The sequence below is a fragment of the Dermacentor albipictus genome, chromosome 6 (assembly GCF_038994185.2).
Source record: "Dermacentor albipictus isolate Rhodes 1998 colony chromosome 6, USDA_Dalb.pri_finalv2, whole genome shotgun sequence".
Classification (NCBI taxonomy): domain Eukaryota; kingdom Metazoa; phylum Arthropoda; class Arachnida; order Ixodida; family Ixodidae; genus Dermacentor; species Dermacentor albipictus.
The window spans coordinates 132,014,446-132,086,534 of NC_091826.1; the positions used below are offsets into that span (position 1 = coordinate 132,014,446).

General features: G+C 46.8%; 1 protein-coding gene across 4 annotated transcripts; it reads right to left on the reverse strand.

The window, feature by feature from the left end:
* Positions 1 to 13,642: 13,642 nt before the first annotated feature.
* Positions 13,643 to 47,830, reverse strand: LOC139061371 (gastrula zinc finger protein XlCGF8.2DB-like). Of its 4 annotated transcripts, none has more exons than XR_011515404.1 (3): positions 47,552 to 47,830; positions 27,639 to 28,225; positions 13,643 to 15,820 (listed from the first exon to the last, which is right to left on the reverse strand). XR_011515404.1 is itself a non-coding variant. In XM_070541338.1 (3 exons), exons 2-3 carry the CDS (start codon positions 27,658 to 27,660, stop codon positions 15,426 to 15,428), a joined length of 417 nt encoding a protein of 138 aa, XP_070397439.1. In that variant the 5' UTR covers positions 27,661 to 28,225; positions 47,410 to 47,830; the 3' UTR covers positions 13,643 to 15,425. The 4 variants fall into 4 exon arrangements, 2 of the variants coding, with proteins under 2 accessions (XP_070397439.1, XP_070397438.1); XR_011515402.1 differs by having other exon boundaries at positions 47,534 to 47,830; XM_070541338.1 differs by having other exon boundaries at positions 47,410 to 47,830.
* Positions 47,831 to 72,089: the final 24,259 nt, after the last annotated feature.

Sequence of the window (72,089 nt, forward strand, 5' to 3'; positions counted from 1 at the left end):
TGCGCGAACTCTCGCCTTTTTGCACGCTTATCGCCGTTATAAGGCGCTCACCAGCAGTTCTGTCGATGCTCGCGCTATATTATTAAAAATCAGGGCGGCTGTACATATGCAACGGCCAGTAAAAAATCTCAATGACGCTGTCATTTGTTCCAATGTATTACGCAGAAACATCTATCACCGGACGTGTATCGTGAGTAATTGCACCGAAATTATACTGGCAGCAGAGAGCACGTATAAGAAGCAGGAGTTCTGCAGAGTATACGAGGGCGAGTCAAATGAAAGTGAGCCAATGCAAATATATGACGAACGGGGTACTTTATTTAAATTAGCCTCCATGAGATTTAGACATTTAGACATTTCTCTCATTGACTAACGAGTCGCATAATTCCCGTCTCATAAAGCTCCTTGGGTTGCTGCTTCAAAACGTCTGCAACTGACTTTCACGTCATCGTCCGAGACGAATCTGGTTCCCATGAGCTGTTTTTTCGGTTGCCCCAAAATGTGGAAGTCGCAAGGCGACAGATCTGAGTTGTATGGTGGATATTTCAGCATTTCCCACTTGAACTTCGCCAGTTTTATATTAACCACATCAGCAACTTGGAGATGGGCATTGTCGTGGAACAGGATGAACACATTCGTCAATTTTCCACGTAGTTTGTTCTTCATTGCGACACGCAGGCGATCCGGCGTTTCACAATATCGTAAACAAGTGATAGTCTCTCAAGATTCAGTAAATTCGATCAGTAATGGCCCCTGACGATCCAAAAATAAAAGTCAACAACACCTTTCCGGCGGAAATGGTGGCCTTTGCTTTCTTTGGGGGGTGGTGAATTCAAGTGTTTCCATTGTAAGCTTTGCCGTCGTGTTTCAGGCTCGTAGTAGTGGCACCATGGTTCGTCCTCGATCATACTTGCAAACAAGAAATCGTCACCCTTATTGTAATACCTGATCAGATGAGTAAAGGCAGCGCCGAACTTCTCCGTATCCTGGCGGAGATTCAAAATCTTGGGCATCCATTGCGCACACAAGAGCCGATAACCGAGATGTTCATGAATTATGGCGTCAACGTTGATGGTGAACCGAACCGTGACTGATGTTCAGACGCTCTGCCAGTTCATCGATGCTTATTCTCCGTTCTTGTGTCATCAGCTCATCAACCTTTGAAATTTTGTTAGGCGTGATTGCACGATAGCTTTGTCCCAGTCTGGGATCGTCTTCGCAACTTTCACGTCCTTCTTTGAACCGTTTGTTCTAACGCTTCACAGTGGCCAATGAAATGCAATGTTCAATCTACACGGCAGCCATACGATGAGTAATTTCTTTTCGGGAAACACCTTCAGCTGTCAAAAAGCTCACGGCACCACGCTGCTCAACTTCTGGAGCGTCCATTACGTCAGGCAACCATGTTCAACCAATTTTTGAGCGCATTGAAGAACATTTACGCTCACACCTGCGTGCCACTTTTGTAAATGGGAGATGCCTGCGTGCTACGCGCAGGCCTTGCAGATAATGAACAGAACCATCATTGCGCGGGGTGAGTAGGCTCACTTTCATTTGACTCGCCCTCGTACATTAGAAATGCGAAGATACAATGGAATATACAAATGCTAAGATACAGCTTGATAAAGGGCAAAAAATTGCCACTGGAAACAAAGTTCACTGCACGTATACACAAAACCTCGCATCAAGATATCTAAACATTTTTATAAGTTTCCAATAAATCTACGTATCTAAGAAAAAGTCATGGTATATAATGGGTCAAACAAGGCAAATAAACATGTTGCGCAATCACAGATTCACAGAATCCTAGATCTCGCCCCAATTCCATCCACTCCCCCCCTATGTATCACGCGCGACGGAAGGCGCGGCGCGCTTGCTCCTCACTTTTCTCCCCTGCGCACACAAGACTGAGCCACCATCATCGGCTCACCCATCCCCCCCCTACACACACACACGCTTTCACTCGCACATACAGCATGCGGCGCACGGTCACGATGTTATCGCCCTTAGACTTTATGCGGAATAAGAGAGCGGCGGCGACGGCAGGAATGCGCCTAGCGTCTCCATATAATTGCTATCGCAATAATATGATGAGCATCCGGCAGCTGAAGCGTCCCATGGTCCATTAGTTTCCGCAAAAGAAGTAACAAAATAGAACTTTCACCATGCGACAATTCGCTGCGCCGCAACATTTTTTTTTTTTCCTTTTGTGGGGCGGGGGAACCGTAACGGAAAAAAATACGCGTGGCTATTAAAGGAATATCGAAGAAAACACGAGACGCTTGGTTCACCAAGAACCATGTGAATACTGCTCGGTATCCTACACTGGCGAGACCAGACTTTCTGGAGAGGTTGCGCTCAAGCGAACGCGGTGCAATCCGTCGAGTCCCCACATTGATGGCGGCGAGCGACCATTGTTTCTTTTTCTCGTCTGCTAGCTAGAAAGCGTCCAAAAACTCTGCCAGGCGAAAATGCACTCGGCCAGAGAAAACCGAAGGCGCACAGAAGTGCGCCGCGCGGTGGTCGGGGCAACACGAGAAAAACGCATGCGCTCTGGCTGGCTCCGGCAGCCCCCGGGTAGGGTAGCGAGAACAACAAAATTGAAGAGGCTCAACGTGGTCTTCGCGATTAAAAGTCATAGTAGAAAAAATAAATAAGAACGTAGTTACCTTGGCTGGCTTTATTGTCTTCACTGGATGCTTTGGCGCAGGTGAAAAAAAAAATGGTATTTTTTATGTGACATGACGGCACGAATGAACCACCACAACACATCGTCTCATCGGGCCTCGCTGCGGGCTTTGTCAACTTGTCTGATAGTGCGTTGATTTGGCTAGTCTCGTCGTATGGCCCGATGTGCGACTTTGGAAAAGTTAATGCACCTTTGGCGTCAAATATTTATGGGAGCACTAAACTTACAAAGTTACGCAATTGAAAATCTAAAGCACACGTTTGGAAATGCCAATGCACCTTTCAGATCAAAAGTTTATGAGAACTTTATACCCATAAAGTTTCGGAATTGACATCCACGCACTCCGTAAATTCCATGATAGAGCGTAGATTCCGCAGCTTCCGCGAGATGACGCGGCGAGCCCGTTCGCCATCAAAACGTCCTTGAAACTTACCCCCGTATGCAGAAATGCAACTTAAGTTGAAGCCCACGCTTGACTTGATCCGAGTGACGCCTATCGGGAACGCACCGAAGGAAACGCAGTGAGCGTCTTTGGGCACGTTAACGCCAGCCGTCATCTAAATCAAGTCAAGCATGTGCTTCGACTTAAGTTGCATTTCTGCATACGGGGGTTAGTACTCGGATGGGGCTGCTTGCGTTATGTGACTCCCGGTGCATGGGCGTTGCCGCGAAATCCAGCCAGAGTTCGCAATTTTTGTGGTGAGATGGCTTTTCGAGCATGAAAAATACGTTCTAGACAAAATCCAGAATGATTTTCTGCGCCGGGGGTTGCTTTGGTCGGCGGTGCATGGACAGCGCGAAAAAATTTCGGAGGGGGGGGGGAGGCTGAAGCCCCATAAGCCCCCCCCCCTGGCTACGCCCCTGCCACTGAGCCCCCAAATTTTGTTCGGAGCTTAGAGGAAACACAAGCTGGACCATCTGGACACCGAATTCAAGATGGTAGGACCAATATTTGGCTTTTTACTGGACTTCGAAGATTCCGCGTGGCCCGAGCGGGCGCTAGGCCTAACGGGGATTAGCTCGACTACGGGCGCTTGCGGGCACCCCGGCTTGCTCCGAGGCGACGATGCAGCCCGGTACGGACCCCCGCCCTACGATTTACCCTAGTTTTGAACCAACAACGAGCAGACTACCCCAGAATTTATTGAAAGCCCAGGAGATGGACGAGGACTACCTCGGGGCCACCGACTCCGAGAACTCGGTAGACGGGGGGATCGAGGATGCCGCCATGCGAGAGGAGCAACATGAAGCCCAGAGAGAAGACGAATCGAACTGGGAATAGGCGCTGTTCAAACGCCAGAGGAAGCGACAAAGGAAGAACGAACGGAACGCTCCCGGGAATTTTGCGCCGACCACTCAAGGTGACCTCCGCGGAAAAACTCCGGCAGCTGGCGCGCCAGCCGCCGCCGCCTTGAATAGCGGCGAGAGAGGAGCGCTGCGGTAGCCCAGGCCAAGGCTGCCCACGCTCCCCAAGGACGATTTCAAAATCATTTTGCGGCCGAAAGGAATCGTAATCAGGTCGCACCAGACCCATCGAGTAGCCCGCGCCGTAGCGGCAGCGTGCAACCATCAATGTAATGGAGAAGATCATCAGACTTCGCACGAGATCAAACATCATAATAGTGAGCACGGCAAGCGAGATGGCCGCCCAACACGTGAGACGCATTTCCAACCTCACGTTCGGGGAACGCTCGTACAATGCTAATGCTTACGTGGCAGCTCCAGAAGACACCCGCCGCGGCGTGATTCACGGAGTGGACCCCGGGACTTCGCCGGAAGAACTGAAAGCCAACCTGCGGGTGCGGACTCAAGGAGTCAAGATTCACAGCGCCCGAATGCTAGGAAAATCCAAGTCGGCTTTCATCACCTTCGACGGCCCCATAGTCCCGAAACAAGTCATTTATTACGGAGGCGAGATGTGGTGCTAGGCGTATCGTCCCACGAGGCAGGTATGTTATATCTGCTGTCAACAAGGTCATCGGTCGGACGTGTGCCCCAATCCGGAATTAGCCAAGGCGTGCACGCAGTGCGGTACGCGAAACCCGGCGGAGGGCCACCAGTGCACACCCAAATGCCTGATCTGCGGCGGTAGCCACGTCACCGGATCCAAAGAATGCCAAGACAAGTTGAAGAAAGCCAGGGAGCTGCGCAACAACCACGGCGGCAGCGGAGGCGGCGGCGGCAGCCACGACAGCAGACGCCGCAGCCGGGACGATCGCGACAAGAAGCTGCGGTGGTTCAGCTCTGTGGGGGGACCTCGCGGAGCCGTTCGAGATCCCGGGCGTCACGGAGCCGGTCGAGGAGCCGTTCACGGTCCTTCCCGCCCCTGGTGCCCCTGGTTGGCCAGCAGCAGCAGCAGCAGCAGCAGCAAAAGCAGAAGACACCCGCACAGAAGACCGGTGTCAAAGTGAGCTGGGGAGCAGGAAATCCCTGGTTTGCTCCGCACTCCGGTGGGGAAGGTAAACAGAACACAAACACAAATAACAACAACGTGCCTAAGGAGCAGGAGGATGCGAACAAAGTAATCACAGCCCTAAGATGCGAACTAGAACTCGCCCGCGTCAGACAGAGCGAGCTAGAACGCCAGGTAGCCGAGCTCACGAAGGCAGTTAGGGAACAGAGACCGAGCAGCCCTCCGCAGCCGCAACCCAAGCTAACCCAACCGCCGCACTAGTCGCAGGCAAGCAACGAGAACTTTAACAAATTTAAAGCTGAAATGCAGCAGATGATGCAACAGATGATTCAACAAATAACAAAACAAACGCAAGCGCAAATAATGAAATTACGTAGCTTGATCCACAAGCAAAACTTCACCGAAAACATCAGAGAGAAGGCGTACCACCGTCCCGCACTGACAGCCCTCGCCAACGCGACCACGACTAACACAGAAGCTTAACATGGCCAGGAAAACCTTAAGCAAACAAGAAAATCTAGACATATGGCGATGGAACTGCAGAGGCTACCGAAGGAAGCAGGGCCTACTTCAACAATATATTCACACACAACAAACGGCACCCAACATTATTGCGCTGCAGGAAACGGGCACCACACCAACCCTAGGAGGATACATGTGCTACGAAACCCAGGAAAAAGGAAGGACGGCAATCTTAGTCAACAAAGCGATCATAGCCATAAGCCACGATAGGATAGCCGAAACAGAGATAGAGCACGTGATCACAGAAATTATCCCAAAGAAAAAGAAGAACGGGGGCAGCATCTTCATCGTAAACACCTACAGCCCGCCGAAACAAAATTTCCAAAAAATTCCAAGAGCTCTTCCAAGGCGCCTGCAAACTGGAAAAGGGCAACACGCTAGTCGTCTTAGGCGATTTTAATGCCAGGGACAAGAGCTGGGGATACAAGAATTTCAACATTAAAGGAAGACACTAGCAGAAGCGGCAGAGAATGCAGGCTACATCCTCCTCACAGACTCGGAAGCTCCGACCAGAATAGGCGACAGCGTCAGTACCGACACTTGTCCGGACCTCACCTTCATCAAAGGACCAAGACAGGCGCAATGGGAAAACCTGATGGAAAATCTGGGGAGCGACCACTACATACTCAAAACCCTAATGACTTCAGACAGACTTAAACGGCAGCTAGGAACAGTCAAAATCACTGATTGGAACGCATTTAGAGAAGCATGTGACTGACACCTCAGCGAGGGAGGGATCCCATCGATTGAAGAATGGGGAAACATACTCAAGCAAAGACAAGGCGAGCACACCAAAGAGGTCAAAAGAACAATGCAGACAGCCGAGGTGGATGCCAGGCTTCTTAGGCTATGGGAAGCCAGACGCGCGGCTTAACCAAGAGGTGGAAATGGCAGAAATACAACAGGAAGCTCAGACTTAAAATAGCGTAAACTACAACGAAAGCAGAGAAGTATGCAGCACAATTGGCGAGAACGAATTGGCAACACTTCAGCGACTCCCTGAACAGAACCCTGAGCACAGCTAGGACGAGGCATATCCTAAAACTGCTCATTGATCCGATTAAAACCAAGGCGGAGAATAACAAAGCAATGTACCAGCTAATCCACCAGTTCGAGGGAACCGACGAGGAACTCTTATACAAAGTGCTTGTCAAACGCTTCGGGGACACGAATCACTCGTGAAGAGGTCTATGCAGCAATCAGAAGCACATCTAGAAACACAGCAGTGACTGCGGACAAAATTAACAACGCATCATCCGAAATCTCAGTGACGGGCTAGTCGCAGAACTGACCGACTTCCTCAATAAGCACTGGGCAGCGGAGACCATCCCCGAGGATTGGAAACATATAGAGGTAGTTATGATACCGAAACCGGGCAGAAATCTACAAATTGAAAACCTAAGACCCATCTCCCTCACATCATGCCTTGGCAAGTGGTACGAGAGAGTGGTCACGATAAGGCTATATAGAGGATCTCGAATTATACCCCCACAGTATGTTTGGATTCAGGGCGAAGCTGTCGACCCAAGACGTACTATTACAGATCAAGGAAGAAGTCTTAAGCAACGTTCCCAGGAACAGAGAACGTGATAATGGCACTGGACATTAAAGGAGCCTTTGACAACGTGAGCCACGAAGCCATCCTAGCGGGCCTGGACGACCTAAACTGCAGCAGGAGGGTTTTCGGCTACGTCAAAGCTTTCCTCTCCAACAGAACAGCTACGATAGGACTAGGAGAACTCCGCTCAGAGAAGTTCCATACCCCCAACAAAGGAACCCCCTAGGGATCAGTCATTTCACCAACGCTATTTAACATAGCAATGATCGATCGACCTAGCGAAACAACTCAAAGAGGTCGAAGGCATACACCACGCCATGTACACCAACAACGTAACCATTTGGACCAACACGGGATCACTCAAAGAAAAAGAAGAAAGACTACAAGAGGCTGCGACCTGCGTAGAGAACTACATGAGGGCAAGAGGGCTAGCCTGCTCCACCGAGAAATCTGAGCTGCTCAGAATCTGGAGAGGGAAACAGAATCACACAGTACCGACTAGCGACAAGCTCAAGCTTGGCGTCGACCTCGAGGGAAAACTAATACCGGAGAAAAGGCTCATAAGAATTTTGGGCATGTGGTTACAGTCGAATCAACGCTGCTCACACATCCTCACTCTACTCAAGACATCAACTCTACAAGTCGCTCGCATGATAACACGCATCTCCCACAGACACTCAGGCATGCGAGAGGAAGACACGCTAAAGCTGGTTAGGAGTCTGGTGATCAGCCGGGTTACGCAGTGTACCCCCTAAAAAAGCTACTGCCCGGCCTGCCAGGCACCAGCCGATCTTGGCTCCTAGCCTTCCATTAAAGTGGATGCCATTTCGTGTAAAGCCTCCGCCAAAGCGTGCTCTATGCATTTCTCTGTTTATGTCCGCTACTTCAAATCCTTTCTCCTGGCTTAGCTTTCTTGTCTCGATTAACAGCCAAAATTAACGTTCTTGGTAATTTATCCGTTCCGTCCTTGCACCTCCGGCACTGTGCATACCACGATCTGGACTTGCTGTGCTATCGCCCTTAAGTCGTCAACTCCCTCCGCTAATCTTTCCACTAGTTTTGCGGCTTCACCAGTCAGGACATCATTTAGCCCCACCGCTACCACTACCAAATTGCGCTCTGCAACATTCTTAGAAAGCTCACTTTTTGTGTCTCTCAGTACTGCGTCCATTGTCCTGCCTGGGAACACCCCGACTGCTACCCGCTTATCACCCTTTGCACGCTCCATTATAGCTCTTTTGCACCTACTCATATTTGAGTCACCACCAATAAGTACTATATATAAGTACTTATAGGGTATTCCCTTCCTCCCTCCTAACTTCCAGATTATGCTGCCTCTTATCATTGACAAAACTCATTCCTTGGAGTTAGCTTGTTCCCCTCCTCTCTTCGCGCCCGCTGGCACATTGTTGCCTCACTCAGGGCGTGTTGCGCTGCTTCACTATAACTATGCCGATTCACCGGCGGCGAGCCGACGACCGCTTGCTCTGCCACCCTGCCTCCCAATTCGCCTGTAGGGTCTACCCTACTTTCTAGGCTTTTGCCACTGGCTTGATGTCCCGACCCATCATTCTTCGCTGCGCGCGTCTCAAGCGCACCGAGCCGCCTTTCCAGTTCTGCACTCCTTTCCCTCTGTTCTCTAAGCTCGGCCACGGTCCTTACTAATTGCGCGGCCTGGACCGATCCCACCTTGACCAAATCGGCGACTTTCGCCTGCAGTGCTACGAGTTTCTCCCACTCCTCCCTCAGGTCTGCTTTAAGCTCTTCGAACTTGGCTGCAAGTTCGTTCCAGTTTTTGGGCTGCTTCCCTGACACCCTCGCACTACCTGCACATAAAGCTAGACCCCTCCGCGTCTGCTAAACCATAGAGAAAGAAATGGCTAAACTCTGGAAACTGGTCTCGTCGAGGGCGAGGAAGCGCCAGCGCAGGCACTCGTCGCACTGCACTTGCTCCCCGTCCCCTGTACTTTGTGTACTTTGTGCAGTCGCGCGCGCCGTGCCTTCAAAACAGACAGTTCTCTAGTTGGTGTCCGCAACAGCTCCGCGTACGCAGGAAACCCGCGGAGGCGGCCATCTCCATTTTTGTGGACGTATTATGTTTGCATTCCTCCAGTTCTCTGGAACCTATGATCTGGCGAGACATTTTACATAAAGGGCAGCAAGCTTTTCAAGCATGGTATCACCTCCATTTTTGATTCAGTCAACTGTTGTACCATCTTCTGCTGTTTTACCCCCGTTTCATGCCTTCATTGCTATAAGGCAGGCACCACTGTAACCTGTTCATTACTACTTCGAATGGAGCTATCGTCGCTGCTCTGGGTACTGTACAGCTCAGTATAGAATTATTCTGCTGCTTTTAGTATATCTTCGAAGTTGCTGATGATATTACCCTGCTCATGTTCAGTTCATACATCTTGGCTTGTCCTGTGCCAAGTTTTCTTCTGATTTCATGCTGTGCCTATTTTTTACTGCTTCCTCAGTCTTTCTCACGTTATAATTTCAAATATCTGTTACTTCCCCTTCTTGATCAGTTCTGACAGTTCCACTAATTCTATCTGATCGCTTGAGATGGACACTTTTGCTTTGTGTTTTCTTTATTAGGTCTGTCTTTACTTGAGAGAGCTTACCTACTGGTTGCCTTGGTGCCTTACCGTTCACTTCAATTGCTGCTTCTGAAGTCAGCCTAGTTACGGTTACATTCATTACCTTTATGTGATCATTATCTCTCTGTTCGAAGTTGCATATTTGTTTGCAAGTACCAGCCTGAATTTGTTTGCTTTTACCCTTACGGTGTCTAGGTTTGCCTGTTTCTTCTTGACCAATTTTACTTTTTTCTCTTCATATTGAGGTGAATCCTAGACCTCATTAGCCTATGATCACTGGGTAATGTATTATGCTGAGACTTGTTGCTTGATTACACAGCAGAGAGGTGCGCTCACTGGTGCTACTTTTGTCAGTCAATTAGGTCCTATACAAGTTGGCCATTTGGCATGAAACTTGCCCCACACTTGGGGAAAATGGAATAGGCAAATATAGCTCTGCATTAACAGTAATCCACTTGAAAGTAACACAAAGGCTACAAAGAGCACTTACATGGGAGCTTTGCTCTCGAAGACCACCCTGGTCAAGGGATGGAACCCAGCACCATAGCATTTTTGGGGCAGTCTTTCTACCCTCTAAATTACGAGTTTCACATGGTGGCATGGTTGCAGATGGTGGAATAAATTTTGTGCGAATCCTGAACGATTGCAGACACTTGATAGCCGTGCAGTTGGCTTCATCGCATCGACAAGAAAAAAAGACAGACTAGGAGGGAGCGTCACATAAATTAATGTTGAAGCTTAGCAAGGCAGAAGTTCAAAGGAAGATGGAAACTTGAAATGATGAGTAGTAGAACAAGGAATGTCGCTTTAAGCCAATGACTTAAAGCAACATTCCTTTATTTGACTACTCATTACAATCCTGAAAGGGAAAAATTGGCATCCACCCAAATTGTAGCATGAAGCTACAAAGGGGACCCACACGGGTTTCTCAGGAAGAAAGCCTCACAGCTGATGAAAAATTTGTCCTGGTTTGGGACTCAAATCCGGGACCAACACCTTTTCGGGGTGGTCGCTCTACCATCTAAGCTAACCAGGAGGCTAGCTGAGTGTAGAGCGAGGGCGAATTAATCGACAAGTCAAGACAGTGGGACACTGAATATGGCGAATTAGTTCTTCGGAAGCCCACAAGGTGGAGGAAGGTACGCGAAAAGGAAAAAACTGGCATCCACTCAAATTGTAGCAAGAAGACACAAAGGAAACCCATACAGATTTCTAGGAAAGAAAGCCTCGCAGTTGAAGAAAAAAAAATGACTGTGGCTTAGGTAAGGTTAAGCCCAGGATGCAAAGCATACTAGCCTTTATTTTAGTTGTTGAACCACTGTTTAGCCTGGTGAACTGCTGTTGCTTGGCTATATTTGGTTCGGCTAGACGAAGAAACAACTCATGCGTTACTCTGCTTCGCCTTCAAGAGTGGAACGCGACAGCGTTCCCGTCGACCCGCCATTACAATGGGCTACGGCGCAGCGACTACGCGCCCCGCATTGGACGCGGTGAGCGTCGAGCAACGCAGCGTTCGGCGCGGCAACGAAATGTGCGCCTGAGCAAGCGACGCACGCCTGAGCGTTAGAAACAGCTCGTTTCTAAGGCAACACCGCATTCACTAGAGGCGCTTTTGTACCGCTTTGAAGCATCGTACTCGTGGCTCAGTGGTAGCGTCTCCGTCTCACACTCCGGAGACCCTGGTTCGATTCCCACCTAGCCCATCTTGCAAGAGTTGAGCCAAAGCCACTTCTCCTCTGTCGTGACGTCACGGTGTCACGTGGTATTGAAGGCGACACCGCCGCGCCTGAGGAGCTGGGTTGAGCTCTCGTAATATGCTTCGCATAAAATTCGTCGTGGTCTGCGACTTAAACCCAGCACCAACACCTGTCCGCTCTACCATCTCAGCTAACTTTCCTCCACATTGCGAGCTTCCATAGAAGTGATTTGCCATATTCAGTGTGCCAGTGTCTCAAGTTGTTAATTTGCCCTCACTCTGCGATCGGCCAACCTCCTGGTTACCTCACCTGGTAGAGCGACTGCCCCAGAAAGGCATTAGTCCTGGGTTTGAGTCCCGGACCAGGACAAATTCCTCTTTCACTGCGAGGCTTGAGAAACCCATATGTGTTTCCTCTGTAGCTTCACCAATTTTTCTCTCTCATGCCCTTTCCTACACCTTGCAGGCTTCCGCAGAATTGATTTGCTATTATTACAATCTTGAAGCCTAGTGATACGAAGTATAGCTGAAAGGGAAATGGGCCTCCACAATGTGATAGGCCAGCGGCAATTTCTGGCCAGTGTGGGGTAGAAGAGCCAGTGCTGAGGACTGATTGCAATGTGTGGCAGCACTGATAGTTGCCAAGAACCAAACAATGCCTCAAAAGATCTAGCAAACATAGGGTCTATATCCCAAGAGTACCAGCATGCTCTCAAAGGAAATGATGCTTTGTCTCAGAGGAGCTTGCCTTGGTGGTGGGACTAGCTGCATGTAGTCATGCTTCTACAATGCTTTAACTCACCTTAAGCACATACTGAAATAAAACACAATCACCAGATGTGTGTTACAAAGGCATTTATTTAATAGAGAAGCATAGCGCAATTGGGTGCAACAACCACTTGTAAAGCTTTCATGCTCAGTAGTACTCCCCGATTAAGGAAGCACAAGAGCTGGCTCGGCATACTCTTCAATGTACAGAGTCATGTATAAATAGCTGACACACTCGTAGATCGTGCTCGCCATTATCGCTACACCAATGTGACAATATCTAGATTCAAACATACCACTTTCCCCCCAGTTTACCAGTGGCACATTAAGGTCAAAGTTGTGAAGCAGTGTTTCGGTAATGGCCCTAGTGCAGTACCATGATGTACCAGCGCAGCCTCAACATATGCTATAGCTTCGGCAATGCTGAAAGAGATTACCAAGATGGAGTACAGTTAAGAACAGAAGCTGGCAGCCCACGAGGCTCACCACAGTTACATGTGCCTGGTTGTAAAGAGTTGACACTGCTGATAAAGCTAAGCGGGAATGGAGCAAAGTGTCAGTGGTTTAGAAAAAATATCAGGCTCACGACATGCTTGCCACTCCAGATTGCATACAACAGCCATGCAGGAAACCTTGTTAATCCTGGGAGCATGATTAGTGGGGAGTTGCTGGCTATGCAGGCCCAATAACAGGCCTTGGTTAAATATGTCTAAATGCACTAGTACTTGCCATCCAATACTAGTGCTACAACTTGTAGGTTCCATGAAAGGTTGCTGTCAAGGCAGCTTTGCTTATTATTAGCTTTTTACGGCAAATATTTGCGGCCTGCTCACTGGCCGTGCTCCTTCAGAAGGGTTGCCAACTTGCAGCATAAAGGAACATATGGAGACTGCCAATGCATCAACAAAATTATTGCGAACTACTTGACAATGGGCCACAGTGTTGGATAAACACCAAGCAATAAATACATTAGATGAGGCATAAATATGTGAATGATAGTGTTGATAGGTTATTATGAACAGAGATGCAAGTTGATAAACAAGGCTTCACTATATACAATATGTGCTAACGCATCCAAGTAATTCATGCTAAAACCAGGCAGAGCCTCCACAGATTGAAATTACCCTAAATTAACTGCAGAAGAAGGAGTGTCGATAGGGCAAGAAGTATTCAGGTTCTGTTATCACAGGACAGTTGTACAGGATACACATGCAATTGCACCAATCAGAGCTTCCGTCCAACACATATTTGGAAAGAGCCTGCTTGCCATATTCATAATGCCAGGATATGAAATGGTCCTGAGCACAAAAGCAAATGACGTGATCACAACCAACTTATGCAGTCTGTCTCTCGGTAAATAAGCGATTACAAGTGTAATCAGAACTGCATGGAATGCAAGTGAGGAACAGGCATTTATTAAAATACTAACACACCGTTCATAGCTGCAGAGTCATGCATGAAAACAAATATGCCAGTCTGAAACAAAAAACCAAACCAAACAAACAAAATGAAACAAAAAGCCAGACTGAAAATTTAGTAACTTAAATGCAAGCAGTTCTGAACAAATTAATTTCGCAAGGCTTTCACATCGCACATGTAAGAAGACAAGTTCAGTTTCACAGAAGCACTTACTGCAGGCACTGCAAATGCATGATGGAGCGCATCATAAACTGAAGTGACAATAAATATAGCTGAATGGCAACAGCGTCCCGCTATTCTGCATAGGCTCAATGGCCGAGGTGAGAAGGAAAAATCAAAGCAACAGTAGTTCTAAACAAGAACAAATGACGACCTTAATCTCCTTGACTTGAGAATTCACAGTGTGTAGTTGCATTTATACAAGGAAATGCTGATGCAATTGTTCATTACGTTTCCATGCTCACAAAAAATACATCTGCAAAATACACAAGGTCTGCAAGTATGGATTAACACAAGGAAGCACAATATATATTGTAATGAAATAGAATATGTTGTTCCCTGTGAATACGGTGAATGGTGTGGAAGAAATCAGTGCACTAGCTACCTCAAATGAGCATCCTCGGTTAAGATGTGTTTGGACACTCATAGAAGTACAGGTGTTCCCCCATTTCATATCCAAGTCACCTGAGTGTTACAGTGCAAAAGGCATAAGGCAACAGAAATAAAACGCTTCATCAACTTGCTAAGTTTCATACCAAGTTGTCTTCTTCAACCGGTTTCACTGCTGACGAATCCTGTCGCGCTTTCTCCTTTGAGACATAAAGGTGCAAGGTGTGACCTTTTTTTGGTGACAATAAAAAAGGAGCACGTGGCATAATTTGCTGGAGGCAAATGCACAGAATAAGGCATTCCAAATTTCAACCTCAATGGTGGCAAAAAAATAAACATTTGGTGTTATAACTTTCAGGACAATAGGTATAGTATCTGAAAGGCAGAGCCCTCATGAACATGACGATCTCCAGTCAATACTTTGATACGTCATTCTGTAGATGCCACAGATGAAATTGCCACAGGTGATCCATGTTCTGGTGCTTCCTATGTGTCGGTGTGCCATCTTGGCTCCGTTTTTCTGTAATTTTGATATGTTGCACTCTCAGAAACAATGTGCACGTAGCTGTTGTGTAAGCTGTGTCAACTAGCTCAAACCACAACTCTTTTGTCATGCATCATTCTGGACACTGAAGAATAAAGCACTAGAATGACTTGGAAGACGAAAAATAAGCACTGGCTAGAGACAAGCACGAAAGCAATGTGTTCAACCAGACTTTGTTCAACCAACCGCTCAGGGAAAAAGTGGCATTCTTGACAATACAAGATCCTATCAAGATCTTTCACACAGCTTGGAACAAAATGGCTCTGCATTCAAACAGATGACACTGGTACAACTCGTAACGTAATGCTGTTCTCTGAATGAGCCAATTTTTCGTTTCACTGCATGACAATGAGTACAACTGCACAGACACTTGCCTCTGTTGCTTGCCTTTTAAGCCTCCTGCACTGCCCTACCTGCGGGTGTAACACAAAGCTCAGCTGCAATGGGTGGTCTCATCTGTTAGCCATGCTTGTGTTCCGCCGTCCCAGAGCTCTGTTACCGAATAATGTGCATCATGTCCTGGTACTCGGGCCACAGTTGGCTGAGCCAACTACGAGGGCTAAAGAGAGCAGAGCTTCCTTCCATCGTAGCACCTCTTCAAAAGTCAGGGCAGAGGTGCCGAGCGTGCGTGCGACAGAAGGTGCCGGTTGAGCGAGAAGCGGCCGGTGAACGACCGGCCACACTCTGGGCACGCAAAGGGCCGTTCGCCCACATGGCGCTTGAGGTGCGTCACGAGCGAGTTCTTGTGTGCGAACGCCACTGGGCAGAGGGAGCAGCGGAAGGGACGGGCCCCCGTGTGCGTGTGCATGTGCTCCTCAAGCACGTTCTTGCGCGAGAACGACTTGGGGCACACCCCACACCGAAAGGGCCGCTCACCCGTGTGGGTGCGCACGTGCACCACCATGTTCCACTTGTGGCGCGTGGTGTATTCGCAGCAGTCGCAGTGGAACGTCTCGCCCCGTGCGTGGAACGGCCGCCTGATACCTGCCACCGCAGTGCCTGCAAACGAGACTGGCTCTCAGCTGTGCGACAGCCATGTCAGCAGGGCACTGAAACAGAGCCGCAGCTCAAGCAGACCTCTCCACAAGACAGCAAGCATGCCATCCCAGGGAAAGCGAGAAACTGGAAGTGCATCGAGGTTCAGCATTGCTTTGAGTTAGACACTGAAATTATAAACGTAATAGGTGTCCCCGACTTGTAATCTGTTTCACAAGTTCTTAGCTTTCTTTGTTTTGCTTTTTATTGATTACCTAAATCTCATGCGTTTCTTAGTCGCCGTCTGTATAGTCAATTCAAGCCTTCTGTGCTATGCTTAAGCAGAAGCTACACTGGTGTTGTGATGATGCTAACACTTCTTAAAAGACAAAGCATTTTCAACATAATAAAATATACAGTGACCCTTACACCACTCCCACAATCATGCTATACTCGCACTGTTTTACTCTCCATGTCAAGAGGGCATACCCGATGACCCATCGGTACACCACTCCATTCATCTGCAAGGAGGCTTTTCAACACACTAAATGGACATAAGAAATTACTCTCCGACGCAAAGAAAAGTTAGAAGAGCATAAAATACTATTACACGCAATACATTATATCCAAGCAAAATACCTCTCCCTGCATGGGTTTTTGGCTACACGACTGCACAGATTGGTTGACACTGTTTCACTGTCAAGAAATGTCACTTCAGTGTGGCACTACTTTTACAGCTTAACTGAAAATATAGTTCTTAGTTTATGCAGTGCAAGCATGCCCATTTCCATCAATACAATGGAAGTCTTCTCATTCCCATCACAGTCTAAAAACATGTTCCGAGTGACAGACAGTCACTTTAAAGCTTCCAGCAGTTTCAGTTTTTAACTGGAACAGCCTCTTGCAGTCGTAGGCTAGCCTGCAGGTTAACTTGAATGGTAGACTGACCACCATGACAAACTTTTCTTTCTTTGACCACAAAGTTTGCTTTTCACCAACACTGCACCGGGCCTCTCATTGTCACTCTGTTACGGTCAGCTGGATGGCGGTCGTTCTGCCTTAAGTGACTGAGCTAAGTTCTCAACTTTCTCCTCTGTGAAGAAAACTAAACTGATCGCTTTCGAGGACATCACATTTAGTGGTCACTGGTTGTCTAAGCCAGAGAAAAGAATGCTGGCCCCTCTAGTGGGTTGCCGCACCAGATGCTACATCAGGTCAAAGTGAAAGGATCCACAAAAGTTATCAGTAAAAAATATGACCCGAGAGCTTTAAGCAACATACCAAAAGCATTGTTGTCAAAAGAAGACTGCACGCAAGGCTGTTACTTGACAAGTTTCAGGCAATGCTCAAGAGCTTCAGAATCCTGACCTGACACTTAGGCATTGTCAACAGGGTTTCCCCATCTCCTTGACAAAAATAAAGGTGCTGCATGCCATCCTCGCTGCCATGTACTTCACAAGTGAACTCAACAAGCTGCAATTTCTTTAAGACTACCTGTACATTAATTCAAGCATAAGGTATAATATTTGAGCAGTTTATTAACATGTTCTACTCACACTGTACAATCACGCGAAAATATTATTTTATGCTACCTTGAAGTTGGTGCATAAGAATCACATCTTGACATCAGAGTTCCTGATTCAAAGTTATATTTTATGCATTAGCCTTCCTGCACAGGCAAGAAAACCAGCTGCCGAAAGCTTCCTTGTACTATCCTGCAGCACATTAGTTCAGTTATTAGTGAACTTTAGCATAACACACTAAATATTCTTACTATTAATAACACATCAGAGATGAAACAGGCAGCCTAAATGTTAGTTATGACAATCAACAAAAAAAGACATAGAATCTAGCTGCGTTAGACAAAACTTATAAAAACTTCCATGCAAGCAAATGAACATAACGGTGCAAAATCTGCACGCTTTGTCTGAAAATACGTCCACCAGCTGTCATTAGCGGCACTGCAGCTTCCTGTCGCACTGCACTAACAGCTCCTAGTGTGTGTAAAGTACCATAACTTCTTTTTAAACATAAAACGGGAGCACTAGACAGGATAACTGAAAGGACATGCCTGCTGCACTGAAAAATAAGAATGTGAAACACTGAAGACAAGCAAACAAAAGAAAAAAAATGCACTGCACACAAGATAATAGGAAAGGCAATAGTTCATTCAAAGAACAAATGGAACAGAGACATTGAGGCAAGAACAGTACTGGCAGAAAGAACCAGCACAAACACAACACGTGTAATACAAAAGAAAGGGAAAATGTTGCGACACATTATGCTAGGTACACCACCAGTGGAGATGGCGAGTATGACAGAGGATGCAACAGGTGAGGGCAAATCAGAAAGACTAACAGGCAAATGCAAAAAATATATACAAACAACTACGAAACAGAAACACACAAAACAAGGACAGAGCACTCTTCACAGCAAATATTGTAGCACAGAGTGCATGTTCCTAGTAGGCTAAAAAAATCACTCTGAAATTTGTTTAAAAATGGCAACTATCTCGTGTTAAGTGAGCGACAGAAAAGTTAGACATGGCTTGCAAACAGCTCATCGAAGGAGAGCTGCGCTGGCCAAAGTCCCACAGGTGATGACAAGCCACGCTGACCTCGGACGCCGTTTTATTCACACTGAGAGGCGATTGTCACAGGGATGACTTCTGCTGCACAGTGCAACGTGGTGAGTGAATAAATTCTCAGAGCTTGGCACCGATAAGGAAAGTGACAATCTAGTCTGTTGCTGTCTGCTGAGCTAGGTGGTCATTGTAAATTCCAATATACAGCACAAAAAATACACATAAAGAAGACATGAAAGACGCAGACAAGCACTACTACCAGCCATTCATTCCAATCAACACACCCTCAGGTTTTATAAAATGAGCCACACACAAGTGTCACACCCCTTTTCCTCATGCAAAGGTGATAAACACGAGTGAAAACTAAAAAAGGTGAACAAAACTGCTGCCTGCTTTAGACAGCGGAATTCAAGAAGTCCAGTTTGGCACTGTGCAAGAGCATGGATGCTTCCCTTACACAGACAGGTGTATCTATGTGGATATGGAATGCGTCCAAAGCCACTCGAGCTGTGCAGCTTGCAGACTTGCCTAAGAAAGTGGTCTCAGAAAAAAAGTGTCTCGCAACCACACGCGATGATATGGGCAACCAAATGTGCACATTTGTCCTATTTTTCCTTAACTTTCAGTGCATGCTCCCCGAGCCGGTTGTTGATGCACCGTTCAGTTTGGCCGATGTGCACACTTCAAGGGAAGTGAATACAGTTGAAACCACTTATAGCGATATTGGTTTTAACAAGATATTGGTTACAAAAATGAGAAGCTACTGCACCGTCGACTTTTGTATGTTTTCCATGGTAAAATACCCCCGTATACTACAATGCCCTGACACTGCATTATCGGTTATAATGATGAAGTCTGGCTGCTGGGGTCCGAGCCGAAAAGTAGTGAAATGCAAAATCCTTGAAACGAAAACGAGAAATTCGAGCCGCTGCATGATGGGCCGCTGTTCCAACAGCTGCCGCGCACTCATTTTTTAGCCATCTCCGTGCAGCTCTCTCCCGTCGCCCTTCCACTCCTCCGAATATGAATGGTCTGTGCCCATTGCTTTATGCCGCCCCACCCTCTGAAACACAAATGGACTGCGCCAACTGTGCCGCAAGAAGATTGCTCACATGTTGCTCACTGGCTCCTCATTCAGTGCAGTGGTGCGAACAGCTTAATCGCTCGCGTTGATTTTTGTTGGTTGTGTCTAAGTCATTCCTGGCCACGCGGTTTCTCAACTTCGCTTGACTTTCCACCGAAATGGAACATGGCTGATCCACCCACTGATCATCGGCAGTGCACGCCGTTGTCAGTGAAAAGAAAGTGCACGTCTATACATTTAGAAACTAAGTGCTTCTAACCGATGAGATGATCATCATGACCATACTTGGATCGGATAGCGATGGCGACGACGGCAGCGATGACACAGTAGGGCAGGCTGCCTCAACACTGTCCTCACAGGATGCCTGGCAGATGATTCAGTCCCTCCGGGGCTTAATTTTCCCGAGGAACCTTCCACTGCACTACGTGGAGCGCGTGGATGCCTTGGAAAAGGATGCCGGCAAGCTTTGTGTAAAGCATGCATGGCTGACGGACATAGGCTCTTCTCGTGCAAGCCAGTGACAAGTACGTGGTGAGATGCTTGTGGTGATCTTGCCTCCGATTTCTTCTGGATTTCTCAAGTTGACAGGCTGCTGTGGCAGCCTTCTCGCAATATTTAAAAGGCCCCTTTTGGGGCCACCAAAGTGATGCCTCGGGGGTGCTTGCAGGTCGCTTGCCACCCGCGACACCTCTTTGCAGTTGTTATAGCAGTGCCATTCTTTAATGCCGACAGCCGTGGCTTGTTACACGCGATCAGAGCGCCCAGTAAGCAGTTAAACGAGCGAACACAATCAGCAGCCAGGCGGAGGAAAGTGGTGGGGAGGGGCACTGGCCTCCCTGCTAATATAGTTTTCACACATCAGCTCTGCCGTCCCCCTATTTTGATTTTTTCGTGCAACCCGGTTAGAACAATTATAAGTTATAACAATAGAATTTTCGTGGCACTTGAATATTGGTATAAGTGGGTTCGACTGTATACGACTCCTCTCCTGTCGCACACCCTATGTAAGGGTATTCACGCCTGGTTTTGCAACCTCACTGAGTAGACCATAAGTATAATCGCTTGGTGCAAATAAAGACGGAAAGGAACAAGGGGAACAAGTCATCAACAGTGGGAAGGTTCTTCAGGTGTTTAGGTACGTTGATGACTTTTTAGTTATTTTAGAGCTGCAAGATGACCTTACATCCCCTAAGAGTATTTTAGATGTTCTTAAACAAGGGGGGCAGGGTTTGAATTTCACTCATGAATTGCCTGGCACTGAGGGTTTACAATTCCTGGATCTTTGGCCAAGGATTCGGGCACACCACATATGCTGGGAGTACCTCCCATGGGTCAAGACGGGTCTTCTGCCTTTTGCCTCTGCCCACTCAAAAATAGTAAAAAGGGGCATCGCATTTCAGTGCTTGGATGCTGCACTCCCAAAATCGTGCCCACATACAATGCAGCATAGCTTTGACAATCACATTGGTCGCCTATTGGCAAGCGGGATTTCTTGAGTTGCTTGTTGGTGCAGTGGCCGAATCTCTCTCCTGCAAAGGGTAAAGAACAAAGCCGGAACGGAAAGCACGAAGACCCAGCAACGGACGGCGAGGCCCTTAGTAATGCCTTTTATTCACAAGGTCTTGCACGACCTGAACAAGGTCACGAACAGGCATCGTATTCCTGTGGTTTTTATGGCTCCTAAGAAACTTTCCAGGTTCTGCCCTCAGATTTGCATTGACAGCAAGCGAGGTTGCAAAACCAGGCATGAACACCCCTACATAGGGTGTGTGACAAGAGTCATATATTCAGTTCCTTCGAAGCATGCAAATGTATTCGTCGACCCCACTGAACGGTGCATCAACAACTGGTTCAGGAAGCATGTGCTAAAAGAAAAAAAAGAGGACAAATATGCGCATTTGGTTGCCCATATTGCGTGTGGTTGTGAGGCACTTTCTTCTGGCACCACTATCTTAGGCAAGTCTGCAAACCCCACGGCTCGAGTGGCTTTAGCAGCATTCCATATCCACAAAAGTTCACCTATCTATGAAAGCAAAGTATCTATGCTTTTGCACGGCGCCGAATTGAACTTCTTGAATTCTGCTATCTAAAGCAGGCAGCAGTTTTGTTCACCTTTTTTAGTTTTTACTCAAGTTTATCACCTTCGCATGGAAAAAAGGGATGCGACACTTGTGCATGGCTCACTTTGTAAAATCGGAGGGTGTGTCGATTGGAATAAACAGTTAGTACTAGTAGTGCTTGCCCGTGTCTTTCGTGTCTTCTTTATGGGTATATGTATTCTTTTTCACTGTTTTTCGCATTTACAACAGTTCTACTGATCTGCACACTTTCCACTAGTACAGGAAAACCTTGTTATATCAAAGTTGCATATCCAATATTCATTATGGACATATTTGCTGCACATTGATATCAGTAAGAAATTTATCAAACTCACTTCATCATAGCTAATAAATAACTATATCCATGTTCATTATATTAAGGTTCTACTGTGCAATGAAGCACATCTGCTGGAAGCCAGGGAGGCATTGCAATGCTGCACAGACACTGGACTCAGCTTGTTATACTTGAAAATGAAGAGCAAACCACAAAGGACCTGGACACATTAATAAAAGCAGGAACAGAAATAGCACTTTTGTGAGACTGTAATATTGAAGCAAATTGCATGCAGTCATGATTTAAGCTGCTTCTAGAGCAAAACCAAGAAAGAACTTCACATTAGTGATCGATCAATTGTCAAGACAATTGTCAAAATGCAAATAGTGTATGGGCTTTAAACTACAGGATAAGGATTGCAATGAAATTACTGGAGTGTTGTGCACTTGTGTTCTACACACTTTTTTACAAAGTTCAGGGCAATACTTTCAAATCACTTGGAGGAAATAACCAACTAACGGCAAGGGCATGCCACACAGTAAATACTTTCGTCAGCCAGTCACAGTGCGTGCTATACTGAAATGGAGATGCAGGAGCACATTTCAATATGCACGTTTCCATAAAGAATTGTAGACATGATGCCGTGCTTAGCCTCCTCAAAAAACTGCAGAAAGAGTCAAATTACCAAGGCAAGTAAAGTGTCCAGTCACTAAGACAAATCTGCATTCAGTTTACATAAATGAAGCTGGACGTGAAATTATCAGGACCAAGCTCAGGACTAACTCTGATGCCACATATGCAAGCACATGTGAAATTCAGAAATGCTTTTAGAAAACTGCTGGGCCGATTTGAACCAAATTTGTTGCATTTGAGACAGAAAGTTAAAACTCCAGTGAGTGCAGGAAGTGCAATTTTGATTTATGGTCCGAGCATTTTTCGCAAAAAATGCTAAAAATTGGTAAGTCGAAGTATAAAGCTTACAAATCCAACTCAGCACCGAAAATAGATATTGCAGTTCTGCAATCTTGCACCTGTTAAAGCAACTAGAGCGGACAAGCTTGATATATAAATTTTCAGTTCACGTGAAGTTGCTACAATGTTGAAAAAGATCTTCCAATTGTGCTACACAATTTAGCGGCATATCTAAAGAGCAGCATATAATATATAAATTATGTCCACATTACATATGTCACTATGCGCAGTTTAAAGAATTGATATAGTTTTTTTACTGTCAAGTTACAGCTCCTGTCCTGAGAAAATACGGGGAATGCGGGAGATGGAAATTCAGGACGATGAGCAAAACGTGAACAAGGTGAATGCAGGAGCCAACGTTTCGACAAGTGGACTTGTCTTTGAAGAATACAAGTCCACTTGAAGAAGACAAGTCCACTTGTCGAAAGGTTGGCTCCTGCATTCACCTTGTTCACGTTTTGCTCATCAGCTCCTGTCCTGGTCACGCATCACTTCTGGTGAGCAGTAATGGTAACATTTCAGCTTCAGGATCAAAAACTTATTTTTGCTAACTGAAATGATGCTTCCGCTTTTATTTCAAATGTCCAATTTTGCATGGAGGATCCTCTATATTTACACTATCATAAACCAGGCTTTCTATGTGATACAAGATCTTGTTCCAGATGGCCTTCAAGGTAACACTTGCATAAGTACGCAAGATGCAAGCACTATGAAGCACTATGTTGCAAATTCGCCATTACTAGCTGCACTAATACATGGAAGAGGCACCAGGGTATGCCTGGCTCTGTTTCTTTCCAGCATGTTATTCCATGCTTGAGAGATCAAACTGCTGCAACAAGATTACCTTCTTGAAAGGAGTAATGGCACTGTGCCTTAAGGCTTAAAGTAATTACTTTAGCACTGTATGATAAAAATTGACATCGCCAGACAATGCGAGTGTTTATTTCAAAAGGCAGGAACGTATACAAGGCAAAGACGCACAAAATGAAAACTGAAAAAGCCATGAAATTTTTGTGGCAAACGGAACTCAAAGCACCCATGAATTTATGTACCGTCACATAATATCCGAGAAACAATGTTGACATATTTAAGAGATTCGACATGCGAGAAGAACATCTTGATGGTTCGTGATTATGGTAGGAAATTACAACACAAATGCAAAGTTATGGACACCACACAAGAAGACAACTAGAAATAGCGCAAGCACTTACACTGTTCCTATGCATCATCTTGTGTGGTGTCCGCTTATATGCATTCGCACAGCGATTTCCTACCATAATGTTAAGTCTGCATTCCTGTATTTTTTCAATTCAAGAATTAAATGTTTTATGTGACACAAAGCTAAGTTGCTATCCTTTCTACAGTCATGTTAAAGTGACTACATCCTGCTGACCTTGGGAATGACACTCTACTCATACGTTCATGACAGACCGCTGCCTAGCCACCTTGCAAGTTTATTTTCCATAATTGAAAGGTCTTTAGGAAGTCACTTTATTATGGCTGTTGTGAGCAAACTTTATGGATCTCAATAATTTTGCAAAAAGCTGGAGCAAAGTAATTTTAAATGCAGCACAATGCGGCTATTCTGTGCACTGCATGCATTTGACACTTTCTGCATTAACCCTTTTAGTGCCATGCCAAAGTAGTACAATCATTTGGCTGTGGAAGCACACTCCTGAACAAGCCCAAGATAATCTGTGAATGTGAAACTTTCACACACTGGTGGTGTCGTCCACTCAGAAGGTGATTAACCTCAGCTTGCTGCTATTTTTCACTGCTTGTTTGATGTTTCTGATGTATCACGAGGTGCTCAGAAAAGGAGGGGGGACAAAAATCCTGAAACGTATTCGTGACCATACACCCAACTGTGGTCCGGTCCGGTCCATTCCATAGCCCGTGCTCTGCCCAGCAGCAGTGGAAATTCTGCATCATACCTTTAAAAAGCTGTACATTAGGTTTCTTTTACATCTACCTGTTGCCACAGAGATCCTGCCCTACCTGTCATATATTATTGCACAGGTAGTGTTCGTAAAGCTAACAAGCACACAAATTTGGGTGCATGGTTACACATGCAATTAATAAGCAGTACCCTGCACAAGTACAGAGTGCTTACTGTACAATCACCATATTACCCTAAAAACACAGCACCACAAATTAACAAGACATGCGCCTTCTTGCAACTTTGATGACACCTCTCCAATTAAGATGATAAAACACGGAAGTTATTCAGGGCCGCTATTTAGTACACATTCGAAAAGCCGACGTTCGATTTTGCCTCGCACGATTGTCCAGGCTGCGCCGATATCGCGGCCTAGGCCAATCTAGTCCAATCGCATGAGGCGAAATCGAACGTCCGCTTTTCGAATGTGTACAAGATAGCGGCCCTGCATACACAAGTCCGATAACCACGACCGATTCTACAGGATGATGCAGTACCGTGCTTACAACTGTCTTTCAAAGTTTTGTCCATTGTTCCAACTTAATTTCCATGATCAAAAACCTGTTAAAACTTGGGCACCACTGCATTACGATCCTTGTCTCTAAAGACAAGGTGGCCGCAGTGTAAGCTACAACTGCACAAAACAAAGCTGCTATGCTCTGCAACTGTTTTCATGTCGTGAAGGTTAGCATGTCGACAGTGTAGTAGATATCAAATCTAAATACAACACAATGTGTGTCGGAGCCCTAAATTAGCTTTGAAAGGTGGTTGTATAATAGTCGTCCTGGACATCAAACTCGGATATATCGAATTATGGTCTGTAACAAACAGCTGTAAGATCCCGTTGGAAATCCCATGCTAAATTATAGCACTGTACTACACATACGTCGAACTTCCATTCAACATTACATTCAATATGTTGAATGCGACACCATGCTGCACCCCTGCAAGTGCACTTCTCCTAATGGCACCAAAACCACTTCTCGCACAATTGAAAATATTTATGCCGACAAAATGGCACTGTTTTGGCAGATGCTGTTAAACAGGGCATTGAATCTGAAAGGCAGTATGTGCCATGGTGGAAAAATGTGCAAGGTGCCTGTCTCAAAACATGGATGGCTAATATATAGCTAAGGTCTTATCTGCCCTCCACAATGACAGATTTGCTTTAGTACGCTTCACCGCAACACATCTCTGTGATGCCGCGAAGCATACTAACTGAGGGAAGAACTAATTGCTGCACAGGGAAGTATGCCACCTGAGATTGTTCGTTATCGGAAAGAGGATCTCGGGCCACACTACTTCAAGAGTGTAAAGGCCTCCCAGTCGTAAATGCGCATTCTGCAAAAAAGCATGGATGGTACTCTTTTTTGCTCAATGGCTCTGGGCATGGGATGCTGAACTGGAGATGCCTGTGCTGTCAGGTTTGTGTGGTAGAGCTTCTGCAAATGGAGTTTTAGAGTTGTCAGTGGCCAAAACGAGTTTGACCTCCAACCCCTACTTGGCCAGATCTTTTGCATTACAGTACGGATATAAATTTACAAAACCTCCACCCCCCACATTCTCATTTCGCAGAAAGACCATTGTGGCGACTGCGGGAAGACACGGCATTGCATGATTTGCAGGCCCACAGCCCACATTGAACGTTCTTGTTTTGTACTCGCAAGTTCGCATGTGAGTGCGAATTAACTCTGACGTTCTTCGGGCTGAAAGACACTTTCGAATCTAACAGAGCCTGCCTGGTCAGTCCATTTTGTGCGATTTGTAGTACAAGTGCGCTGAAGGTGGCACGGTAGACGTCCACACAGGCTGGTCTGCTTCCGTTCTTTGTTCCTATTTCTACCATAGTATTTCGATGTGAGCAAAACGCACTGCAGTTTTGCGGCCTGCCAATACGGGTTTTTAGGGTTAGAGTTGTGATCAGTTTATCAATTACCATTCTGCAGCAAAAGTGATTTGAGAAATTGATGTGGAATTAAATTTTAGCACATTTGACGAGGAACAAATAAGTAATTCTCGCTTTTCACCATCTCAGAAGACTGTCTGCTGAGACAAGCACTCGCTTTTCACCATCTCAGAAGACTGCCGAGACAAGCAGTTTTCAGATAAGCTTCAGCTAGGCATGCTTTCTATTTTAAATGGATATAGCAAACTATTTTGCAATCCCCTTTGAGTATATCTGGAATCGACAGCATAAATACTATAAATATATAAATTATAATGTAAAAGTTACCTGCCTTAATATCATTTGTATAAACAACTCATATGCACATTATTTTTCACCAGTAAATTCATTTTTCTTTTCTCACATTGTCATACCAGCTCCGCATTAAAAGATAGCTAGGAGTTTGTACAGATGCCATAGTGTTGAAATGCACCCTGTGTGGGAGCCATCACTAAAAGAACCGCCAATAACCACAGCACTCGCATGCAGCTGCAGCCAAGTGAGGCTGTGAGCTAGCAAACAGACTTTAAGTACATAGTTCTGAAAAATCTGACAACTCGCTTATACAGTTTCGCTGTCACTGATGCACTAGTCAGACTGGCGTACGTCTGTGAAGGATCTTTGCAATCATGCCACTGATGGAACCTTCAGAAAATGATAGTTGCAGGTGCTGTCAACTTCAGTACACTCCCGAGTACTTGCACGTACCAGCTGCCAGTCATGGCAGCAGAAATCAGTTATCACTCCTTTCTTTGTTTAAAGTGTTGCCTACGCACAATTAGCAACTTTCAGTCAAGTTTACTTGTATTGCTCGCCAGAACAACAACGCTAAACCGCTTTGGTTTCAGCCTAACAATAGTTTCGTTGGTCAACACTGTAGCAACACAGCTGCTTGCTGGTTCAAGTTCACAGGTTGCTTTACTGCACCTTTAGCATGTTCTTTACCTGAGATCGTGAAAGGATGCATGATGGCTGTGTGAATGAAGTCTTATGCATCCTTCTGTAAACCAAAATGTTCCCGCAGTAGTTTGGTGCGCCTCAGTACAGTATAAGTGCAGCAGTGCCCACTGCATCGACTTGTCGCATGCAAGCACGAGTGAACTTGATCTAATGAGGATGCTTTCGAGGCTAGTGCTCGGCACTAATGGGCAGGGGGCACGCGTGCGCCGACAGTTCAGCTGGAGAAGCGAACACAAGGCGGCACTGTTCGCAGCTCAGCGTGACTTCCCCAACATCCTCCTGCGAAGTGGTGGCAGCAACATTGTGCACCAGCACGTGGCTGGCTAGTGCCGAGGCGGCAGCAAAAGTTCGGCAGCACTGTCTGCAGCGGTAGGGCCGTTCACCCGAGTGCAAGCGCAGGTGTGTCTCCAGGTGCGACTTTTGCACAAAGCGCTTGAGGCAGCTCGGACACTGGTAGGGACGGTCGCCTGTGTGGATGCGCTCGTGACGCAGCAGCAGCGAGTGATAGAGTGCCGTGTAGTTGCAGAAGCGGCAATGCAGCACGCGACTCCGAATGGCCTCAAGCTGCACGTCTGCGAGAGGAAGAAGGGGCAGAAGAGGCATCATGGGATGCACACTTGGGAGCAATGACCACGTACACGCCCTCACACAACAGTTTGGCATGACTCCTGAGTGAGGTTAACAGTACGAGAGTGGAGCATGAGAAAACTCTGGCACCTTTAAAGGCCAACTGCAATGAAATATCCAACTCGCTATGCATGTTGTCATTGGTGCAAAGAACCGAAGCAGGGGAACAGAAAAAGGAGAAGGTGCTTCTCCCTTCTTTCCCTGCTTCACACTCTCTGCGCCAAGAACAATATGCATAGCAAGCCTAAACACCAGCTGCCTCAAGAACAAGTCCTTTTGAAATGTTGGACGCCAGAAAATGCCTAGTTTCCGACAATGCAGATATAAAAGATTCCGTGCAAAATTTGATGTTTGAAATATATGACGAGAAGCTTGAAAAAATATCCATTTCTTATCGCAACACAGAAAAACTAATTTTAAAAAATACAGGAAAATGAAGAAAAAAGAAGACTGCTGCTATTACCGCATGTTAAAAGTGACACATGACCGGGAATGCAAGGCTTTTCAGCATGACCTCCGAGATAAGGAGGCACCTGCGGCGTGCTGAAAAATCTCAGAGGCAACGTGTTGGGACTTGTGTCATAGTGACAACTATCTAGTGCAAGCTTCATCTGCTTAAATGTTGTTTAAAGGCTGATAACAACTACACAATATGAGCTTTGCAATTTTGCCATGATTGTTTCATTGGTACCTATTACTCATTCATGATAAATTTAGCCAACGTGAAATTTCATTGCAGTTAGCCTTCAACCCTTTAATCCCCAATCCTGAGTTGTAGTAGTCTTGGGAGGTTGTACCAATGATGAGTCACACTGATTCAGCCCGACGTTGTGATGCTCCTACTGCCAAAGGGGAATTACGGGTTGCATAGAGAGAAAGCTGCCCTCAAGGGCAGCTTTTCTTTATCTTTTTGTGTTAGTAATTGAAACCAGAAACCAATCAGGTATATATATTCAGAATCACAATGACATAGAAAAAGTCGCAGTTCTGCTCAAAAGACGGAGCACTGATTGCGATAGCAAATTAGTAAACAGCCATAATAAGTAAGGATAGCAGCTTATCGCCCATCTAAACTTGTTAACACTCGCTTACTAACTATACGTGTATCAGTATCTTACTTATTAAGTCGTGTATCAGTATCTGTATTTCTGATACATGAAAGAATGTATCATGTATCTTAAGATACAAGATACTGCTATCGCAACATCACCGTGCAAAACTATAAATGTTGGCTGAACTCCGCTTCTCAAGCCGATACTGCTGCCACTAAGCCACCTAAATAAATGAATAATTTTATAACAAATGCTTTATGCCAGCAGAAAAGTAGAACTTGAGCAGGTCATTGTAACTTTATGAGCTTTCTGTACACACAGTGCGTCACAAAAATTTTGATACCAGCGTTGCTGCTACTGTACACCTGTCCAGTGCTCTGGTATTGCATAAACAGCAATACGTCTACAGTCAAGGTAAAGCTCCACAGCAGTATTTGTGCCATCGTGCAGAGGGTCCTTACTGACGTTCTGGTAATTAAATGGCCACCCACTAGCTGGTCGGCAAGCAGAGCAGGGACTCCCATCAATTACAAATGTGACAAGCAAAAACCGCTGACAGTGCAGCGTATAAAAAGATTTCGTGTTAAGCAGCTAAAGCAACCCAAAGCAAATTGTTTCAAAATGGAAATATACTTTGAGCAAGAAAGACAAAAATTTTAAGACACTATACATATTTCATTCAAATGAAACAAGACTGGTCAGAGTTAAGAAATTTACAAGCAAACATTTTTGCGCATATGCATTTACTGCTACATTATACACATATATAGAAATTTGTGAATGTATCAAAGTATCTTAAGATACTTTGATACATTACCTTCTTGTAAACTAAACTAAACTAACTACCTTCTTGTTCCCTCAGCACTGCGCCCAGAGATACTACAGGCCCTACATAACGATTGCACTGCCGGGCACCTCGGACTCTCCTGTATGCTATTGAGGATACAAGATGAGCATTGCTGGCCATGCCTGACTGCCTACGTTGCCCACTACATGAAGACATGCCGAGACTGCTAGCAACACAAGACACCACAAACAAGGCCAACAGGATTTCTGCAGCCGATCGAGCCACCTTGCAACCATTCCAACAGATCGGAATGGACTTGTTGGAGCCATTTCTGATATCAACATACAAAAACAAGTGGACCATCATGGCTACCGACTATGTTACCCACTACACTGAAAGCCTTACCAAAAGGCACTACAGTTGAAGTGGCGAAATTCTTTGTCAGAAGAATCCTGTTATGACGTGATGCCCAAGAAGTCCTGATTACAGACACAGGAACTGCTTTTACAGCGCAGCTTACTGAAGCCATCCTGCAATACAACAAGACAAGCCACCACAGGACAACCTCCTACCACCCGCAGACGAACGGCCTTTCAGAGCGCCTGAACAGGACCCCCCCCCCCCCCCCCCCCCCGACATGTTATTCATTCACGTTGACGTCGAATGCAAGATCTAGGATGTGTACCTTCCCTACATAACCTTCGCTTATAACACGGCAGTGCAAGAAACAACACACATCACGCCATTCAAGCTGGTTTACGGAAGGTACCTGACGATGACAGTTGACGCCATGCTGCCACATGTTAGCAACGACGAGAATCTCAATGTCGCCGCCTATCTGCAGCACCCCGACGAAGCATGACAAACTGCTCGCTTTCACATCAAAAACCAACAAAGGATGGACAACTGACAACAACAATCTGCAATGATGCTACATGGAATACCAACCTGATAACTATGTTTGGGTTTGAACCCCGATAAGCCGACGAGGATTTAGGGAGAAACTTTTGCAATGCTATTTGGAAACCTACAAAATCACGACATATAGGCACAGTGGGCTGTGAGGTCCTACCAGACGACATTATGTAATCGCAGCAGCACCGCTCATTACCTGAAGTAGTCCATGTTGTGCGCCTTAAGCTTTTCTATGCCTGCCGATAAACTTACGGACTTTTTTTCTTTGTTGCTCTGTTGTTCTTTTCTTACTGTGGGTACTTTTGTTTTTAACTTTAGTGTTTGCAGCATCCGGACAATGCCATTACAGAAGGGGGCACTGACACATGTACTTATCTTTCTTGGGTGACCACATTTCACTGGCTAACAAATGTTAAACGTTATTGCTCAGCACAGGAGGCACCTGCATTTATCAGAAGTTTCTTTAATGTTATCCATTGTTCTATCTGTTATCACCAAACCATGTGTAATCTGATTCTATGTGCGACGCGAATTGTATAGCACTTTCTGAAAGACACACAGGCACCAGCAATTACGCTGGAGCCTTCGAAGAGTCATGTATAAAAGCTGACGCATTTGACCTGCTGATCATATTTTTGCCGATCGCAGACTATGCTCGCCGCTATTGTTGTGCTTTGAGTGTAACCTGTTTTCTGGGCACAGGTTCACCAAATAAAGTGTTTCAAGATCCACATTTTTCGCTACTATGTTTTTCACCATCACTACAATGTGACAGTATTATACGGCAAAATTTACTTGTATATTTGCAATTGCCTGCAGATAAACATTGTCAAAAATCTTCAGGGCTTTGTTGTGCTGCACAACTGCTCTTCGCCGATCTGTTTTTCTTGCTCGCTAAATTTTTGTGGTGAAAAACGGAAACCTGCCACGGTACCTGTTTGTAAACAGCAAAATGGCCTCTCATCAATTCACAGAGATGAGGGACAAGTTTAAGGCACCTTTCACTGACTGATGGGGAAACTGCTGGCCATGGCATCGGAGGATTCAAGCTCTGGTGTGCGCACTCAGAATGTCCAGCTGTCAGAGCTGGCCTCACTTCATGGGAAAAATACCTCAGCCATTTGTTGTGGGCCACAGCTAAGACTCAGAAACCTCGTTTTCACAATACATAGCTGAAAATTTTGTAGAAGCTGTGCACAGATGTCTCCTTCCATATGTTTTTACAGTGCAGTTGTTTTTTTATCTGCAATGCTTTCTGCAAATAACTGTTTAATATATACAACTACAGCATATGGATGTAAGGTTACACAAAATTGTTTTTTGCACATTTGCGCTTCCAGTATGTAATGTACTGTGCTCTGGTCGCAAGGGCAAGTGGTTCCAGGTGGCCGCCAGTAGCACAAGCATGCTACTCCACTCACTCGGTAGTGAAGACGTTCACATCTGCAACACCTTCTTTGTAATAATTCCGTCATATTTTGCCACATAAGGGTACGTAACTTAATTCATGAAATTACATGACACATAAGTAATATATGTGGCACACAATTTTTTGGTCACGAATATGACAAGTGAAAAAATTCACCGACAATTATGATACTCTATACAATTACCATACACGTTTTCATTTTGTTATATATTGGCTGGCGCGGAAAATCTCTCTCGTGCGGTGCAACTGCCTCGCTAATCTGGAGATCAAGAGGGACAGTGTGTGAATGATGCGTAGGCGCGATTCACAGCAGCCTCCACTGACAGACCTTCCAGATGATGTGCGCTACTCCGGCGCGATCTCGTAGCCATTGCCACTGCATAACACTTTTCTTCTCACGCTTTCACCATGCCCTCCTTTGCTTTCCTCCTTGCGTCGTACATCTCTCGCTGTGTTCCGTGTTCCCTTTCATCTTTCGCTGTGCTTGTTCGCTCGGTTATGCCGAGGCATGCGGAAGCTCGCCGCTGAAATGGGCGCCTAAGAGCTGCACTCTAAAAACTCTACCTGCCTTTCATAGTGTTGCCATGTACGAATTCAAGTATGGGATGGCACATTCTCCATGTCATGTTTTTACAGCACAATATGCCGCTTCACTCCTTTCTCCTCGTTCTAAGCCACCTACCACTCAAATGAAGACTGTGCGGATGCTGCCAGAATTACAGACAAGGCTGTACAAGTGTCACACAATGCATTTTTGATTGCAAACATTCAGGATCGAATTTCATAGGTGCGATTGGCTCCTTTGCACAAGCTACAAGAGGGAGCCAATCACGGTCAAGAACTTAAATCAGGATCGGGCTGAATCACATCTAAAGTGGCCGTGTAACACTGGTATAAGACTCCATCTTTCTGAAGGGCTGTAGGCAGAGTCCCTTCAGTGCAGTTGCATTACGTAAGTGTGCTTCATGCATGATGGAAGAATAGAAATATATACCCTGCAAATGGACAAGCAGACACACATAAAAAAAAAATAAAGTGCCACTTATGAGAAACCATCTGCAGTGCCATCACTTGTGAAGTCAATGCAGCTGTAAAATTTGCAAGCACCCAGAAATTTACTTACAAGAGAAGGTGTCACGTCCTTAAAATAGTGGTCAATATCAGTATTGCACTGGTGGCATTTTCTCTCGCAAACTAGGCATGCTCAAATCAGTTCCAGACACATTCAAAAGGTAATCTGCTTAAATATAAAATGGCTAAGCTCCTGCATATCTTCTAACATAAATTGCAGGGACATGTTGTTTTCCAACATGAAACTATGTGCCAACATGTGCATAATCACATGAAAAAGTGCATTTTGAAATAGCAAGGCTAAGCAATTAATTTTCACTCATTAGTATACAAAAAAAAAGGACAAGCACAGTTCACCTACTTTTGAATGCTGTTGACTTTATGAAAGAAAAGCCTGAAATGTGTTGACACACACCACGACAAAGTTAAAAGTAGCAGGAAGTTAGAAAGCTAGGGCAAATGCTGAGGAGGCACAATACACATGTAAACAAGAACACCTCAAAGGCATGAAGTGTAAAGCAGAGTTATTCTAAACAGGTAAAATACATCAAGTTTTAGATAGAGTAACATCAAAGATAACTTGACATCCTAATATGCTAACACCAAAGCTAGAATAAACGAAAGTGGACAAATTCTCACAGAGAAGGCACATAAGCCAAAGGAAAGCAGTCTGTGCTCATGCGTAGTACTACAGAGGGTTGAATATCTGGATGACGCATCCAGGCGCACAATTTTGATATTTTATATGTACTACGTTATATTAGTACAGCACAGTTATTGTCTCGGGCACCAAAAGATCACAGTTAAATAGCCTGCAACAAGCTTTTCTGTGAAACACATCAAGTATTGCTCAATCACCAACAGTCACTTTTGCTTTTATCACATGTTTTAGAACATGCGCACAGAACACAAGTGGAAAGACAAAAATACAACCAGGAAAGTGTGACTATGTACCCGCACTCAAAGGAGTGCCACACAACAAAATGAGGCTTCTTTGCGCAGACATCACTCAAATATAAAAATTTTCAGAAATGTTGTTACCTTTTCCCAGTAACACTTTCCTTTGAAATCTTCTCGTGAACACAGAAGCAAATCTTGAAAAAGAATAAGAGCAATCTGGGGCAAAATATTGCTTTTGTGACATAGTGCATTGCTGTTGCATTCACACCATATTTGCCAAAAAGCACACAGGTCACACACTCACTTTAGGCAGCCTGTTATAACAGTCCTGGCACACATTCTTGGTGCATGGATGAGGGCTCTTCTCCAACATCACAAGCGTGGCGCAAGTAAAAGCATGGTTCCAGTCAGCTGCAAGGCTTATAGCCAATTTGCATTAATTTGCATTAATTTTGAAGTTTTCAGCTACCTGCCAAATTTCTCTCTTTTTTTACCTGAACTGGCATAATCATGACTGCGCTCCATTATAGCACACTGGCACATTTTACTCAACATGTTCGTATACAGATGCACATGTGAAAGCATCAGATATCTGAAATAAAAGTTTAAAATAAATTGCCAAATGGGCAAAATCATTGCAAAGAAAGCCAATTTCCTTAGAGAAGAAAGATACTGACAACGCACTGACGCATGTGTCACCGTTTCCCTTTTCTCGTCTGTCCCTTGCGTTGTTACTCTTTTTAATTTCAACATGTGGCCCCAACTGGCCCAAGTCAGCATTCTTCGTAGTTGCTAGCTTGCAAGCGGCTGTTAAGTCTATCATGGTGGCCAAGAATGTTCATCATCAAAAAGCACTGAGGAAGCTGTGAGTAAAGCACATGCTGCACAATACTGTTCCGTCTCTTCTTCCCTGCTAAGCATGTGCATTCACCATTGTGCTTGCCGACTGCACACAATCAAGTTGCAGCACAAGCATGCCTAATTTGCTGCAACGTAAAACGAAAAAAATATCTTAGTGGAAGCAATGATGGTGCTGTCTGTGAATGTTATGATGAAACACGGCACACAGCACGCACCATTCTTTACCTTGGCAGTGATGACAGCTGGTACAATTGTTTCATAGCAGCACAAACAAAATTTTGCTGCTCGCCATTGCTGCAGATGACAAATACTTTTGGTTTATTGTGGATAAAACATACAGGTATTGAACTGCTTAACAATGCCATTAAACTGCATGCAATGAGAATTTTCAGCTCTGTGCAAATAAGAGGGGAAGCAAGAAAACTACTAACCCAAGAAAGTCGTATGCTCTTATTTGCCTAACATTTAGCACACGAGAGCCCCCCACACCGTTTTCATTGAACTGCTGCACCTAGCACACTAATGCAACACTCGCATGCCTTAAAGCATTGCCCAAATGTGCACAATTTGGACACTCAGTAGCAGTAGAACCATAGCTCCTATTCTGAATAGAACACAGCCACCACTGCACACAGCTGAGTAGGCACGCTGAGAAGTGCTGTCTTCATGTACTTGACAGATCTTGAGCATCTACAGTGGTTTATACAGCAGTCTAGCAAGCTGCAACGCGTACTTCCAGCTGTCAGTCCCCTGCAAGAGAACCGGGAACCCTCAACAACCAGAGGCAGTTGCAGGATCATTGGGATTCAACACAAGCTCACACACAGTGCATTACACATGCGGAAAAAATCAGAAACATACAGAGTTACTGAATACTTTGAGCTTGTAACTAGGAAGCAGTGCAGGTAGAACAGGGTCAGTGAAAACAACAGCATATGGCACAAACTTTCACTATTAGCAAGCAATGCGCAGCCACCTATCACTGCAGACAAAAAAAGAGAAATTAAAATGCTGAAAGCAGAGAGCTGAAACACTGTACTCAGGAAGGGAGCCATACAAATGCAAGTAGAAGCACACTTAAAGTGGTGGTCCCACTTCGGCAGCCAGCACTCCACATTTTAGGCAATATTTGTGAACACGCTGTGCTTTCGGCATGCATTAGGAAGATCTGAGCTATATTGCATTAGAAAGCTTACTTTCTGCGCTTTTGAATGACAACTAGTAGGATCACCTAGCAGGAAGTGTTGCCTGATGGCAATCAAAACATCAGGAGCAAAAAACGACACTTTTGCTGTACTAGCCTCAGTCATACAGCATTTACGGCAAAACGGTTCAACATAACAAAATCCTATGCACAGTACATCATGAGCAGCGGTTTAGGCTATTGCACCCTTATGCCCAAAGTAACTGCAGATAAAGTAGGATTCCAGAAATTTGCTGGGTGCCCACTTTTGTTCACGGGTGACTACGCAAGCGTTTTTCAAATGCACACTCAACTCAACTTGCCCTCTCCAGCCCCTAGCTCCCAGGTTCGTACACTGATATTCGGAAATTGCAGATCTGGCCGCAACTTGCACTTCATCGGCAGAAGAGAGAGACAAATGAAAAAACTTTATTGTAACAAAGTGGTTCAGTTCCAGAACTGTTTTGTCTACAAATAAGCAGTTTTTTCCACAATTGTATGCATGCCGATGTATGTGGCTCGTGCATGTGCAGCTGCCGCTATTGCACAGTGGTTGCCTGAACAGTTCTGTGGTTTTCTTCGTCATTTAAAAAGAAACTATGGGTTGGGGAATTTTTCTCGATGCATCAGATAAAAGGTCATTTAGCCTCTATGCCGTCAGTAGGAGATATTTTGGGATTCTGCCGTGAGCATGGCTTCAGACAGTGGCAGGCAAGCAAATGTGGATAGCGTGCCGTGGCCTTCACAAATAGCTCAGCAGTAGCCCAAGTACAACTTATGTTTTTCTGTTGTTTTTTCCTTTTCAAGAACTAATCAGGAGTTGTGATGCGTGTCAGTTGCACTTTTAAATTCTAGCCAGTGAAAAGAATAATTCCCATCTAATTCTCTTTTCGTCTACCTTGTTTTTTCCTGCCTTCATTTTTCCTTAGGCGCAACTCTTCCTAAAACATACCCATGCACCAACTTGCTCAGCAAAGAGTTCTAAACCATCTAATTACTGAAAGAATTCTACCGATGGGTCTGCCAATGACTGTTTCTGTCGGAAAGCAGTATCCAAGGCAGTCGGTGTTAGGAGTCTTTGGCAAACTGTTCATTGGACCGAATGAGCATTCATGACTGTGGCAACAATCCTACTACCTGGCTAAAGAAAGGCCAAAGGAGAGCGGTAAAGAGCACTCCATGATATCACGTGGCAGAAATTCAACTTGTCACCTTCTTTAGAAGAAGCAGAGCTCGTGAGAAAGCACTGAGAGGAGCCCAGGAATCCCTATGCGAAGCACTACTTTTCAAGAGCAGCTCACTCTGGACGTCAAGGTATTAGCAAGCACATATAAAAAAAAACTAGCTTTAATTTACATCTGCAATAATTGAGCACTTCTTCACACAAGTACATGGTTGCGCTTGCAAAGGTTATTATATAAAGACATCCTGTAGAGGCACTCTACAGCTTCTGTTCAAAGCTCGTCTTCCTGGCAATAACTATTTGCACTCCGTTGTTACAGAAATGTTCTCCAAGGTATTCTCCAATACCTTAGTAACTTGCGATTCGCTGATGATATTGCCTTGCTTAGTAACTCAGGGGACCAACAGCAATGCATGCTCACTAACCTGGAGAAGCAAAGCAGAAGAGTGGGTCTAAAAATTAATCTGCAGAAAACTAAAGTAATGTTTAACAGTCTCGGAAGAGAACAGCAGTTTACAATAGGCAGCGAGGCACTGGAAGTCGTAAGGGAATACATCTACTTAGGGCAGGTAGTGACTGCGGATCCGGATCATGAGACAGAAATAACCAGAAGAATAAGAATGGGCTGGGGTGCGTTTGGCAGGCATTCTCAGATCATGAACAGCAGGTTGCCATTATCCCTCAAGAGAAAAGTGTATAATAGCTGTGTCTTACCAGTACTCACCTACGGGGCAGAAACCTGGAGGCTTACGAAAAGGGTTCTACTCAAATTGAGGACGACGCAAAGAGCTATGGAAAGAAGAATGATAGGTGTAACGTTAAGGGATAAGAAAAGAGCAGATTGGGTGAGGGAACAAACGCGAGTAAATGACATCTTAGTTGAAATCAAGAAAAAGAAATGGGCATGGGCAGGACATGTAATGAGGAGGGAAGATAACCGATGGTCATTAAGGGTTACGGACTGGATTCCAAGGGAAGGGAAGCGTAGCAGGGGACGGCAGAAAGTTAGGTGGGCGGATGAGATTAAGAAGTTTGCAGGGACGGCATGGCCACAATTAGTACATGACCGGGGTCGTTGGAGAAATATGGGAGAGGCCTTTGCCCTGCAGTGGGCGTAACCAGGCTGATGATGATGATGATGATGATGTTACAGAAATTTTCAACACTATGAACAGAGATAGTTTCGCTGTTCAAACTGTTTACCACTTCTGTAAGAGTGGAGCAAAAAGTTACTGCTAATAAATTTTGCAACTGGTCTGATCATTTCCCATGTCCACGAAAGGTGTATTGAGACGAAAATACTTTCGACCACAGATTAGCAGAATGAAGCATTGTTTCCATTCAATATGCCTTCACCTTTACCATAGCCAGACCCTGCACACCTCTCTACTCTGCAAGGGTTGGGTAGAGGTGAAAACTATTTAACAGCAACAATACATTACTTCTTGGTGAAGTGTCGGGTGTACATGCACTGTCATGACAGGAATATTTCCGAGTAATTCTCAGAAAGCCATTGTGTACCCATTCTTCCCTGGCTGTGCAGGGAGACTGTACATGAGGAACAAATAGTCTGTAGACGCAAGCTTTTCCTTGAAAAACAGCCTGGCATCGTAACCAACTTATTAATTTTAGCAAATAACTTTTCCTCGACAGGTGGTACCGTGAAAAGTCAAATGCGATGCACACGGAACCTTTACCTACCTTCCATGAGAGAAATCATGCAAGTGCAGCAAGCAAGCACTCTCAAACACCTTCGAACCATGTGGGGAGGTACGATGTGCTCGGCAAACTACTATGTTGGGTGAGTAGGTGCGTAGAGAAAAGAAAGAAACCCTAGGAAGAAGGATACAGAAAGAGCACCAAAATGGTTCATAAATATATTAGTCTTTTTTTATTATTACAAGAAGTACAGTGCTTCAAGCCATTCTCCGTACACACTGAGAAGGTAAATAATAAACTTTAAAAAGAAAAACTCACGTAAAACTAAGAAAAGGCGGGTGAGACACTGACACATGAAAGGACATGACACGTCTAATAAGCTTCACCTAATTAAACCACAGTTATGCATTTGGCCATCAACAACGAAGTCACGGGAAGCTGATGTCCTTTTAACTCTGCTGAGAGTAGGACACATGTACGACACACACAACTAGTTACTGACTGGTGATGAACCTCCAATTTGTGGTAAATGTAGTGGTAGGTTTGCAGTCATCCACGTCTTACTGGAGTGCCGAGAAGCAGACGATGCAAGGACAAAACACTTTCCTCTAGCTTACAGGCAACCTTTCCCTCTTCATAAAGCCATGTTCCTTGGTAATGAACTGTTAATCAAAGGGAAATCAGAATTAAATTTTTCCACTGAAGTCCACTTACTAAATGTTATCAGCCCAAATAATTCGTAGCGCGGCGTCTCTCGAGAAGCAGCTGTTGCGATGGTAGCGTTTTGGATAGCGCACACTTCCATGCCCTTACTCTCAAAAGCCCCTGATGAGGCAGTAGTGCTACCTAGTATGTCACCTCTTCATAGCACATCTCTTATTTTCGTCTAACATGTTATTCTATGCCATATGTATATCAATGTCATCATTTTATTTAGACATATATTTTCCACATTTTCCAGCAAATGTTTTTAGGCCACTCTACAGCTGCATTACACATACCATCCAGCATTGACCACACCATCGACAACATCATACTGCTTCTGGCGCTCTTTGGCCTTCCCTGGCCCTTGCACCATCAAACCCCATTAATCATCATTGACACGTGAAGACTTGTTGTAATTGCAATGCTGCCCACATATCTGCCTGGGTTATATGTTGTGTTCTCAGTATTACAGCACAACATCTGTCGTATGAAATACTAATTTATAAATAGTACGTCTGAGGCAATTTTATCACGAAATGCGTACACTCATATAAACGAGCGTACAGCACAAAAATCACCGCACAAAGACATCAGTCCAGAAAAAAAGGGACCACTTCGCATAACAGGATGACAAAGAAGCCTGTTGAATCGGGTTTGACGTGCACTGTTATGCCAGAAAATGCGACTGCCAACATGCAATAGAAAATTAAGGTTCTTCGGCGCTCGCAGCTTGTCTTTCCCAATCAACTTGTTTTTCCTTTCTGTAACTTGCCGGCTTTCGACCAACAAAAGTCCCTAGCACACCTATAATATTTCTTTTGAAAGCCTGCTTGCATCACTTCCCCCCAGGCCACCAGCCAAACATGGATGAGAACCGTGGCGTGTGTCGTCACATGTTCTCTGCTTGCCCTATCCTACGTGACGCCGGTTGAATGCAAGAATACTGATTAGCAGCACACAATGAGTGAGCCATTATATCCCAACTGCAGCAAGAAATGTGGATGGCTACGTGACCTGTAGCATTCCCAGCACACACAACAAACTAAATGTTGCATGTTCCGATGCCCATTGCAAATACACATTACTACAGAGTTTTGAAACATGATTTTCTGTATGTGGCCTTCTTGCTGGAAAGATTGATCATAATTACTTGCATAATCCTCACACTAGCATAATGCTCACATCCCCCCTGTTGGCCATTACCTTTTTTGAGTGATTATCGCACCCCTGAAAATTAATGCAGCGACTGCTGCCATGCTTGTTGTGGCCAGTGATGATTGAGCATGGTAGCCAAGCTGAGTTTAGTGCCGTTTCTTTTTCTCAAAGCTTTGCTGCCATTACATGTGCAACAGCACGCATGCATTCCATAGTTTCCGATTTCAGCAGCAAAAATGACAGAAAACAAGAGGAAAATAAGGCAGACAGCATGTGCACAATTTAAGCTATGTAGGCTGACGACTTTTAGAAAAAGTTACTTGTAGCAAATAAACTGTTTCTGCAGTTCCTGCTTGTGCAAAGCAAGTGCCCTTATTCTAAAGGCCAGTGTGAGCTCTTAACACCGGACGCCTGTGTCATAGGGAGGCAGAGGCACCGTCCTTCGCGAAAACAACAAGCCCTGCCGGCAGAACTTGGAAAAGATGTGAGGGATGTGCGAGTGCTTGCAGTGGCCATCATGAACACAATGCTGACGCGAAGAACGCTGACAGTGGTGAGCCCATGAGCATTTCCCTAAAGTGAAGTGTGTATTTCCAAAGTGCTGCCACATCATTTACCAGACACTGTACTTCACTGTACTATGGCTCTGAAACTCAAATGACGTGGTCTCCAATACCATGCACACGGGCTGAGCACGCTCTCCAGGGGTGCGCCATCGCAGGAGGCAGTGGTTTCGCTGTCATTACCTTATTAAAGTTGGAGATGTAGCCTCTGGAGTGGGCGCATATCCCGGCATCCCCTTACAAAGCAGCCGACAAGAGCAAGCTTTTTTTTCTTTTCTTTTCTTTACTTAGCCGTTACCTCCCCCCCACTGGGCCCACATTTCTAACCGTCTTTAGGTGTCAGCAGACTGTGCTAGACAGTTACTGCTGTTAGTAGTCCTCCCTTCCTGTCCCTTTATTTATCTATCTCTTGACATAAATAAACAATTCATCACCACAGGCAAAAAGCTACATATACCATTTCAAGCCTAACTATGAAGCATTTTCTATTCAACCTTCATTTAGCAGGCCCATAGTTTGCAGAATGCTAAAGAAAGTAAACGCAAGGAAGAAAAACAAACGCTTAGCAGACGGTCAACATCACTCAAGAATGCCCTTTTAGTCTCAATCTGTCTCTGTTATTCCGGGTGTTGTGTTCCCCTGCGGTAGTGAACACTGCAGTCTGCAGGCCATCTACCGAGATGGTTTTCGAAGAACTGGTCGCCTGCGGTCAGATGACAGCTGCACCAAAAACAGCAGCGACAAACCAGAGACACTGAACATTTTACATAGAGAATGGTTCAGCAGAGCCATTGTTGAAAGTATTAGCGGTGCGAAGGCCACTACGTGCAGCAACAAAATGACAATGGTACCAGACACTAGTCATTCAGAAAAGAAGGGCAGACATTTTTTTCAGCTACAGCAGATCACCTACCGCAACAGGGACAGACCAGAGCATGCTGAGATGGTAAAAAGCAGATTTTTTTGCAGCTTCTCTTCATGATGATGATTATTTATTGGCATCCCCTTTGCAATGAGGTGAAGGCAAACGGTCCCCTGGCCTGCTTGATTAATTCAGGTATGCCATACATGCTTTTCATTCTAGCATTTTCGTATACATCTCCTCAGTCTTTTTCTTCTTCCTCAAAACTTCTGTATCTGCCTTGTATTGTTACCTAAGCCTGCAACAGATACAGTCGCATAACTCTCTTGTCCGCTTCTTTTCCACCAATACTCTAAAACGTCTCTTGCATGAGCCCAACCACGACTTAGTGGTGGTCGCCTAGTGGGAGAATCAGAACTATGCGCAATAAGGCAGCCGTGATACTTCCACATTAAAGGTGCCCTGAACCACCCCTCGGGCTTGGTGAAATAACATAGTCCGCGGGTAGCATACGCTGCTGTGGACATCTCAGCCAAGTTTTTTTGCCGTACGCAGTGCGTGGAGCTCGCAAGCAGTTTGCGAAGTCACCTTCCTCTTAAACGCTCTCTTTTCAACAGAAGGCCCTGTCCTCACTGTCTTCTGGACACTTTATTTCGTCATTTTCTTAGACGGCTGCTACTGGTCGATAGCGGACATAAAGAAGCTGCGGTCGGCAACACAGCATAGATACCGTGGCCGCTGCCACGACTCCACAGGCTAAGCGCACTGTGGCTCTCTGAGGACAACCACGTTCGGCTTATGTTTAGCGCGTCGTAGGCGCTGAAGCCATGGCATCTACGTTAACACCCAAAATGAAATTTGAACAGTGCATCATGGTGACATTTAGAAGGCGTTGTCGGCATACCCCACTGCACTGTAGCCTTCCCAGTATTGAAGAAACGGGAGCACAGTGGAGGTTTTGTTTGGTTGCCAATAACTCCACTTCTGCTGAACACATCGATGTACTTTTTGCAGCAAGATATATCTAAAATAGCCTATTTTCACTACAAATGCCTTTCTCCACTTTGATAAAAAGTGGTTCCGGGCCCCTTTAAGCAGTTAACTAGGAACACTACTTTTTGGTTACAGCCTTTGAGTATAAGTACATAAGGACCTTAATGTCTTTTAAACTTGCTCATACACAGCACTCCTGGACAAAAAATGTCATTACCTCAGATGACAACTTGCCTGATGTTTATGTAGCATGTGCACTTAGATGGGAGAACTTGCAGTAGCAAATCCCCCCATTAGTCATTATTGAGAACTGTTTCCAAATCGTCCATGACTACACAATTCCACAACGCATAATACAGTCATCAGAGTAGAAAACTGTTACACACATAACTGTTACACGCAGGATTAACAACTTCTGGCCTGTTACCAAAGTGCAGTCAACTTAGTCTGAGACTTGGAATGCATCTTAAAACACACAAAATATGTTTAAGTGAAAGCATGCATGCATATTATTTCATTCCTGACATGAAAGCTTTTGTAAACAACAATGTTAGGGACAATTGAATAGAACTTCTATCAAATATGGCTTTGACTGCTTTAAAGCTATGACCACTGATATTAATTCTGCCCACCAGTACAACGCATGGCGCCATTTCTAATTCACAGATGGTTCTGCAAAGCATTGCAACAGCATTCTGGGAAGACAGGTAAAGTTAAATACATTCTGCACACTTTAAACAACCTGTAATAACCCACCTTGGGGAAGTACATGCATCAATGAGGTCATGATATCAGCATCCCATGTTATAGCATACTGCAGTTGAGTTTCATGAATTTGACTCCAGTTAATTTGTTAAGTCAATTTTTGGTTAATGTGATTTAAATGGAAGGTCCTGCTCAGTTCCCGTACATCACTATGGGCCTGAGTTCTTTCAATCCTGAAAAGGGCCAGGTAACTTGATTGGTCAGCACGCACATGCCTGACCCCAGTGGCTGCAGCATCTGTCTAGGCAGCTATAGAGAAGTGTGAATGTGCCGACACGTTGCCTCTGCTCGAAAGCACCAATGAATTTTCAGCCTACAGTTGGTAAATTTTGAAGCAGGAATGAGAGCTAAAAATTAATAACTATATTTTGCTACTTCTAATGCACTCCTTTTTTACAAGAAAATCAGTATGGTAATTTGCTGCATGCGACAATTGAACTGAAACAGCATGTGTGACATCAGTGCAGCCTACCATCAGCATAATCAGAAGGAACCAGGTTAATAAGGTGGGCCAGGTTGATGTCCCTAGAATAATACAGGAAACTTGACCAGCTAATGATTGTGAAAAGTGCATACCAGCACAGCAGATGAAAGGAGAAGAGAAACAAGAAGGGGGGCAATTCAGAGGCAAGCATTAAAAGCATGAAGAGACAAAATGTAGTCATGCACACGCATCCAGTGTTATGAGCCACCTTGCAGTCCCTGCAGGCACTGATACTTGAGCTAAGGTGAGCCCACATGTTTCACTGTTAGCAAACTCTTCACTGATTGCACAGTGGGGTGAACCTGCATGCCTCCTTTTTTCATTAGCAACAAATACATTTTGCAATTACTGCTCAACAAGTCCATAAAGGCTTCACTCTACAAGCATTCAAATTACTTCTAAGAAATGTTGCTTTTATGTGCCTCCTAAATGCTCAACTAGCACTTCCGTCTGTTCTTGTTGGAGCACTTTGGCAGCACGCCAATGGTCATGTAAGACAGCAACCAAGCTTTACAGCAACAAAGGCAGATGCCCAATTAAAGCCATCTCCTAATACAGCCACCATGCATGATGTTAGCAACCCATCCAGCGTGCTATAAAATGACCGGTCAAATGCAACCATAAACCTACCCCACTTTGAAGATGGTTTCAGGAACACTTGCAGGGAATTGTTTCTGGGGTCAGCAATGCTCAAGTCCAATTTTACGTTCATTTCCTTCCATAAACCATCTAGTTAAAAAACACAGCTTGGCAAATAGACAAATGAGGACACACAAGCGTGGCCAAACATCACTGCCTATTATACATATTATACAGCATTACAATGTCTCTGTCCAGTCTATCAATATGTCATGGCACGTAGTGTCTATCAGTTACTGAGATCATAAAGTGGCCAGAAAGCTTCAAAACTGACCCCCCAGACACAAGAACTATTAGTATGTATGCCACCAATTATATTTATTTTGTGGCCAAGTGCCAAAATACAAGGCCGCTGTTTCTGAAGCTTACAATTCTTGAAATGGTCTTACAAAAATGTTCAGAATCTTCAAATGGTCTTACAGAAATGTTCAGAAACCTCAATTTTTCACTTTCAGAAGAGCACTTGCAAAACTACATTGGATGAGACTTCTTCGTCTTATTATTATTATTATTAGCGATTTCCTCTTCAAAATGAAGCAGTGGTGTCACAGCTCTCTTGCACATATTTAAGTTCATATGCAACTTTACTATTTTTAGATGTGTTTAATTTCAACTTCTTGCTGTGTATAAGTGCATGATTACACCATCCTGCGGCCATGTACAAATCTCCATTCAACATAACTGGTTCTTTACTTATGCGCCACCAATACTGAACCCACAGCTTCCTTATTTTTATGGCGCTAATGTTTGCAATGTCATGAGTGTCCTTAAAACTGACCACAATTTTCTCTACTTTTGGGTGAAATTTCTTGGGTGGTGTTCCGTCAGCGCCCACAAGAGGTGTGGCCACTCATAACAGCCCGTTTCTCGATGGCAAAGCTTTGATTCGTTTTTGCTTACGACGACTGCACAAGGAAAGGAGGCACGCTATGACAGCAAGGTTCTGACTGGTGTTGTAGAAGTCGTGGGGTGCTTTTTTGTGGCTGGGTGCTTTTCTCGTCGTGACAACAGATGGAATTTTTCAAAAATACTGCTCCAGGAGGGCACATGTAGCCTGCAAACGGAGGCCTCAGGTGAGCACCTGGGATTATAATATAACGCTGTGCTCCCGTTTCGCTAGTTCCGCGGCTCTCGCCTACTGATTTTTGCCCAAGGGCGTTTATTTAACTTAAAAGGGGATCATTAAAAATGCTCTTGAAAAGTGACGCGTACGAGAAGCCTGGCAGGAGCCCACTCTCTACTACTACGGCCCCTATGCTCCCCCGGGAAAACAAGTTATCTTACTTTGAAGAACCTTGCCCGCTATGACAGGCACTTTAATGAGGTTAAGCAACATAGAAAACTAAGGCTGCCCTCACGGATTACGTGTGTTACGGAATGTAGTTTAGAAAGGTATCGATGCAGGCAGAAACATGACATGGCAGATATGTCAAACGCGATACGTCGACGCGATACGTCGCGTTTTCCCCTTTTTACGAGCAACACCTGCCCGTACAAACATACAGGTCAGCTTTCAGCGCCAAGCATGCACTGAGCATCACAATCGCGATGCAGCCACAGAAGCGTCGGCGACTCTCCTGCGAGGTAGACAGTGTGGCGTGGGACAACGCAGTGGGCGAGTTTAGCAAGTAGCAAGCCAGCGAGAAGTTAAGCACGGTAGTAGCGGTCTGCTACAGCTGCCAGTTGGCAGCTGAGCCACCTTCACGGTTTGTTTGTTTTTTAACATTTTTATTTGTCGAAATGTTTTTCAAGACTAATTATTTAAGTGAGAACGCGTCACAGGTGTACGGCAGAAAATCATGCATGCAAACTTCCAAAATTGCTGCTCGCATCTAAGGTGAGCAAAGAAGGAAAGGTGAACTAGACGAACATGTGGGCTGAGAGAAAAATAAAAAGCTGCTTAGTACAAATTTTAAAAAATACCGTTTTCCAATTATAGAGGAGACCTCAGGTGCGCCTGTCGTCTATAATGCCTTTCCATTCGTGGCCTCCCAATGCAGCAGAGGCACGCGCACTTACCTGCAAACGTCGCACCGCAGTCACTTACCTGATCTCAAGAACTTACACAAGTGCCTCATAAATGTCACCCACGCACAAACCACAGCGGCAACAGTGCAAATACGCATCCTTCTTCGGCGTTCTTTGCCCACTCTGACGCCACATTTCGCGACTTGCACCACCTCCCAGCCTGCAGAAGCAACGTTCACGACGAAAACGCGAAAGAAACCTTGGTCGGGTTCCACCACGCAAACGAAGAAAACTCCACTGAACGGTGCTTCACCGAACAAAACGCCACGGTGGTTTCACAACCCACAAAAGGAGACCATTATACAAGCGATCGTTATTGTCGTTGTCGATTGCTGTAAGCCAATGCAGTTTCGGTATCGACGCCCACGCGGAATTTCTATCAACCACGTTAACCACGTAGGAAGGAAAGTCCAATGCCACTTTAGAGCGTCTTCGATCAACCGCACCGGTGCACACCGGGGCGTCTTGGTGCGCACTTTCGTCCTCGAACAACCGCACCGGTGCTACAGTGTACTAGATAGGCCATGCCATCGCCCCTATCTAGTACACTGTACCGGTGCGCACCGACCATCGGGTGGATGGATGGAAGGTAGGAGCGTCCCCTTTGAAACGGGGCGATGGCAGTTGCCACCATGCTCAAATTTTTATTTTGCCTTTTATTTTTATCTGTGTTGTGTGTTATTGAATTTCTCGATTTTTTTTAAATACGTCTTCCTACCCTTTTAACCTTATGTCACCTCTCTGCTTTTGAGCCACCAATCCTCCAATCGCCTTTTGCTAATCCTCGATCACCGGAAGCGCATCCTGTTGGAGCGGTTTTCCGTTGCCCCGTCCAATGCCTCCTTTACTAGATGCCAGCCGCGTTGTTCGTAAACTCGGTTCCTGGCCCTCTCTGTTTTCGCTCCTCCGCGAAATAGAGTTACTGTATATGCTACCACAGGTAGCATATACCTGCGGTAACATATACAGTAACTCTACCGCGAAAAGGCAACGAGCGCCACTTGTGGCGGACGTCTGCAACCTAGATCAAGTGCTGCGGCCTCTGAGATTACCATGGCGTCAGTTGCCATCTCGGAATGGAATGGAATGGAAAACTTTAATCACTCTTTAAAGGTTTTAGCGGGTCGAGGCCGAAGTCTTCGTTCTTGAAGCTTGAGTCCTCTTCAGCCATGGATGGGCCCCTAGTCCAGGGCTCCACTGAGCCGGGCCGCCTCGCACGCGTGCGCTATTAGAGCTCTTTGAGTCTCTAGCTCGCGGCTGGTGAGCCAGCTCTCCCATTGCTCCGCACTTGGTGTTTTGTGTTTGTGGAATGCCTGGTTTCTTGTACACTCCCATGTAATGTGGTATAATGTTGGCTTAGCTCCACACCACGGACAGGTTGCGCTATACTGCGTGGGGAACATCCTACTTAGTATGTGTAAGTTTGGAAAGGTGCCCGTTTGCAGTCTCCGCCATCCTGCGGCCTCCTCCTTTGTTAATGCTTTATGTGGTGGCGGATATTGATATCTTAGACCCTTATAGATGTTTAATAGCTCTGAATAGCTGTTCCCGCAGTTGATCTGTGGCCCCTCTGGGGCGGTTGACGTTCCTGCTCGGCTGGTCATCCCTCGAGCTAGGCAGTCCGCCCCTTCGTTGCCCCTGATCCCTGCGTGGCTTGGTATCCAGATAATGTTATGTGTGGGTTGTCCCTCAGCGATTGGAACTCTGCTGAGGATCTTGAGCGCCGTGTTGCTTATTTTGCCTCTTATATAGCTCCGGCACGCCTCTTGTGAATCTGTTAGAATATTGAGCGATATTCCTGTTCTATAACCTTCTTCCGCTGCCAGTGCGACAGCAATTTGCTCTGCCTCGGTTATGTTAGCCACCTCGGCCGTGAGTCCTGTGATTAATTCTCCTTGATTATTTACTACTACCGCTGCCGCGTTGTTTTTGTGTGCGTGTGAGTATAGGGACGCATCGGTATAGACTGTATTGTCCCGATGTCCCATCGTCTTTTCGTAAAACTCTGCCCTAGCCTGTCTCCTACTCGCATGGAGGTTTGGGTCCATGTTGCGAGGGATAGGTTGTATGCGTAGTTTCTTTCTTAGTGGGTCTGGTATTGTGGCCCTGCTGATTTGTGATTTTTCTACTTCCCGACCTAGCTTTGTCAGGAGCGCCCTTCCCATCGTTGTATTGCTGAGTCTTCGTACTTGTGCGTTGAGCTGGCATTCCCTGAGTTCTTCAAAAGTGTTGCTGATTCCAAGTTGCATGAGTTTGTCGTTGGATGTGTTCCTTGGGAGGTGGAGAGCTGTTTTATACGCTTTGCGGAGGATGGTCTCCACTTGCTCTTTTTCGGTTTTGGTGATTGCATGGTACGGCAGTGAGTATGTGACCCGTGTTTGAACCGCACCGATGGCACCGGCTGTTGGAATATCAGCGCGGCCACCAGCTGTTGGAACCTCAGTGCTGACACCCGTTGTTGCAACCGGACCGTTGGCGCCCGTTGTTGCAAATGGGTCGCAAGCCCCAAGGGTAGCGTTGGCCTGGCGGCCTGGGGCACACTGGAAGCATCCGAAGGTCCCAGCAAAGCATGAGGCGACTGCTAACAGAACAACTTGTTTATTCTAGCATCGCAAAGAGCGGGCGGTCAGGTCGACCGAAGTAGAGAGACGGGAGAGCACGTTACTCAACAGAAGAAATCGGAGCCTCTCTCCTGGCGTCCGGGGGCAGCTGCTCTTATACTCTCGGAGTTGAGGGCAAGAGGGAAGGTCACGAGATGACACCACGTGACAGCGAGCTACGGACGGACTGAGAGACATGTAGAGACAAGGAGGTGACGCATCAGCCGGGCCGGCGCCGGTCAGACCTCCTCGCTTCACACTGGGGGAGCTCCTCTCCCCGGCTGCCGCGCTTTGACAAGCGTGGGCACACACACACACACGCACACACAAAGACACGTGGCACTGAACATGCCGGGACGCGCTCGGCGGGGATGCGTCGCGGCCGCTCCGAACGGGCCAAAATGTCCGCCGCTTTGAACGAAGCTCCGGCGTACGTTGCATTCGCGCCGGCTTTACCGCGCGTGGTAGGCGAAACGTAACAGACCGCCCCGCCGGGGGAGGGAGATCCCGATGGTCAGGGGACTGCATCCGCTGTCCGGAGGGATGTCGCTCGATGATGCTCATAACCGAAGTCGGTCGTCCCTCGGCGTTTCTTGAGCGCAGCGCACCGAGAAGGCCTCGTTCTCACGTTCAGGTTCACAGAGGACACTGCAAAGTGACTTCGGGAGAGTTCTCATTTTTCTCTCGTTCCCAGCAAGCGTTAGAACTACGCCGAAACTCAGCCGCTCAGTCAGCAAGCACGGCACAACCCTCACTAAGCCATGCCAGGCTCTTTCCCCTTTAATACTACTGCCTAGTTCCTTACAGTAGTCTAGCAGCACTCAGAACGCGTCCACAAATCGGAAAATTGCACTAGAAAGCATATCATCACTTTGAAACACTACACAAAAGCAATATGTTAAAAATCCTGCCTCAGGAAGAAAAACATCAATAACAAACAATTTTGAGGCTGATTCCCACGTTAGGGGCTTCGACTTAAGCCATCGGCGTTACCGTTGAGACTCCCCTTTTTGTAACGCACCTCAAAGGAATGTTGTTGCAAAGCGAGGCTCCAGCGAAGGAGGCGGCCATTTGTGAAACAGATAATCTGCAGCCATCGGAGAGGGCAGTGATCCGTTTCGAAGCATGCGAAGCGGAGATCGCAGCGAGCGACCGTACACTAGCTCACCTGGCGAAAACCCTGTAGCCGCATGCGGCGCGGTCCTCAATGCAAACATCACCCCAGGCAGAAACAGCTCCCAGTCAGTTTGCTGTTCAAACCACAATGCTCTCCACACGCGCTTCATGACGAAGTGGAGCTTCTCAATAGAATTCGATTGTGGGTGGTACACTGAGCTGTGTAACAGCTTTACGCCACACCTTTCGAGAAAGGCTGTCGTCAAAGCGCTAGTAAACACTGTGCCCTGATCTGATTGGATTTCCGCAGGAAAACCAACTCGCGCAAATATGGACAGTAGTGCATTGACTATCTCAACTGAGCTGAGTTCTTTAAGCGGCACTGCTTCAGGGAACTTTGTCGCTGGGCAGATCACAGTCAAAATGTGTCTGTACCCCGTGGCTGTTACCGGCAGAGGTCCCACTGTATCAATAACGAGCCGTCTAAAAGGCTCCGTAATGATAGGTACCAACTTCAACGGCGCCCTCGATTTGTCCCCTGGTTTTCCCACCCGCTGACAGGTGTCACATGTCTTCACAAAGTGGTCTGCGTCCCGAAAACACCCTGGCCAATAGTACTCTTGCAAGAGACGGTCCTTAGTTTTCTTAACTCCTAGGTGTCCGGACCACGAACCCCCATGCGACAAGCGCAACAGATCCTGACGATAACACTGAGGCACGATCAGCTGATCGAACTCCACTCCCCTGCGGTCTATATACTTCCGGTACAGGACCCCACCTCTTTCCACAAAGCGAGCATTTTTCTTGGCGATACCTTCCTTGACAATGCAGCGTATGTTTTCTAGGCTGCCATCCTTCTTTTGCTCGGCTATCAAAGCCGACCGGCTGACTTTTAGCAACCTATTAAGTCCGTCTGACGTAGGCGCGATGAGCAAATCTGCAGATAGCTCTTCTAACTTTCCCGCATCGGGAATTTCCTCTCCAGTATCTGGTGCCTTTAACGCTACAGGCTCAATTTTATTCAGTTCGGGCGTGCTCTGAATATCACCTTGCTGCGCCTCTGACCCTTTCTCATCGTTCGACAACGTCGGCCCCGCAACTACCGCCTTTGCAGCGAGCTCCCGAACCTTCGATCTGGTTAAGGCCTGAACGCTAGCCTCACCAAACAAAAGCCCCTTCTCGTGCAGGAGGTGATCGGACCTGTTCGAAAATAGGTACGGGTACTGGGGGGGCAGCATAGATGACACTGCCGCCTCCGTCTCAAGTGCTCCGAAAGGTCCTTCAATAAGCACTTTTGCTACGGGCAGACACACGCTATGAGCTTCCACGGCTTGCTTGATCCATGCGCACTCGCCCGTGAACATATCGGGTTCTACGTAAGAAGGGTGAACTACATCCATCGTAGCTGCGGAATCGCGAAGCACTCGGCACTCCTTCCCGTTTACGAGGAGGTCTCGCATGTAAGGCTCGAGAAGCTTCATGTTCTCGTCAGTGCTGCATAACGACAAAAACACGACTTTTGTTTTTGTTTCTGGACACTGCGCCGAAAAGTGACCCGGCTTCTGACACGTATAACAAACGCGCGCTTGCCTCGCCTCGAACCGCTTTCTGCGTTCGGCTTCGGCTGCCGCCGTCTCCTTACGTTCGGTCGGAATGCTTTCACTCGCATCCGCACTACGTGTGTCCCCCTTTGCTCTCATGGGCGTGAACTTCGGCCTCTCGAACTTAGAGCCAAATTCACCCTTTTGACCGTCCTTAGCTCCGCGAGCCCGACGCGTCACAAACTCTTCGGCTAGCTCAGCGGCTCTAGCCACCGTACTAACGTCTGGCCTATCCAAGACCCAGTACCGCACGTTCTCAGGTAACCGACTATAAAACTGTTCCAGCCCGAAACACTGCAGAACTTTCTCGTGGTCACCAAACGCTTTCTCTTCTTTGAGCCACTCCTGCATGTTTGACATAAGCCTGTAGGCAAACTCTGTATACGACTCACTTTTGCCTTTCTCATTTTCTCGAAACTTCCGACGGAACGCCTCCGCGGACAGCCTGTACTTTTTTAGCAGACTCGATTTCACTTTTTCGAAATCCTCTGCCTCCTCTCTCTCCAAGCGAGCGACTACGTCGGCCGCCTCGCCGGGTAACAAAGTGAGCAAGTGCTGTGGCCACGTTTCCCGAGAGAACCCCTGCTTCTCGCACGTTCGCTCAAAGTTAACCAGGAACAAACCAATGTCCTCTCCAAGCTTAAACGGCCGCATCAGGTCAGTCATTTTAAACAATACTCGTTCTCCTGCACCGTGTGCCTGACTTCCATTACGAGCGCGTTCCATCTCCACCTCGAGACGCTTCATTTCCAAAGCGTGTTGACGGTCACGCTCTTCTTTTTCTTTCTCGTTTCGTTCTTTTCGTTCAAGCTCATCTCTCTCTCTCTGTTCTTTACGTTCAAGCTCATCTCTCTCTCTCTGTTCTTTACGTTCAAGCTCATCTTTTTGCTCTTTAAGTTCGCGCTCCTGTCTTTTTGCAGTCTCCCTCTCCTCAATGGTCTCAAGGCATTCCGACAGCTCGTCATCTTCAGCTCCTAACTCAAAAATAACCCTTAGCAGTTCTGGTTTTCTGAGTTTGTCTGAGACATCCAGACCCAACTCTCTTGCAAGCTCCAACAATTTCGGTTTGCGCAACGACTTCAAATCCATGGCTGCTCTGAATGCTGCTTTCTCTACTGCCTACTATTGTCTTGCCGCAACTAACCCGGCAGCAACGACAACCACAATTACCAGCTCTGTTTCTGACACTAACAAAAGCCTGGCAAAACTCAGAAGAAGAAAGTCCCGCACTCACCAAACCTCGCAGCCAAGATTTCAGCGCAGTCGTTCCGCTGCAGGCAACCAGTCATCACACAGGGCTCGTTGCACTGCTCCCGGATGGTCGTTGTGCTGCTCAGCATACCGTCAACCGCATTTCTTCGCTGCTGGCCTCCGTTGTCGCGATCTCACCGCTGGCAACCAGATGTTTGAACCGCACCGATGGCACCGGCTGTTGGAATATCAGCGCGGCCACCAGCTGTTGGAACCTCAGTGCTGACACCCGTTGTTGCAACCGGACCGTTGGCGCCCGTTGTTGCAAATGGGTCGCAAGCCCCAAGGCTGGCGTTGGCCTGGCGGCCTGGGGCACACTGGAAGCATCCGAAGGTCCCAGCAAAGCATGAGGCGACTGCTAACAGAACAACTTGTTTATTCTAGCATCGCAAAGAGCGGGCGGTCAGGTCGACCGAAGTAGAGAGACGGGAGAGCACGTTACTCAACAGAAGAAATCGGAGCCTCTCTCCTGGCGTCCGGGGGCAGCTGCTCTTATACTCTCGGAGTTGAGGGCAAGAGGGAAGGTCACGAGATGACACCACGTGACAGCGAGCTACGGACGGACTGAGAGACATGTAGAGACAAGGAGGTGACGCATCAGCTGGGCCGGCGCCGGTCAGACCTCCTCGCTTCACACTGGGGGAGCTCCTCTCCCCGGCTGCCGCGCTTTGACAAGCGTGGGCACACACACACACACGCACACACAAAGACACGTGGCACTGAACATGCCGGGACGCGCTCGGCGGGGATGCGTCGCGGCCGCTCCGAACGGGCCAAAATGTCCGCCGCTTTGAACGAAGCTCCGGCGTACGTTGCATTCGCGCCGGCTTTACCGCGCGTGGTAGGCGAAACGTAACACCCGGCTGACTATCAGGCTGTTGACCAACCTGAGTGTGTCCTCCTCTTTCATGCCATATCGCTTGTGTGCCACTCTGCTAATCATTCGGCCCACCTGTCCTGCTGCTTTGTTTAGCAGGCAAATTGTGTGGCTGCATTTCCGGCTTCCTTGCAACCACATGCCGAGGATTGTAATCATCTTTTGTTCCGGGATGTTCTGTCCTTCTAGCCTTACTTCGAGCGGGGCATCAGTGGGGTGTCTGCCCACCCTGAGGAGTTCAGATTTCTCCGTGGAGCATCTGAGGCATCTTTGCTTTGTGTATTCTTCGATGCAGGTGGCAGCTTCTTGTAGTGCCTCTTGTTTATCCCCTAGTGAGCCTTGAGTAGTCCAGATCGTTATGTCGTCCGCGTATATTGCGTGACTGATTCCTTGGATCTTGCTAAGTTTCTTGGTAAGGTTGACCATCGCTATGTTGAAGAGTACTGGCGAGATTACTGAGCCCTGCGGAGTGCCCTTGCATGGCGTTTGAAAGGCGTCACTCCGTAGGTCTCCTAGGCCTACTGTCGCTGTTCTGTCGGTTAGGAAGCTTCTGATATAGTCATGGACTTTCTTCCCGCAATTAGTGGTGTTAATCCCCTCCATAATGGCGGCGTGGGAGACGTTGTCAAAGGCTCCCTTGATGTCGATGGCCATGACCACGTTTTCCCCGTGTTTCGGCATTGTCTCGAGTACTCTTCTTTTAGCTGTAGCAAGATATCTTGGGTAGACAAGTTTGCCCTGAAGCCGAACATGGTGTTGGGGTACCATCCTCCGTCTTCAAGATGCGTTTGGATTCTTCGGGTCACTATTCTTTCGTACAGCTTGCCTAGGCATGATGTAAGCGAAATTGGTCTGAGATTTTCAATTTGGAGTTTTTGCCAGGTTTGGGAATCATCACCACTACGGCGTGTTTCCACTCCGCTGGTACTTTGCCATCCTCCCATAGTTTGTTGAGGTAGAGGGTGAGCTGATCAATTGCTTCGTCGCTGAGGTTTCGAATTAGCGAGTTTCGGATTTTGTCCGCCCCTGCTGCTGTGTTCTTTGTTGCAGCCCTTACAGCCTCGACGACCTCTTCTCTTGTGATGGGTCGGTCCGTAGTTGAGTTTTCGTCACCCTGGTAGTCGCCTCGGTAGCCTTCTATCGAGATCTTTCCGTAGCATTTTTCCCGTACTGCTTGGAGCAGTTGTTCTTCTGTTCCTTCGTACTGGTGGATTAACCTCTGAATGGATTTGCTGCTTTCCGCCTTGCTCTTGCTCGGATCCATGAGTGTTCTGAGGATATGCCATGTTCTGGCTGTGCTTAGGGTGCCATTCAGTGAGGTACTAAACTGCTGCCACCCCTGCCTTGCCAGCTGCGTTGCATACTCCTCTGCTTGCTGAGTTATTTCGGCAATTTTCTTGTTAAGCTTTCTATTTAGCTTCTGACGCTTCCACCGCTTGGTTAGGCCTCGTCGTGCCTCCCATAACCTGAGGAGTCGTTTGTCCACTTCTGGTGCTTGTTCTGTTCGTTCCACTTCTTTTGTGTAGAGATCTCTTATTTGTCTGAGTTGATGGCTCCAATCCTCTGCCGACGTTATGTCCCCTTTTAGCTGTTTACAGTGGACTCTAAAGGCATCCCAGTCTGTTAGACTTGCCTTGCCAATCTTCCTCCTGGTGATTTCTGCCTCTGTGCTGACCCTGATGATGTAGTGGTCGCTGCCGAGGTTTTCTTGCAAGTTCTCCCATTCGACTTGCTTAGCGCCCCTGACAAAGGTTAGGTCGGGACACGTGTCCACGCTTACGCTATTGCCCTGTCTGGTGGGTTGGCTTTCATCTGTGAGTAGCTCGCAGCCTATGTTTTCCGCAGCTGTGCAGATACTGCGCCCTTTCTTGTCTTCGATTCTACTGCCCCACTGCGGACTCTTCGCATTGAAGTCTCCTGCTATTATTAGGGTGTTTTGCCCTGCAAGCTTCTTCCCTTCCGCAAAAAGTTTAATGAAGTTTCCTTTGTTTTTAGGTGGGCTATATAGATTGATTACGAAAGTGCTCTTCGCTTTCTTTTTCCGTTTTGGAATCACTTCGGTCACTATATGTTCTAGATGTGTGTCTTCTAGTTCCTTATGTGTAATGGTTGTTATTTTGTTGCTTATTAAAGTCGCTGTTCGTCCATTTTCCTGACAAGTATATCCTTTTAGGGTTGGGATGCAATTTGTTTCCTGTAGTAGTATTAAATCTGGTGGATTTCCTCTAGTGTTAATGAACTGTTGCAGGAGCCCTTGCTTGCGCTTGTAGCTCCTGCAGTTCCACTGCCAAATCTCTAGTTGGTTTGGTCCTGCCATGTTGATGTATTGGTGTTGTTATTTGTTCCCTGGGATTCTGATCCAAACATGCGCTCGTTGTAGAGGCGGTCTCTGGCGTCGTTTACTGTTCTCTGTGTAGTTTGATTCTTTACGTAGTTGCGGAAGCTCTGGTCTTGCAGGGCTATCTTTTGATTTAGCTGCTGCATTTGTTGCTGCATTTGCTGCATGAAAGCTTTGAGGTCTTCAATTGAGGTGTTCCCCTCGCTAGTTTGCGTGCTCTCTATATGTTGCTGCGGCGGTGGTGGCGCCCTAACTAACTAACTAACGCTCGCTAACAGACGCCCGAGCGCCGGCGGAGCATTCAGCCGCCGCTGCCACATCCGCCGAAAGTTGAAAAGGCAACGAGCGTCGCCTCACGGAATTTATGCTGAACTAACTTCAACTAAGGGAACCGCCGCCGCTATGGGAAAGCGAGCAACGCGGCTGCGGCTGGCATCTAGTAAAGGAGGCCCCCGTCTCGCACCAAGGAGGATATATAGACCAGAACACGCTAGTCTCGCACCCAGACTAACCGAACGCATACTCTCGCACCCGGGTTGCCCGGTCGACCGGCGCTATTTTGTACTGGGCTGCCAAAGTGTGTTCGCCGGCGACCAGTAGACATGGCAAGCGCCAGCTCTAGGGCTCCAAAGTGCGGAGATGTGCCCGTTCACACGGATCCAAAGTAGAAGAAGTCATCTGGGCATCATTGCGTCGTGTTTGGATGCCAAAACAACCAGCGGAAAGGGAGCAGGTTGCTTAGCGCTGTTTGCGAAGAGCACAACACACGTAGGGAATCGTGCCGGTGCGGTGTTTTCAGCCTGCGCCGATTTCCATCCGCAACGAAGAATGCCAAGCTGCGCCACCGGTGGATAGCTGCAGTGAATAGGAAGAACTACCAACCCAGTGAAAATGCACGAGTGAGTATTCGATCTGTGTATATTTTGGTGCCACGTTCAACTTTGCGCCCTACAAACGTAATACGTGTTACACGCAGGTTTGCTCCGAGCACTTTCTGGGCAACAAGCCTACAGAGCAGAATCCCGCGCCGGTGCTTCGCCTTGGCTATAACAAAAAGGCAAGCCTTTTCGTGTTTTCATTCAGGCAGAGCTCCCGACGGTTAAGCGGAACATTTGAGTTTGCGGTTAGCGATACTTGCAGCTGGTGCACGGAATGACCATTAAGCGTGAACGACAAGTTGTAGGCCTTGCTGGTGAGTGTTATTGCTAATGAAAGTAAACCGAAGTCTGCTCGTCACGTAGCATGCGTCCACAAAAACGTAAACGACGACTACTCGTCGCCGAAGGTGTTCTTGCAGCGCACCTACCTTTACGAGCTGGTGTTGCAGGTGTCATTCGTAACGAATTCATTTGAGCCTCCTGAGCTCTAAACTGCGTGCGGGCTGTTATGCGGGGCAAAGCGCAAAATATTTCCGTTCATATGGCGAGGAAAATAAGGTGCTTAATTATTCTTGTTTTTTGTAACAAAATCTTGATCGTTCTCACTAGTTTTTTTTTACTGTTTTCTTTTCTAAGGGAGCGCCAACAATCCGATGGCCTCGCACAAGCGAAACAGGTCTGGTAACAGGTAGCTGCAGTTGGTGGGGCTAATTTCTTGGAATGCAGGTGCGGTTGTTGTCTTGTACCAAAGGGGTCCTGATGATGCAGCTTTAAGTAGGGATGGTAATTTTACGCGCCCTGTCATGGTTTGTGCAACTGTACAACACCTGCATCTGCCATGCTCGCCATGTTATACGGGCTTTGACTGCACATGTAGTTGAACATTATAACTACTGTAGTACCTCATTTTCCAACGAGTGCAGGTTTAGCATCATATGCTGCTTGTTCGAGTGCTCTAGGCTTTTGTTCTGAATGTTGTACTCTTAAGTGGTTGCACGATACAATTGGCCTGGTGTATTTTCTATTTCATTTTGAGAGGACTTTATATCTTCGCAACAGTGATGGCATGGGAAAGAACTACAGCCCTTCTTACTATAACATCTATTTTGTCTTCAATGTGCAGGTGGTGATGGGCAGGTGTCTGCTAACCAGGCAGTCAAACAACCTCGCCAGTTGGTTGCCAAACGCGGCCAACCCAGTAGAGACCATGACAAACAAGACCAAACTGAAAGTGCAGATGACAGTGTTCTGCGTGCTTTAATAATATATGGCACCAACACAGTGCTGTAAATTCCTTCACAGGTTACGTGCCAGAAAGCTCACACGTGTTCTAGCATATAGCGCGCGGTTTGTACAAACGTAATAGCGTACCTACACGATGTATTCGCTTCTGCAGTCTGCACAGCACTCAGTGTGGCCATTGCGGACTTGCATGAGGTCTTGAAGTTTGATTGAATCCAGACAGCGAAAATGACAGGCTAGAAAAAAACGCGAAACACGCCTTCAAAAAAGCCCAAGTTTCGCTTTCGCGCCGGGTCGCATCTCCCGGCGTGGCAGCCCAGGCCTGCTACTTCGCGGCGCTTGGGATAGATGGCGCGACCGGCGCTCATCAATATGGCGGCGCCCTTTGAATTCACGGTGTTCTGGTGTATAAAACTTGCTGGAGTGAAAGCCGCCTATACGCGCCTATGGGCAAGGGTGAAGCCGCGCCGAACGGCCGGCGGCCATCTTACCAGAGGCAAAAGGCAGCGGCGCAGCCGCGCCTCTACTTTTTCGCGCTGCTCATGAAGGCGCTCGCATTCAGAAACCAATGAAAACAAGTGCTTCTGGTTGTAAACGGTTATCTCCCATCAACTGTAGCAGCCAACTGGCGTGAAGAAGGCTATGTAACTGCGGAAATATAAAGGAGAAAAGCATAGCGCAGCCGCCCTTTCTCGCGTTTACAAAGCAACGCTAACGAGCGGTTCTAGTAATAAACGTCTATTTTTCGTCAACCAGAGGAAAACTGGCATGTACAAGGCAGTTTGCCAGCTCAAATATTAAGCAAAAAAGCTTAGCACTGCCGCGCTCGTGCTTCTCCGCGCTGCGGATGACGTTGCTCGCATTTGCAGAGCAACAAAAAAAATTACCGACGATTACGTTACTTCCTAATGCGAAATTTGAGCGCAGCAAATAAGCTGTTTCACCTTTTCGATAGATTGAGGCAAAGAAATCGAGCAACACATGTATGCGCTATCACAGAATTTTTTTTTTATTTTTCACACGTATTCCTTTAACAAAGACTCCACTAACAGTTCTTGACAGTCATGAAGGAAGCTTTGTGGTCGGAGAAATAGACTGATATATGTTCGACTTGGTACACCAATGCTTGATTCTCAAAGACGAGATCTATACAAGTGCCTCGCGAGGTTGTCACAGCCGTGGGACGCGTTACGAGCGAGAGGAACGGGATGTTCTCCCGCATAAATGTTAGGAAATTGCTGTTTGTCTTTATGTCAACATTAAAGTCCCCCACTACTAACATCGGTGTGGATCGATGGACGGTTAATGCGAGTTGCAGGAAGTGCACGACGTCTTTCGTGAGTGCGGTAGGGGCGAAGTAGGCAGCTACTACCAGCAAGCCGTTGGGCAACTTTGCGGCCTGATTGCCACCGCACTGGGCGAACGGCAGCGGCAATTTCGGCTCGGGCGGTGCACATATACAGATCCGCCGCCACCGATCTGGCTCTCTGATTGCCACCGCACAGGGGTTGCATTGGAGGAGGAGCGAAGAAAGGAATTAAGTTCGAGCCGGCGCTTTGACAACCGGAGACTCGCAGGAAGAGGGGGGAGGGGGGCGGCATGTACACCCAGCGGCAAACGATGGGGGCAGAAGCGCGCGCAGCGAGCGGACAACACGATAAAGGGAGGAGGGAAGAGATAGCAGCGACTGACTGATGCCGCTGACGCCGATAGTGAGTCAACCCCAGCTGCGGACTTGGTTTCAGGGACAACGCCGCCGATGCCGACACAAACAATATGATACCCTCGCTTCCGCAGCGCTAAGAACCAGGTCTAGCCGTGGGAAGGTGGTCACGTATTCGTCGACGTGCCGGGGCCTACGTGAAATAACCGGCGCGTCGGCAACTGAAGAGCACCCTATCCGCCACACAAGAACAGGGGGAGGGGGACCCTTTCCTCCTCTTTCTGCATGGCGGCGACGGTGTTCTATGCAGTCACGTTATCTTGACTCTCTAGCGGCGTCAGCGGCATCCAGCGGTATCAGTCGGTCGCTGCTAGCGCTGGGGGGATGAAAGGGGGCGAGCTGGTTACGAGGCCGACGACAACGCCGACGACGACGCGAAACCCAGGAACGGACGCCAAAGAGCTGCGCTCTAAAACGAGTGGTTCTAGTTATATACATTTATTTTCCATCAGCTAGCAGAAAACTGGCATGTAAAAGGCAGTGTAACTGTGCAAATATTAAGGAGAAAAGCGTAATGCAGCTGCGCTCGCGCTTTTTCGCTTTGCTGATGCAGCTGCTCCCATTTAGAAAGGAATGCGAATGTGCGGTTCTAGTTGTAGTCGTTTATTTACCATCAACCAGCAGCCAACTGATATGCAGAAGGAAGTTCAGATGAGCAGATATTAAGGAGAAAATCTCACATACAGTCAAGAACACCATGACAGACACCCTACTGGTGATTGAAAATAATCACCCTCGACAAAAGTGGTCTCACTTTGTTTTTGATCAGTTCACGGTTTCGTTCTTTCGTCATGTGGTGTATTCTCACTTTTATATATTCTTCAGCGATTTTTCTGCACAATATATAAATATGGTTATCAAGTGGATCAAGATCAAGGATGTGGTCCTCCAGTTTCTGGAACCAGTTTTTCTAGTGCAGGTGCCCAGGACTTCAAGGATGAGGTGTTTTGATCTTACCGTCACCATTTTAATAGTATCATATCCTGCCTGTAGCCGTCGCAGCCCCTTTTCAACTGCTTCACACAGGCCAACGACGTCTTGTGACGGTGAAATAAGTCCACCTCGGCTCATTTGCCTAATTAAAGGTGCCAGTTCATCCGAGTGCAGGGCTGCGATGCACAGTTCACATGTTACCGTTGAACGAACTTTCTTAACGACGAAACCTGCAATGTACGGCACTACAGCACCGACAAAAGCTGACAGGCTTTCTGGGCAGTCAATGCAATGGGTATAGTTATGGTCGTCGGCCTGCAGGATTGATGACCTGCGCATATCAGTAAGCATGCTGCTTTCACCTACCAAAGCTCCTGTAGTTGTTGGATTTAGAATTGAGACTATGTCTTGGGAGCAGTTTCCAGAGCTTGATGAAGTCACTTCTGTCTGAACCAACAGACGCTTGTATGCAGCCATGAACTGTGCAGCGGTTGGGTTGTTGTTATGACCACCTCGTGCACGTATGGACCCGAAGAAGTTTTCGGCGTGATCTTGGCTAAGCTTGTGCGTCAGCAAGTATTTCAGCTGATTCTTGCGAACAAGCTCATCGAACAATTTTTCTGTGCTGGTCATGCACACCAAAAATCCAACGAACCCAGTTTTCTTCAGCCCTTCTATTACTGGACGCCCTGCAGGGTCTCTTAGCCCTTGTATGTAGGCACGGGCCTCGGAAAAGAATAGCTTCCAGTTGGCTTCACTCTGCTTGCGAAGAGGTGCCTTATAGGACCTTGCAAGTGGGTTGCGAGAGTTCATGATGTCGAACAAGCGATCAAAAAGCCTAATGAACTTAGCTGTTGCAGTGGCACCCTTGAACTGTGGCAGCTTGAGCACTTGTTCGCAGAAGTTCAAGGCGTCAGCAACTGAAGCACTCAACGCTTGTACTGCATATCGTACTTTCATTTTTTGCTTTTCCCACTGGACATGCACCTTTGTGAGCTTGTTTCCAAGTCGCAACCCTTCTCCACGTTGCAATGCCTCCAATGCCAGTATATAAGCCCACTTCACGTGATTTCCTTACATGTCAATAAGGTGGCTTACAGTTGCCAATGAGTTCCGCACAAGCTTAATCATGTGACAGGCATCTAAGATAAACTGAATGTTTTTGGTGCAGTCAGCAGGGTTGACGAAGCTTGTAGAAAACCGGTGAGAACACAGTAGAAGCTCAGCGCCTAAACATTTCGCCATAGTGAAGTTAGAGGAGGCACCATCAAATGTAAGAGAGATGACATGAGCATGCACTTACTCAAGCTTGTCAATGCACTGCTTAGTCAGCTCCGCGCTCTCGGCACCAGTGAGTGTGTCGATCACAAAGTAAGCGACAGGCATCTTGATTCTGACATTTACACCAACAATCATGTACACACACACATTTCTCGCTTCAGGGAGACTGTCGTCATCTAGCCCTGTTCCAAGTCCACATACCCGACCATTTTGTTTCCAACAAGTTCTAAATGTTTTCTTATGGCCATGTCGTCTACGATCAGAGCGCAGTAGAATAGCTCATTCCGTGATTGTGTAAATTTTTGAAGGAAGCAAAATGCTTCATCTGTAAAGCCAGGAGCTCCGTGGACTGAGCGATACCATTGCCTAAGTGTCCGCTGTGAAGGAAGGGCATCATTGAACTTGGACCTGACGTAGTCATACGCGGCCGGGGAATAAAAATGCAAAGTCAGCGCGAACGCGCGGAGCTCGGGTGTGTATACACCATTTTGCTTGTTGCCCGCTCTGTTCAGAAGCTGCTGAATATCACTTGAAAATGAAGACGTGAACACCTGTGATCTTTCTTCTGAAAGGAGTTTTTGATCTCTGATTTCCTTGATAATTTCTTGCGCTGTCTCATTTCTCTTTGTGAGTCTTCGCTTCGTTTGCTGCAAAGTTTTAACTTTCTTTTTCAGCTGAATTATTTCTTCCTCAGAGGCACTGACTTTTTCTTTGTACCATTGTTTGGTGGGTGAAGGCACAGGTGGCTCTTCTTCAGCTTCAGACTTTTTATGCTGCGGTGAGCAGTTACTGGCTGGGGTGTCTTCATGCTTGCGGCCTGGACGCTTCCTTTTCACCTGAAATAGACGCCATATGTACATCTGATGAGTCTCAAGTCCGAGAAAAATAAGAGCAGTTGTAAAGCTATGCCTCGTTCGCTACCAAAACTTACTGCTTCATAAAGGTGGATGTATGTTATTTTCAAATTTCGCTTAAGCATCTTTTCAAATCATTAGCCTGTTTATTTTGTTTAGCATCTGAGCTTGCATATTAATTAGAGCTCTTCACGTCACCACCGACGCGCGCTTACTGAACAGATTTGCAGACTGAAGCCGCATCTGCAGCCTACGGTTATGAGTAGCAGTTTTCGTACTTTTTATCCTATGAAAATGAAAAAAAAATTGAAGCTGTGCAAAATCTAGGCGCAATAGCGATCTCTATCCAATGTCATGGTTACAGCCTAGCTGAGGCGACCCTGCCAGACGGCAAATTTGATGTAATTTTCATAGAATGTCATTCAAAGGTAATGCCCTTCATTAGCTGTGACAATGGTAAATTTAATGACATTAGTTGAAAACGACATCCGCGGTCTAATGAGCTCGAGAAACTAAGTCGCATTTCTCGCTTTTGCAGCTGGCAGGGCACACAGTGATGATTTTTATCCGGCTTATCACGGTCACTTCTTCTCAACGAAAACGAGACCGCCACAAATACATCGCGCGACGTTCTAACATACTCACGGGCTTCTGTAGATGCTCCGGAAACGCAGGGAAAACAGAAGGAACACTAACCGCACGCAGTCGCGTTGTCTGTCCGGTGCGGTCGAAGCACTCCGGCGCGAAATGCACACAGCAAAGGCGATCTCCATCTTTCGCATGCCACCTTTCACGGCGAACAGCCCGCTCCCACAGGCTCCGCATCTCCGGATCTTTTGGAAACCTGTCGGCAATTCCAGGACTATTAGTCGTTGCACACACACACACAACTTATCAGTTGACATCCATCGGCAACACGAGCGTAGTGGCTCAATGAACGTGTTCTCGTGTACTTACAGGTGAAACGTGAGGCCACAACCCTTCTTCAGCCTGTTCGCACATCCGTAGGCAACGCAAGAGGCAACCATAATCAAATCGATGGTGTTTACATGCCCCTCACATCAACTTGCACTGCGGACCAACGCACGAAAACAGCAGCGCGAGCGGGTGCCTCCGGCGCCGAGCGCGCTTTCTGCCTCTGGCAAGATGGCGGACGGAGGCTTCGGTCGGAGCGCGCCCTCTCCACTCCAGCAAGTTTTATATATCTCTCGCACCAACGCCTCCTTTATTTAAAGGAGGCGTTGCTCGCACAGAGAAAATCAGCGGTGCGCCGGGGTGCAATCCCAGCAAGCACTGCGGGATGCGCGACGCGCGCGCGCACTGCCGACTGCCGTACCGCGGACGCTCTGACTCTGGCCTGATAGCTGCGGTTGCAACGGAGTTGACAGAGTATATCGGCAATGAGAAACGAAGCGCTGCTAGTTGCCGCAGTCGATTAGCTTTTTTCAAGTTCGTCTGACAGCGAAGACGACATGCTGATCGACCTCGTCCAAACACAATGTGGTGAAGAGCGGCCGAAAGTGGACAGGTTCGTTGAACGGGTCGTCAGGATTAATTATAAAATCCATTGGTGTTTGCTTGCAACCAGGTATGTCGTATCACGCAGTTTGGCAAGGTTCGAGCGCTTGCCGCAGATGCTCAGCACATGCAAACAATAAAATGTGCGTGCGCGCGTGTACGCGCACGTTTCGCGCGCCAGAGGCGAAGTAGCACTGTATGCAAGCACCCTGCACGGGGTGCAGTTTTGGTCTCGATGTTGACCCTCCGCAGTGCGCCACCACGGCGGTGCAAAGCGCACCATTCTGGTTTCGGGGCAACTCCGTGGCAAGGTATGTATAGCCCCAAGAACGAACTACAGGGGCGCTGCGAGCGCCGCTCGCATGACGTCTGGGCAAGGATTCGCGCCTGTCATCTGCTACAGTGCGGGCGTTGTACGGGCGCTTTCTGCGGTGTTTTCGTCTGTTCGCCCTCGTTCTCCCTGCTTGTATACTTATGGTGGTCGTCTCAAATATATTTTTACGACGTCTTCCTTTGCGAACATTTATTCAAAGAGCTAATTTCTTAGACAACAATGCAGCTCTCGAAGGCAACGCTACAGTGCCAGCCGAAGGAGCGCAGACCAGCCCATTGCGGGTTTTTCATGCGCGGATGAACAATCGAAAAAACATAGCATATAGGAATCCAGTTAAAAGTGCCTGCTGGGATTTATCGCTCACGGCCAACGCCACCGACACCGATGCCGACGACACCGGCTTTTCTGCGACACGAGCTCCTTAACGCTGTCGCGTTAAAATACCATAACTGCCGCGGTGCAACAAGTATGTCACAAACACTGGCTATATATGACTTCTACAACAGTTACGTTGATTTTAATCCGCTAAAACAGGTTTGCTCGCGACGAGCAGTTCATGGTATAATATCGAATTTTTGCATGTCTTCACGGAAACACTCGGCAGTAACACGGGGACTTAACTAATACTCGAGTTTAGATTCTACAAGCACCACTTGCGTCTTTAACTGCTTGTCAGCATAAGGCGGTTCTTCACGTGTTTATCTCAAGCGGCGGAAATTTGAAGTAGGGTTAATGAAGGCTTACAGCTATTTACAGAATACAAATAGTAGTGTACCAATATATATTTCCTTTTCCGTGCTACAAGTTCAACTCACTTGAGAAATTTTCTGGTGGTTGTTGCTTGAGGATATACATGACGAATCTGTTTGATGAACTGACACAGGCTGCTCAGCCCGATTTTTTTAGGGCCGGCGTTGCGCGTACCCATAGTTTCTCACTATAACACCTAGAGGGTAATCTGGCGCCAACGTCTATGAGAGTTTCTTAAGGGGGCACCGTGCCGTCATGGGAATGACGGTATATGTCAACGTTACTAGATAATTTTCAGTTGTCAAACTCCGCTGCGGCACCTGGCCCCTTTCTGTCGCGCCCGCGGGGTGGCGCGCGCGACACTGTCGGCCTAGAGTTACTGTATATGCTACCTGTGGTAGCATATACAGTAACTCTATGTCGGCCCGAAGGCGGGCGGACAGGGACGCCGATGCGTGCATCAGCGTGCCACGTTTTTCTCGTGTTTATTATTTTTGTGCCAGAAAAATGCTGCTCGCCTTGTGAGCAAGCATGCCTGCAACGGAACAATGAAACGGCAATGAAACAAGAAAAAAATTGGAGGACGCTTAAGCTTCGCCTTCAAGAGTGGAACGCGACAGCGTTCCCGTCGACCCCCCAAGGGGTGTAAGACAATGGACTACGGCGCAGCGACTACGCGCCCCGCATTGGACGTGGTGAGCGTCGAGCAACGCCGCGTTCGGCGCGGCAACGAAATGTGCGCCTGAGCAAGCGAAGCATGCCTGAGCCTTAGAAACAGCTTATTTCTAAGGCAACACCGCATTCCTTAGAAGCGCTTTTGTACCGCTTTGAAGCATCGAACTGGTGGCTGAGTGGTAGCGTCTCCGTCTCACACTCCGGAGACCCTGGATCGATTCCCACCCTGCCCATCTTGCAAGTTGATTTTATTCATGAAGTGCCTGCTGAGATTTATCGCTCACGGCCAACGCCGCCGACGACACCGGCTTTTCTGCGACACGAGCTCCTTAAAGGGAAGCTGAAGAGTCTGTCGAATTCAATAAGACGCTCATATGCGGATGGGGAACCTTATAAACCATGTAGGTAAAATTTGGGGTTTTTTTTCAATTAGGAGCGACGTAATCGTCGGTTGGAATTGCGCTGTAGCTCCGCCCCCCGTTGAGTGAGCGAGTGGAGCGGAGACCGGAAACCGCGGTGTTGTGACGTCAACTCTGTTTCGTTCCTTCGCAGCGTCCGCGACCGTGCCTGACCGTGCTTGTTTCTGCGTGCGTGCCATCGTAATCTGCTTCGATCGACCCTGCATTCCTTTGTTGATGCGTCTGCGTGTATGTAGAGTGGTAGTCAACGTGAGTGGTAGTCAATAGATGAAGGTCACTACACGTACTGCATGAACCGGGAAGCTTTTCACGCGTTCAAACCGTCTTTGTAGATTGCCGACAGCTTTGGAAAGCGCACTAATGCCGACGATCGCATCCCCGCTTACGTTCCACGATGAGGCATGCAGGAACACAACACTACAGTTGTTTGACTGGAAACGAGCTCACTAGATCGGCGAAAGATCGGCGAGATCACTAGATCGTTTTGCAAAAAACATACTCATAAAGAGCATTTCCAACACGAGGAGATCCCAAGACTTTGCTTTCGTTCGCGTCGAAAGCACTGCTCGCACCAGCATCGTTTGCTTCTTCGAGAGGCCGGCTCTTCGCAATCGGCTCGTACATGTAGGGAGTAACGCCGAACTCCTCAGAAAAACGCAGTCTCTCTAAATTTTCGATTACCATCTCAGAAAAACAGCACCAAACTACCTGGCACTGCGCTTCATGTGTAGCGGCAGCGGTCGGTTACTAGGGTTGACGTCACGAGGCGCACCGACCAATCACAGGCGGAAACGAGACGCGCGAGCTGGGCGTGTCCGCTGCTGCACTTTTCGTCGAAATAAAATATATTTCCGCTTTCTTTCGCTCAATTTCGATACGATATTCGAATTCGGAGGGTTGAAAACCATTATGTACAGATGTTCACTCATTTTTTCTGGAAAACCTTTCAGCTTGCCTTTAACGCTGTCGCGTTAAAACCACGAGAAAGAGACAAAGTGATAGCTAGGGAGGGTGCAGCGCCCTCTATAACTCTCACTTTATCTATTTTCACTCCGTTTTTGCGTGTGTTATTAAAAACTTGCGAGCATTCTAGGACGCAATAGTGTACCAGACCACCGCCTTTGAACTCCGTGCGCATTTCCTAAGGGCTATAAACTTTTACACTAATCATTTCAGGTCATCAAGGATTTTTTGGAACTGCTAAACTTGACAAAACAGAATGCAATTCAAAAGAACCTGAAGCTTTTTGCATCACAATAAACGACAAAGTCGCTGCGAGTGACTCTGATGTCGACTTTAGACATTGTCGGTGATCTGCCGCGTCCAGGTGCGCTCTATGTTTCGACACGCAAGTTAAATCAAGATCCACTGGAGGTAAGGCACACTGTTCGCAATTGTTGTGACTGCATTCACATTGCACTGTTTGCTAGAAAATTCCCTCACTCATGTTTTTTCAGCAATACATTGGACTAGTGCGTTTCTTCGGTTGAGGCGAGTCCCATCCTACTATAATCAACTTCACGCAGATATTCCACCTTCTAAGCCTGTATACACCTGTTAAAACAGCGCTACGTGGTAGTGTGCCAGGCCCTGTGCTCGTCGGCGCCAATGACACATTCAAGCAGACGATAGAAGCCTGCAAGAAAAAAAAAAGTAGTCTTCGCAATGCCATTGAGGTGACGTTGATAAGTTGCCTGGAGCCAAGCAGCGTGCTTGCAATGAGCACACTTATGCTCGAGGAAACATAGGGGACAATGTTGTTTATTATCTGCGTGGATATGTCATTCATAAAGTCAGAAAGGGCGCACCATGTGATCTATGCATAGCGGACATAAGCTTTGAAATCCCAGCAGTTGGCTGCGACAGTTACTTAATTGAGTGCAAAAGTCTAGCTCGAGCAAGGTTCCTTAAAGCACCCGACGCCAAAGATGCTGGGCTTTATGAAGACTGCTAACAAAGGTGTGTCAGCTTCCCTGGATGAGGCAGGCCTTAGCGGAGAGATATTTTGGAAGGTTTTAGATGATCTTGAGGGGTGCTGCCTCCCTCTTCTTGGTTGTGCAGAGCATATGTTCGCGTTCACGTGCGAAGTACTGAATTTCTTCATTGTTATGTGGATGCATTTTTACTCCAGGGATACAAACTGTCAACTAGAAAGCAGTCACAAGGTAGCTGTAGCAACCAAGAAAGCGCGTCTTTTGTTAATATCGATGCCGCATGTTTGGATTCATCAATCCGGCGTTGTACCGGTCCTATTCTGTGTTTCATGTGTATAAAACAATATGCCACAAACGAAAAGCCTCACGGTCCTCTTCATTCACCTATTAGCTGCTTTTTACAGAGTGAACAATGTAAAAAGGCTATTCTTTGAATATTTAGCGCCACAGAGAGCAGCAAAAAAAAATCTGGTATTGAGTCGGCGGCGCACTGCTGCTAGAGTGTACTAGAATGTTTTTATCTAGTACACTCTACTGCTGCCTTGGGAAGCTTCCGTAGCCAACCAGGCTGGATGGATGGATGGAAGGTAGGAGCGTCCCCTTTGAAACGGGGCGATGGCAGTTGCCACCATGCTCAGATTTTTATTTTGCCTTTTATTTTTATCTGTGTTGTGTGTTATTGAATTTCTCGATTTTCTTTAAATACGTCTTCCTACCCTTTTAACCTTATGTCACCTCTCTGCTTTTGAGCCACCAATCCTCCAATCGCCTTTTGCTAATTTCCACCGCACATTTATTTACATGACTATCATTATCTCTGAACTCTAGGGCCTCAGGAAGGGTGACTGTGGCCGCATCGACATAGGGATTGATACCATCACATTTTAGTATGAGGTGTTCCATTGTTTCTACATATTTACCACACACAGTACATGTGTCTTCTTCTTCGTTAAATTTCTTTTTATAGCTCCGCGTTCTAAGACATCCTGATCTAGCTTCAAAGAGTATGGCACTGCCTCTTGAGTTATCATAAAACGCTTCCTTCCTGATCTGCTGTGTCCAGTATCGATATAGTTCTACACTATGCTTCTTTTCCATTGAATTTATCCAATTTTTACCTTCCGCATTTTTAACCTGTCGTTTAATGCTCTGTCCTTTTTTGTCCTCGTGTCTGGCATACTTACTGCTTAGCTTCTTAGTTCTTTTCCGCCATTGTGAGTCAACGCTCTTTCTGTATAGGTATTTAAACACCTTAGCTGCCCACCTGTTATCATCCAATTTCCTCAGACGTTTTTCGTATATGATTTTACTCTGAGCTTCCCGTGCTTCGAATGATGCCCAGCCCATATCTCCCTGTACTTCTTCGTTTGTGGTTTTCCCATGGGCACCTAGTGTTAACCTTCCGACAGCTCTCTGATTTACTTCTAGTCTCGACTGAACCTCTGCCCTTAAACACAGGACGGCATTCCCGAAAGTAAGCCCCGGTACTATTACTCCCTTCCGAATGCCCCTCAGTACCTCACACCTGTTGTAACCCCACAATGCCTTATGTTTCATTATCCCGGCATCTCTTCCCCCTTTTGCTATTAGAGACTGTTCGTGCTTTTCCGTGTACATCTGCCCTTTGTTTATCCATACCCCGAGATACTTGTATTCGGCCACTCGGGGTATTTCGTGGCCTTGTATTGTAAGCTCCTGATCAGTTGTATCGTTGAAAAATTGGCTGTGGCTTAGCTAAGGTTAAGCCTAGGATGCGAAGCATACTAGCCTTTATTTTAACGCGACAGCGTTAAGGGGCTCGCGTCGCAGAAAAGCCGGCGTCGTCGGCGTCGGCTCAGGCGTGCGGCGCTTGCTCAGGCGCACATTTCGTTGTCGCGCCGAACGCTGCGTTGCTCACAAACCCGGACCTTACTCTCACTAAGCACATACCCAATGGTACATGGCTCAATACGCTCAACTCATTGGGCAGTGACCACTTCATCCTTAGCACCTACATCCCTACCAGTACGCTCTCCAAGACACAACGCCGCCAAGTCGCCATCACTGACTGGGACAGGTTTCGAAGGATTAGAGCAGCCGCACCTGAAACCATCGATAACCTGGACACGTGGGTGCAGCAACTAATGGCAGATACCACAATGGCCACATCCCAGGTACCAACCGCGTCAGACTCAGAACTCGCAGACAGTAGGCTATTACACATGTGGGAGGCACACAACAGTTTACAGAAACGCTGGCTAGCAAATAAGCA

Coding starts and splice junctions, on each gene's coding strand:
- LOC139061371 (XM_070541337.1), bottom strand. CDS start 47,612: ATGCGTATTTGCACTGTTGCCGCTGTGGTTTGTGCGTGGGTGACATTT. Junction 28,226..47,533: donor GTGTAAGTTCTTGAGATCAG/GTAAGTGACTGC, acceptor TTCCTCTCGCAG/ACGTGCAGCTTGAGGCCATT.